This window comes from Macrosteles quadrilineatus, unplaced genomic scaffold (assembly GCF_028750875.1).
Source record: "Macrosteles quadrilineatus isolate MER2022 unplaced genomic scaffold, UCM_ALF_1.0 Scaffold_359__1_contigs__length_87484, whole genome shotgun sequence".
Lineage (NCBI taxonomy): Eukaryota > Metazoa > Arthropoda > Insecta > Hemiptera > Cicadellidae > Macrosteles > Macrosteles quadrilineatus.
The window spans coordinates 1-72,089 of record NW_026542952.1 but is presented as its reverse complement, the minus strand read 5'-3'; the positions used below and the strand labels follow the sequence as shown (position 1 = coordinate 72,089).

The following is a 72,089-nucleotide window of genomic DNA, read 5'->3' as shown; positions in this document are numbered from 1 at the left end:
CGTTACGCTCTTTCCAATAACACCAAAAACAGGTCAATCGGTTCAGTAGTTTTGGAGAAGTAATTGTAACAAAAAACCTGCTTGCGTATTAGATGACCATTTTATAGATGATGTTAAGTATGGATGAACATTCCAAATAGATATATATATTCTAGCATATAAAAGGGAATGGTTGTTTCCTGGACTGTAATTCAAAATCATCCTAGAGTAACTGTCAACTGTCATTCGCCGGTCTTGGGTTGGTAATTCTTTGGTGCGTTCATCCACTTTCTTGCCCATTGTTAAGTTCGGTGGGTCAACACTCGCCAACAAAAAAGGGACGTTCGCTATTGTTACCCTCCTCAAGGACGTGCCTGCGCACTTCACAACTTTCACTTCTGCCCCTTTAACGGCCACCTGCAGTTTCTGCAAAATATATGCAAGATGGAAACAAGTTCACCGTGGTGATGTTAAAAAAAAACCCATGACAGCAATCACTCTAGTTTGTCTCGTACTTTCATGGGTCAGTTGATTTTAAGTTTATAAATTACTAGCTGAATACCCGTCCTTCGTACGGGGTTGGCGTATAAGAATAAAATAATGCTTATTGCAGCTATTCTCATGCTTTGTGTTTGCAATGGAAGAGGACACAGTTTGAGAAAATTTGGTTCTGTTAATTTACGGAAGCTATAGTATTACACATGTACCATAGCAATAGTGTTCTACCACTACACATAAACAATAAAAAAAGTAAATTATCGAATACTAGTTGTTACCCACGAGCTTCACCCCTTTGACTTCATAAGTTATAAGACTATTGATTGGTTAGGTTAATCTGAAATAAAAAAAAACAGAATACAATAATACAAAAAAAATCTCACCTCATTTTAATAAGGTAATAAATTGAAAGAATAACATACAAATGAATGCAGCTGAGGTATTTTTAACATTAGGTATATGGAAAGTTCCCTTTGGAAAGCAATTACGACCTTATAGGGCAATTTAAGAAATAATGGACAGTTTTGCGCAAGGTTTCTCGTCATGACGAACATTTTAAGTACATGGTTTATGGGGTTGTGACTTGTAGTTTTCTCAAAAGTTCATGGGCACTTTTGGCTTTATATATAGATTCACACAATATCAAAACATCATTTATAAATTAAAATCCTAAACTTAACTGTAAACAATCCTACTTTTATAGTTCTCATTAATCACAGCTTTTTGTTACGGCTTGGTTAAAATTAGCTATGTTGTTATAAACGAAAAAAAAATAATAGTGCTGCACCCTGTTGGTAAACCTCAAAACTTGTAATAATATTGAATATAATAGAAAAACTTGTGTAATTGAAACAGCTGACAAAATCCCTTTCAAATATGAATACTCATAAGGTTAACATGGGAAACTCCAGAGCCACTGGGGCGGAGCCCGAAAGGATTTTTGAGATAAGAATATGTCTATATGTTAATCGGGAATGTAAGCTATCATCATACTAAATTTCAGCCCAATCCGACCATTAGTTATAGCGTGATTGACCTTCAAACAAACAAACAAACACACAAATATTCACATTTATAATATTAGTAAGATAAGATAAGTTGTCATTAATAGGGGCGAAAGTGGCTCTTTTTGGTACGCAAAAAATATGAAGTACCAAAAAGACACATTCGCTACTTGTAATGAACAACTAATTTGATCATTATGTGAACATAACCTTGTTATCGTTACAGTATAAAATTAGACCATATAATTTGAGGCTATATAAATCACAAATCGTCATAAATGTTTACATCTCGGTTGTTTACAAATACTGTATATGTAACTTAAAATATCGGGCGATCATCAGCAGCGTTCGAATGACATTTATAAACCTTTGTCAAACAAACATTTAAGTTTGCGAACTGAAACATGTATTATATGTTTTTTTCTGTTCCCTATTTCAAGTTACCCGAAATAATGATTTTGCGAACGATTTAGAGAACCAAATACCCCCGCTGCAGCAAACCTACCGACTAAGCGAATTTCCTTTTGCCTGGATTGATTTTCAATCTCATATATATAGGGTATTAAAAAAATGTTTTTTCATAAAAAAAAATAATTTGTTATTTCACTTCATTTTCATTTTGCCTAAATTAAAAAAGTCAAGATTCTAAACTTTTAAAGATATCTTTAGATATCAAACAAACTCGTTCACGCTAACAGATGTAATTCCTGAGATACAGATAGATTTATTAAATGGGTTTCTTGAACTATTTTATGAAATGTACTATTTTGTACCTAATTTTAATTCATTAGAATTATTTGACAAATCACATACTCGATGCTGATTCTCAGCCTTTGTTATTTGTCTTTTTTCAGGAAATCCAGATTTGGTTGCCCTATCTCCAGATTCACTCAGCAAGAGAAAATTATGTGAGCGGCATTTTCGGCAGCAAGACATCTTGCCAAGTGGACGTCTTCTAAAAGGTGCATTACCACAACCGTACACTACCTCCGAGAGTGTCGCAGGTCCATCGTACTCAAGTCCCATACAAAGCCCTGCTCTTCGAGTCCGTCGCGAATTGACGTCACCTAAAAGGTACATTGGAATATCAGAAAAACCATCTCCATGTGTAAGTCCTCCGTCGTCTAATTTCATTGTAGAAGATGTATCTCCTTTGCCGAGTACCTGGATAGATAACGCATCTCCAATTCTACCGAGAAAAATCATAAGGAGAACGTTATTTAAAACTCCATCAAGCAAGACTGAACTTAAAAATAAAAAGTCAAGTGCTCTATTGGCCGCAAAACGGGCACAAATATCTAAATTAAAAAGACAGTTACTCAAATGTAGAAACCATACAAAAATAGGGAATATCCACTTCAAAACGAAAGAGGCAAATTTGTTATTTAAGATGCAAACCCATAAAAAACGTCAGCCATGGACAAAATCTGAAAGGGATTTAGCCATTAGTTTATATCTAAGGTCACCTTCGACTTACAAATATTTGCAAAAAATATTGATTTTACCCGGTGAATCAACTATAAGGCGGTGGCTATCATCAAAAAAATGCCACTCGACAGGATTTGATAAAAACTTAATGGAAAAGTTAAAAATCAAATCTAATACCATGACGGAAATGGAAAAAGCGTGCGTTGTTATGTTTGATGACATGGCTATTAAACAATGCCTGGAATATTCCCCTCAATACGATCTGATTGAGGGGTTTGAGGACATGGGAACTTTAGGGAGGACCGACAAAATTGCAAAACAAGCAACAGTGTTCATGATAAGAGGCTTGTTTTACCAGTGGAAGCTTCCAATAGGATATTTTGTCTCTGAGAAAGGGCTAAACGGGATACAGAGCAAAGCTATGATTGAAACATGTCTGGAAAATCTGGCAGATGTTGGATTAGCGGTCAAAGCGATTGTTTGTGACCAGTCTTCGACAAACTCAAGAGCGTACAAAGAACTGGGTGTAACAATGGACAAACCATATTTTTTAACAGGTAAAGGAGAAAAAGTCTGCTATTTTCGACCCACCTCATCTTTTAAAGTCATTGAGAAACAATTTGCTTAACCACGATTTTACCTTTGACAGCAAAATTGTTTCATTCTCCGACATAAGAAAACTTTTTGAAATTGAAGTACAAAGTGGAACAACAAGAGCAGCCCATCAGTTAACTCCATCCCATATCTGGCCCAACAGTTTTCAAAAAATGTCAGTTTCACTAGCAGTTCAAGTCTTCAGCCACACGACCTCTGCTGCATTGAAAACAGCAGTTGCAACTGGGCAGCTGCAAACTCCAACAGCTTTAAACACTTCCGATTTTGTAGGCAAAATTAATTCCGTTTTCGATGCAATGAATAGTCGAAGATGTTTCTCAAAAAACCCTGACAAATGTGCCCTAAGCAACCAAAACATTCATATAATTAATATATTCAAAGATGCCTTATCATTATTTTCAAGTCTTACAAAAATAAATGCAAAACGCCCAAGACCACCATGCTTTGATGGTTTCATTTTGACAATCACTGCCTTCCTTGGACTTCTAGAGAGTGAAAATTGTAAATATTTACTAACGTCCAGGCTCAACCAAGACCCCTTGGAAAATTTGTTCTCATCAGTCAGACAGCAAAGGGGGCTTTAACAGAAATCCCACAGTAAGGGTTCTACGGTCAACATTAAAACTATTAACTGTTCAGCAATTTTTGGAGCCACCTAAAAGCTCATCATATGATCCCGACCTAGACAAACTGTTGGAAGTACCCCAGCCTCCTCTCCCGGAACCATCAAGTGCACCCGAATTGAAACTAACAGAGGACGGTTCATCACAAACTTCAACTGTTTCGTCAAATGGTGAGGACGAACCTGTGAGCTCATCAAGATCAAGTGACGCAGTAACACTAGAAGATTGTTCTCAAGTGTATTTTTCTGGCTATTTAGTGCAAAACTACAATAAGAAATTCAAATGTAAAGATTGTTTTCAAAGAATGTGTGATGCAGGGTCTACTCTAACAAATCGTAAGGAACTATTGTTGTTGAATAAATCATACTCAAACATTAAAGTGGATCCAAGCAGTGGATTACTCTCTCCATCTGAAAGAACATTTCATGTGACCAGTGCAGCATTCAAAGTGTTCAGCAAACTCTACAAGCGTATTGGTCACAAAAAACACGTTGTTCGTAGATTAATCCGAATAACTGAAAAAATTGTGAGCTGCGACTCTATGGTTTGTTCTAACTGTGGTGACAAACAATCAAAGTACTTCTTAAATCTACTGTTCAAAGTGTTGCTGTATAAACAGTGTAAGTGGACTTCGAGCAATCTAAAAGACTTTTCCATTGGAAAACTGCGAATCTTAAAGCATGTATAAAAAATCATGTTGACTATGCAGCTGTAAATATTACATATGTCGATTAAATTTATAAATAGCTGGTAGAAACTTTGTATTTTTTTAAAAGACTTCACAGTACATCGGTGATATATCAATAAGTTTGATTGCAGGGTAATTTATGTGTACATAGGGCTAATATTTTATATCAGGTTTTTATTTTGATACACTATCATCATCAAAAAGCCAAATATGAATTACAATAATATATTTCGCTGTTAATGCATATTTTGAACAATAATGTTTGACAATTTTCAATGCAAATGTATGGATTTTAAGTTGTGATTTACCTTCCTTTAAATTGTACTGAGTGTTTTAGTTAAATTATTTTCAACTCAATCGATTTAACCTGTTAACTTCTTTCAATAACGTAGCTTATTACCGGATGATAAATTCTAATTGTACATTTTCTATGTACATTTTTAAATATGTGCATTAATTTCAACGTTTTTATCTTAAATATCTTGAATTTTTAAGTTGTTTTTTTATCCCTATTAGTTTTTATTGAACTTGTTTTTCACATTTCTTTTAAACTAAAAAATAATGCACAGAAACGTATTTACTATGACCAATTATAACTGTAATGGATTGTACATAGCGTTTACCAATAATGCAAATGTAATAAATATGTAAACAATTATTGTGTTTGTCTTTTTTACAGAAATAAATTTTGTAAATATTTCTCAATTAATTAATTTTTAATCTCGTTATCATTGTGTATATTTTCATGAATTCTACATATTACCCGTGTACTTTAAGTGTAAATATGTGTATATTTATGTCAATCTTTTATTTCAATATACAATAACTCGTGTTTTAGTATAATATTGTTACATGGATAGAAAATTGTGTCACGGTTTTTATTGGTGAGACATTTTTTAAATTAATTATTTCATCAACTGATTTCATTGTGTATTGTACTGGTTTAAAAACAGGCATAAACGTAGACTGCAATATTATCTGTACAGTATTATTTATTTATCTGGACAACACATATTTATCGTGTCAAAGATTTTATGTTGAAATAATAGTAATGAAAAAGATATTGTGATATTCATTTCTTGACACCCACTAATATATCATTACTTACTATATTATTATTGGTAATCAAAAGACATATTAATTTAAATTTAAACATCAGCATTATAAACTGGTTAAAATCTTTTTAATAGCCTACATAGTCTAATTTCACTATGTCCATTTTTACTGACATTGAGTAGTATTAACCTTACTCAAGTTAACAATATTGAAAAACTTTTAGTATAAACTAAATAAATAAGCCGAGTTGTAACAAAAACTCTTTGACAATTATTGTCAAACTTGTATTTATCTAAGTTTGAACAGTTTCAAAACTAGGCCTACTTCATCAAACGTTTTGTTTATAAATCCATACAAAAATATATATTTCATATCAGTTTAACAATTGTGTTACGATGAATTGTGTTACTTTACTGATTAATAGCATTGAAGTGTCATCTCAAAGCTTACGATCCAGTGGAGTCGAAGTGACGAATAGTTATGTGTTTTTCAGTTTAATATTAAACTACTAATAATAATTTTCATTGGACATCAATTGGTAGTAAACATTCCCCCCTACGTAAATGCTGAATGAGTTTGAAGTGAAAGTCTAAATAAATATCAACTTAATATCCATCATTAAATTGTTTATGCCATGATAACTAACATTGTGATTTGCAATGGCATCATTATCTAAAGAATAAATTAAGGACGTCGTAAACAAATATCCAATAAGCTTATTGTGTGCTCAAATGTATTGCTCAGTAATAAAAAAAAAACCACAAGCTAATTGCTATGTAAACTCTCGGTTTTTACCGATATAACGCGAGGCTGCGTGCGCCAGCCAGTTCCGCAGCCTCTATCGCAATTCACAGCTAGACTGTTGACTACGGACAGAAACGCCTTCGTCAGCTTCGTCTAAATACAGAAATCACCGGACGCCGCCATATTGCCACTGGGCGCTGCCATATGTTCGGGTCATGCGACAGCAGCGCTGCAATACAGACAGGTCTCGAACTAAACCAAGCGCAGCTGCCGAAAGAGGTCTTTGGTATTCCTTTTGTCTATGCTACTATTCACTTCAGTAGTTTAAACGTTTTATACAATCGTAACGGTTATTTATAGAATTTATAATTGTAGGCTTAAGAATAAGTAAGCTAGTAAGCCAGTTGAATTCACGAACAAACATGGTTCGTTAGTATTTTAAAGTCATTCAATACGAATAAAACTCATGAAAAGTCCTTTAAAATGTTTAGGGTCATATCAAAGAAGATATTGACATGACAATTACCATTAATCGTCCAACAACATTTAGGCCTATTATATGAGTTTTGAATTGTGCACAGTTGTCAATGTACTTCGAGGTTCTAGTTCAATGAATAGAGATTAATTGTCGTACAATATCAATTGGTAAAAACATTTACTCGTAAGATAAATTTATGCACAGTTTGATTACAGAGTAAAAATTTAAAAACGTACGTTTTCAGGAAAAGCACTTTGCAAATTTTTTCCCCCTTTTTTCAAAACTTTTATTATTATTTTTATTTCATTAACATTTGAAGTTTCATAAAATGTCCATGGTAACGCAATATCTTTGGTATTTTTTTTTTTAAAGAGCATCTTTAGTGGAAAAACTCAAAATCCTGTCACGACCATAACAGACATTTAAATGAATATTAAAAATAGTTAATATTATTTTTATAACTATGTTTTGCTATAAACTAATTTACTTTTATGACCATTATACAATAAAAAGGTCACTGAGCTTTTGGTATATTTGGTCTTTCTAGAAAAAACAAAAAAAACTCAAAAACTTGAAAAAAAGCCAATAAAATCTTTTTAAGTTTGTATAACTCCGAAAAAACTTACCTGAGACCCGAAAAATCGTTATGTTTGTATAGAGGTGTGCTTCTTTTGTGTATAAAACATTGAAATATGACGATATTTTAATTTTTGAATTTTTTATGATAGAAATCATAAACGTGATGATCAGGGACAAGCGGTACGGTCGTGAATTTTCTGAAATAATCTAAATCTTTCTAAACAATCCTTCAATTATACTGTTAGTTATAAAAAAAACAATCCTTCAATTATACTGTTAGTTATAAAAAAAATAAGTGTTTCAATTGAACTTAACTGTTCAAATTACAATTATATTAAAGTTATTGTCACGACCAAACACACTATAATCCATAAGCCTGGATTGGTCGTGAAAAAACCCGCGATGGTCGTGAAACTTTGGTCGTGAAATTACGTGTTATTCGGCTCTGTTCTGGTGGTAGCCCTGCACCTCATGTTCGAGGATACAAAGTGGACTTCTAGGTTAATCTAGCAATTGAAATATCTTATAAACAAAAATTAACACCATGTCTACTTCATCGAATGACTACTTACGGTCATGGACACACCAAAATTACAAAAAACACAATCTTTCCTTTATTAATCTTGTAATTCCTCCTTTCAACTCGAAACGACCGGCACTACAATCCTGACGTACACCCCGAACTAGTCTCTAAAACCAACTGACTCTATCAACGCCAGGCTTGCCACTGTCGTGCTCCAAAGTTGAAAATTTTTCCCAAATGGTCGTGACGCCAAATCGAGGGACAGACTTATTTTGTCATGGTAATCAGTTTGCATAGACAATAAAATTATAATATGCTCCTTTTTTGTAAGTTTAATAACCATTGATGACATAAAAATATGGCTTTATATATTTCGGCATGAATAATTAGTCTAAAAACAGGGTGAAAGTTGGAAAATTTACCCTAGGGACACGTCATGGTCGTGAATTTCGAGACTTTAAAAATACGAAAAAAATACCTAGAACCTATTTAAAACCAAATAAATGTGTGTAACATGTTGCCCCCGTCCCAAAAAATATTAAAACACATAATAATAAACTACAAATCCAGTATCTACGAAGTAAAAGGCCAGGGACATGAAAACGTACGTTTTTAAATTTTCACTCTACAGCTGTAAGACTTCCCATTTAAGTACAGGTATCATTGAAATTGTATAACTTCCATTGAACAGAAATGAGATAAGTAGATATTGATACACAGATATATTAATTTTCACACAATTATAATATGACGAATTCAAAAAAGGTTTATCCGTCAAATGTGCTAAGAATTATGTGAACTATCACTTATCAACTGTAAGCTATAATGGTGTTACTATTATGGTTAAAAATGCTTTACCTGTGAAACATTTATTTTTTAAATCTAAAAGAGTACAAACCTTGCTCTATTAGTGCATAGGAAAAATAATTTCACTATTTTACGAGATCGATGTTTGACAACAAATGGTTGAAGCAGATCTTCAGAGAGTGTCTCCAGCTGATGTAATAAAAACTTATCTCCTTATACTTGTACTTTTCAATCAAATGGCGACCATACAAAGTAGGTATTTTAAGCCAAGTATGAATGGAGATGAGTGTAGAATAAGTGGCGTGATCTTGTAGTCTTGTTAGTGACTAAGGCCGACATATACGGTACCTTAGACACAGCTGTTAATTAATAGCCCATACAGCTTCGGATGTTTTATCTGGGAAAGCAGGGGTATTTACTCAGGGGAGGTATAGAAGAGGCTACGATGACAGCTGAGGGCTTCTTATTAGCTGAGGGAATGTCATTACCGTAACAAAACGGTCGTAAGCCATCGGCTTCGGTGGTCTAATGGTTAGCGTGCCGGGCTGATGTACTGAAGGTCCCGGGTTCGAATCCCGCCGGTAGCATTAACTTTTTGTCCAAGATTTTTTTATTTTCAGCAAGTTTGGTTGGTATGGTTTGGTTATTACAGTTTAATTTTATTATTAAGTCGTTATAAAATTGTAATTGAGCAATTTCTAGTTTTATTTTATAAACATAATTATTTTTCCGATTACTATAAACTTTTGTTATATTATTTCTTTATCAGCAAGTTTGGTTAGTTCGGTAAGGTTATGATAGTTTAATTTTATAATTAAAAATCAATAAAATTTAATTTTAGGCATTTATAATTTTATTTTATGAACAGAACTATTTTTGCGATTAGTAAACCTTCATTGCCAAAGTGCTCTCTACTACAGCGCTGTTCACGGAGGAATTTTAAACTAAATGCCTCATTTGTACCTCCCCTAAGTCAGACCCGAAAGCAGGTATGCCCAAAGTCATCGCATTTTTAGGTTAAGTATAATAACATACATGCTTATCGTAGGTTCATAAGTAGGTAGTCATACTTGTTCAAGAATATGTTGTGGTAGGTTTTGTTTATACATTTTATTTTTATTTCCTGTCTAATGTCGATATTGATTTGTATTTGTGCGAAAATGTTAATTTATTTGTCGAGGGCATGAGCGGCCCTCTAGTCTATGTTTGTTACCGTACCTTATTTAATGAAGCACAAGATGAAACAGAATAAATTAAAGGAAGGTAAAAAACCTTTTAGCGAATTTCCCTGTAGGGAAGTAGCTATTACTGTAGGTGGCACGGTAAGACCTAGGCCCAGGACCGATTTACTTTTTTATTTTGATGTTCCCAGAGGCCAAAAACACCATTCGTTCAAATTTATATATATATGTGTGTGTGTGTATATAATATATATATAATTAATATAATGATATGTGAAAATGTTAACACAATTCTGATCAAATGTAGTACATGAATTCACTGTCAGAAAATACAATTAATCTATAATATTAAAACGAAACAGTGTTTTTTTTTTATTTCACGATTCTGAATCAACCACTCGACGGATTTTCATGATTTTTGTGTTGGAAGAAAGATAATTTTGAGAAATAGGGAATGTCGAAGCCATAATTTTAGTTTAGGGTCCCAGTTTTTTAGAAATTAAGTTTTAATTTTTAAAAAGTCTAGCAGCCGACGCTAAGATTCTAAACTAGCTTTTGGCATAAAATAATTTGCTTAACATAACAGCTGTAAACATTCAGCTTTTGTGTCACAAATTCAGCATTTGGATAAAAACATGGATAAAAATGTAAAGACATACTGAGGGTTGACTTATTTATACTATGTGTAATGCTAGTCATTGATACGTTTAATTCTTTTGTAAGAGGATGACAGATTAATTTAATATACATAGTAAAATACTAGGATGTTCAAATTATTTTTTAAAGCAATCTTTGTAATCTTCGATTTGTTTTAGAGCAATATAATTTGTTTTAACTAACAGCTGGTTAAATAAAAATGCCCTATTAGAACTATGAGGTTATTTACTCTGATTTTGTCATTGATTATTAGAAATAGGTAAGATTAGTAGACCACCGAGAAAAGTAACACCATCGATGTGTACAAGTCGAGGATCTGTACACGAGTTAAATGAAAAAGATTTGCAAATTATTTTACTGCTCATCTTTTTTGGAAAGGGTAGGAAAATCACAATTTTTACATGTTTTAATTCGTCTTGGCAGCTTTTTGTTTACAATCAATGTTTTTGAATGCTTAAACTTTGTTTGGATTAGGCCCGGAAATATTGATGTCATTAAGTTGGAGATCAAGAATCCTCAGGAATACGATTTTAAATTACCACCACAACCTCAGACGGGTGTTAACCAAAGATATACAGATGAATGCCATAAATTGAACACAACGTCATCATTGACCTAGGATACTGCAATTACACTAAACATCCTTTTATGAAATCTAAAAAAGTTGTTTGGCGTGTGTTTAGTTGTGGTTACATTTGGAGGCGCTGAATTTTTTATAGTTTAAATAAATGAATCCAGTAAATACAGAAAAACGATTAGAACCTTGATCGGTACTCTAGTTTTCTAGGATTAGGCCGCGTAAAATGACATTTTGGCGTTACAGACGCAGTCACAGAATGGACAAACAGACAAACAGACAAACAGACATACAGACAGAAATTGAGATAAGACTCGTTTCAGCTTTCTTAGGCTATGAAACGTAAAAATAACCAAAAACTGCATGATTCTAAGCAATGTACAGACAAAACTGTAATTTTATTTATATAGATGTGAACGTTTGTGTGTTTGTTTGTTTGTATGAAGTTCAATCACGCATAAACTACTGGCCAGATTGATCTGGAATTCGGTATGATGCTCACATTACAGATTAACATATAGACATACTCTTATCTCAAAGATCCTTTCGGACTCCACCCTAGTGGCTCTGGAGATTCGGTGTCGTGCCAGAAGCGACCGTGCCAGAAGCGACCCGTGCCGCTAGCGACCCACAAATTTTCTACCGTGCCGCTAGCGACCCAAGAATTTGGAGCGGGAGGCGAATAATGAATTAACGCCGATTCAACTCTTAATAAAAACTAAACAGAATTTCACTATAAAACCATTAAAGCGATTTGCTGTCACATTAAATACATAACAAAATACTCCCGCCACAGCAGTCCTGCAGAATAAATTTATTCCCATTTGGAGAAGAAAACTATTTTTTTATGTAAATTGTATCGTATTATTCATACGAGTATACATTTCCCAACACATATCCTAAAATAAAATAATCAAACTATAACAGTTTGTAGATTCCAGGTGCATTTATTGTAATAGGACTATTTATTTTTTATTCGTTCGTGTATGTGTGTGTGAAAGTTTATGGAGTGTAGGAGTTTTGCCAACGGGTATCAGGTAGAAAGGGTCCCCATCCGTGAATTCCTCATACTGCGGAGTTTTGTCATCGTTTGTGGGTTGCGTGAGAGGAGGGGGAGGATCACCATAGGCTATAGTCAATAATATCACAGTTTTCTGTTGAAGCTTCCACCGGGCTACGTTAAAAAGTCAGAGCAAAATTTAAGCACATTGTCTTTTATTGTTTTCATTATTACAATAAAATAATTATATTCAATAGCCAACATTCGGTTCAATCAGTTTATTGGTTTACACGTGGTATTCATACTTACTCACAAATGTAAACACTTTCCCAATAATGTCTAAAGTGGCTTAGTAAGTAAATTGGCTTAAAACTATGTTCAAATCTGATTAGAAAATGTATTGCTAATTTAGTGGGAATGACCAATATAAAAAACGCAGGAGACAAGGCTAATAATTTTAACAATTTTATTTTAATCTTCAGAGGAAAAAATATAGGTCCATGGCATGCTTAACAAACCTGATTTAAAACAATTATATCGTTAATTAAGTGGGAATCAACAACATCAAAATCACGGACGAAAACTCACATTTCCCCACTTTACCCAGAGAGAGGGATAGACGGCCGTGACGTCATAGTTCTGTAGGGGTTTTCGTGTGGAGGACAAGCCAGCGGCTGGACTGGGGGGGTGTTGCCGCAACGACTCTCTCCCACTCCACTCAGATAGAGAGAGGGGTAGTCGGCCGTGACGTCACCCTTTCGGTAGGGTTTGCAGTCGGGAGTCTTTGCAGTCGGGAGCCCTTGCTATCGCACCAGTTGTTGAAGTGGACGTTAGGAAGCCACTACGATGGGCGCCATCTTGTCGCGTCTCCGCTGTCTGGCCTTCCGCTCCGTCGTCGTCACAGATTGTAGATCAGCGTAGATGTTGACTTTAATATTTGGGTTATGAGGGAGTCTTTAAATAATAAGCACGAATGAACTAAATTTGACTTGTATATTGACTGTTCAATGGTTACACAACAGATTGAATATTGATAAATGAGTTAAGCAGAACAAAGGAAGAGTAAATACTGGACTGACGGGGCGTGCGTGTTGCTTGTTGTGTAGCTCCCTCTCAACTAACTAGTAGTGATGTGACGAGTTGAGTTGGGGAGTCGAGTTGACTCGAGTCAAAACCCGAGTCGAGTCAACTCGAGTCAACTCAATTCCAACTCGAGTTCTTTTACGAACTCGTACGGAGATTGCCGAAGCTACACGAACTCGTAACGTTACGAGTCCGACTCGCAAAAGCCGAGTCAAGAAACCGAACTCATACGGAGAAAGCCGAACCTTAACGAACTCGGGACGTAACGAGTTTACTCGCACTCGCTTTCGGCCAATAGCGTCACAGCTTTACGAGTCAACTCGCATAGATTCAACGCTATTGGCCGGTACCGAGTCGGCCGACTCGCAAAACTGACGAACTCGTACGGAGAATGCCGAACTCACACGAACTCGGAATGTCTCGAGTCGAGTCGAGTCGACTCGTAAAGCTGACACGCTATTGGCCGGTACCGAGTCGGCCGACTCGCAAAACTAACGAACTCGTACGGAGAATGCCGAACTCACACGAACTCGGAACGTCTCGAGTCGAGTCGAGTCGACTCGTAAAGCTGACACGCTATTGGCCGGTACCGAGTCGGCCGACTCGCAAAACTAACGAACTCGTACGGAGAATGCCGAACTCACACGAACTCGGAACGTCTCGAGTTGAGTCTGACTCGACTCGTAACTCGAGTTCACGGCAGTTGGCGAGTCGAGTCACTCGAGTCAGGAAAGTACCCGACTCGTCACATCACTACTAACTAGTGACCGTCGATCCACCCCACTACTGCCCCTACTAGTATTCATGCGCTCTCTGGCCTACTCGTTAAAAAATAGTTCCACACTCTTTTAATAGTTTTAACAACTATACTAGATATTTTAGGCCCGTCACAATACATAATTCAACTAAAAATTCCGAAACTGGATAAAACATTGAGGAAATATATTTATTTTCGGCTAAAAAACTTTATTTGTTTATGTTTATGATCCATACCGGGTATTTTCTAGTATTCGTCAGTGCTAGTAATCTATATTTTATATTACATTACTAAAAAAAAAATATTATTGGAATATTATATTTTTTTCTAAAAATTTAATATTATGATACAACCGTAGGGGAATAATCTCGATTTTGACGGTTACTCTTCAGGTTTTATGTCAAATCAGCACACTGACCCTAGTGAAAAAAACCTTAGAGAATCATTTAAAAAATACGTAGTGATACGTAGTTGTAATTGGGCCAACTAGACATCACTACGTATCATTAGGTAACGTAGTGATGTATGATCATTAGGTAACGTAGTGATGTCTAGTTGGCCCAATTACAACTACGTATCACTAGGTAATGTATGATCATTAGGTAACGTAGTGATGCCTAGTTGGCCCAATTACCACTACGTATCACTACGTAATGTTGGACGTAGTTATGTCTAATGATATTTTGTGTAGTGGTGTCTAGTGATTAGTGAAGCAACCAAATCTCGACAGACATAACTTATTGTATCACTTACCTTAAGATAGGCAACAGTGAGTAGCTTCAAAGTAAGTAACACTTACCAGGATTCGGTGTCATGCGAATTACCATTTTTACCCTCACGCAGACAGAAACATGGGCATAAAAAAGTTTAAAAACTTAAATTTTTTAACTTTTAATAATAAAAAAGTACAAAAAGTACAAGTAAATACCCCCGCCGCAGCAAACCTGCCGACTAAGCGAATTTCCATTTGTCTGAATTGATTTTCAGTTAAATATATTTTAATAACATTAGGTTTAACGAGTACCTAGGTTTGCTGCTACAAGGAAACTAATAAAGTGTGTTTTTGAGTAAAATATTGATAGCTTAGTACAAAATAAATAAATTTGTCAAGTTTGATCAAAATATATTCATAAACAAGCAAACTACAACATTTGACAATATTCTCCATAAGAATAACATGGGAATTTTAAATTCACAATTTTTTTAATTTTCTCCGTTACTAATAATCGAACAAAAATACTTTTGTATACTAAATTATTTGTTTTTTTAAGCTCTTTAAACAGGTCTAAAGAGAAATTGGGAAATTTTGTGTTTTGAGGGTCAAAAGTGAGAAAAACCAATTTTTACCCCATAAAACCCCCCGTAAAGCCCCGTTCCCATGGTCCGATCGTGCTGGTTCGCGAACTCATTCAAGTTTATCCCGCATTACACCTTTAAACCAAATTTCATCAAAATCGGACAAAAATTACTCAAGTTATCGCGTTCACGGACGTCTATATATATATATATATATATATATATATATATATATATACATATATAAAAATTTGAACGAATAGTGATTTTGGCCTCTGGGAACATCAAAATGAAAAAGAAAATCGGTCCCGGGTCTAGGTCTTACCGTGCCACTAACGGTAATAGCTACCTACTTCCCTATAGGGAAATTCGCTAAAAGAGGAACTAAGTTGACACATATTGCACAGCAAATATTGGTAACTGTACATTAATAAAACAAATAGTAGCCTACTTTAATAGGTAACAAACAAATGACATTAATACAACAAACAATTAGCCTAGTATTCAAATAAAAAACAAATGGTTCTTTAATAACAAATGAATGGTTCTTTAATAACAAATAAATGAATTTTAAATAAAAACTGGCTACAACTGTGTTGTATTTAGGAGGGGCGGACTCAGGGTTCCAAACCCATATTACCTAAGCCTACTCAAAAATGTATGTTCAGTTAAATTTTACTGAACAATAAAAATTTATAAATTTTAAATAAAAGTAAAACTAAACAAAAATACAGTAGCCTACACTCTTGACTATCCGAGGTCGCTTTAGGAATTTTTTTTATCCGATTGGAAAGCAATAATTAATTTACGTTTTTCAAGTAAAGCAAATATAGAAAGTAATTTGTGACGTCATATAATTATAATAGGCCTACTTGAAATAATGATTGTTAGCACTATTTTAACTTACCAGTGTTCCGCAATAACCTAGAAAATAAAAATCACACGTTACCAAGTTGGCCGCTAACGGTAAGCTGGGCGAGATTCCTGCAGAACTTCCAAACAAAAACTGTTGCATTTTATTATTATTTTATTATGTTATTAATTTTATACCTAGGCCTACTTTATAAACTAGAAGGATCCATCTTATTGTGTTTTTATTTAATATTGTGGAGTGTTGGCCATCACAATTTTAATAATACTGTATTGTAACAAGTTTTTAAGACAATTTTAGAAGTGGTGAGCATGTTTAAGTTTAAATATTGTTTAATATCACTGCCGTTTAATGTGGTATTTTACCTTAATTTCAAAATATAAGAGAGCTTAGTGTTTCCCGGCATTATCTGTAACCAACCAAGGTGGTCTCTGAGGAGCCGATATTGTATCATGTTGGGAACAACCTCGGTTAATCGGGAGTGTACTGTATGTTGGTTTAGGAATCAGAATATTTTCACATTTGATTGGAAAGAACTTATTGCCTGAGAATTAAGAAGACAAAGGACAGGATAAACAGGCTTACGTTAATAATTTTAGGCATCCCTTTTCACTAAAGTAACACAAAAGAAAAAAACACACAAAGGAAAAACTTGATATTTTGAGGCCACTGTTCCCTTTCTCAACACAAGTCGACCAAAGGCCTATTTGAAACCTGGGAGGCTTAGCAACTCCCAGTACGCAAAGAACCTGGCCTCCATTTTGTTGGAGCCGAAAGTTTTGGTAAACCGTTCAGTGACAGGGAAATCATTTTGTGGGAGCTGAACGTTTTAGAAAACCGTTTGGTGACAGGAAAAACATTAAAATTGGGCCAGTACTCTCAAAATATTCAGTGGTTTCTTTTCTTTTATGTTAATTAAGTGAAAAGGGATGCCTAGAATCATTAAGGTAAGCCTGTTTATCAGCCTGCCCTTTATCTCCCTGATTTCCATAGTTAAAATTATGATTTATATTCAACTGTTTGGGTTTGTATTTTTTCGATTGAGTGTTTCAATTTTTTGAGAAATGTAACTATTCACAGCTGCGCACCGCATGACCACCTCGTTTTCAGTTGGTTGAGGAACCTCTTCTGTTATTCTTTCTCGGAAAAGTCCTGTAAAGATAACACCAATAAAATAGAAAGGGGCTAATCAAGAAGATTCCCTATACATGGCTACCTGACAAATGACCTGAAATATACTTTTACCAAGATTCTTTTATCCAGATCCTTTTACCGAATCTAGCTCCGCAGAGCGCAGTATAACACTGGCCTCCAAATTGTTGCAGGATTTTAACCGTGATATCAGTCGTCCAGGTTCAAGAGAGAATCACATCGCAATCATAACCAAGTGAAGTAAATCTTATAATAACTTACGTTTTAGAGTGTCGAATTTCTGTGGGGTTAGCTTTGGTTTCGCAGGAATTCCTTTTACTGCATTTGAAGATTTTCCTGTCACTGAACGGTTCTCTAAAACGTTCGGCTCCCACAGAATGGAGGCTAGATTCTTTGCATACTGGGAGTCACCAAGCCTCCCAGGTTTCAAGTGGGCCTTTGCCATGGAGATTTTTTCGGAGCTGAGCTGCATTGAATTTTCCTGTAAATGACAATACTCAAGTTACTAAATTATTATTGTAAAATGATAAAGCCAAGAGAAATTAATCACAACCTTTACCTAGAAGACAGCGATTCACATCCTGGGGTACGAACACAAAAGGTTGGTAGGAGAAAATAAATAAGCCTAGTGTCAAAACTCCCCTCTGATTACAAGATAGTACCTGGGGACCGAGCTTTGCTCGGGGAAAATTATTAGTTTACTCTGAAAAGTATTGCAGATACATTAATCCACTCCCAATCTCCACACTGCTCACCTTCACTACTTACTTCACCACTCCCTACGTCGTGGACCTGTTTGCCCTCCTTCCCTATGCCATTTTAGAATTGCAGATACATAAATGCCACAGACAGTTCCCACACTCTGCACTGCTAGCATTACTACTTCCTACACCATTTCCTACGTCATGGACCTGTTTTCCTCCCTTCTCGTAGCATTTTAGGATTGTAGATACCTTAATCTAATCGTCATAAACATTTCCCACACTCCGGACTGCTCACCTTTACTACTTCCTATGTCGCAGACCTCTTTCCATCCCTTCCCATAGGATTTTAGGATTGTAGATTCCTTAATCTAATCGTCATAAACAGTTTCCACACTCCGGACTGATCACCTTTACTACTTCCTATGTCGCAGACCTATTTCCATCCATTCTCATAGGATTTTAGGATTGTAGATTCCTTAATCTAATCGTCATAAACAGTTTCAACACTCCAGACTGCTCGCCTTTACTACTCACTTCACCACTTCCTACGTCGCGGACCTGATTCCCTCCCTTCCCATAGCATTTTAGGATTGTAGATAACTTGATCTAATCGTTATTAACAGTTCCCACACTCCGGACTGTTCACCTTTACTACTTCCTTCACCACTTCCTACGTCGTGAACCTGTTTCCCTCCCTTCCCATAGCATTTTAGGTTTGCAGATTCCTTTATCTAACCGTCATAAACAGTTTTCACACTCCAGACTGCTCGCCTTTACTACTTCCTTCACCACTTCCTACGTTGCGGACCTGTTTCCCTCTATTTCCATAGCATTTTAGGATTGTAGATTCCTTAATCTAATCGTCATAAACAGTTTTCACACTCCAGATTGCTCGCCTTTACTACTTCCTTCACCACTTCCTACGTCGCGGACCTGATTCCCTCCCTTCCCATAGCATTTTTGGATTGTAGATAACTTGATCTAATCGTTATTAACAGTTCCCACACTCCGGACTGCTCACCTTTACTACTTCCTTCACCACTTCCTACGTCGTGAACCTGTTTCCCTCCCTTCCCATAGCATTTTAGGATTGCAGATTCCTTAGTCTAATCGTCATAAACAGTTTCCACACTCCGGACTGCTCGCGTTTACTACTTCCTTCACCACTTCCTACGTCGCGGACCTGATTCCCTCCCTTCCCATAGCATTTTAGGATTGTAGATAACTTGATCTAATCATTATTAACAATTCCTACACCACGGACTGCTCACCCTTACTACTTCTCTCACCACTCCCTATGTCGTAGTATAGACCTGTTTGCCCTCCTTCCTTATACTACCTATTTTAGAATTGCAGATACATATAAATGCCACAGACGGTTCCCACACTCTGCACTGCCAGCCTTACAACTTCCTTCCCCATTTCCTACGTCATGGACCTATTTTCCTCCCTTCTCATTACATTTTAGGATTGCAGATCTTAATTTAATCGTCATAAACAGTTCCCTCACTCCAGACTGCTCGCCTTTACTACTTCCTTCACCACTTCCTTTGTCGTGGACCTGTTTTCCTCCCTTTCCATAGCATTTAAGGATTGCAGATACCGTAATCTAATCGTCATAAACAGATCCCACACTCCACACTGCTACCCTTGACTATAGAATCGAGTTATCTTCAGTATAATCTTTGCTCAATAGTAACAACTGATGTTTTTCCTTATGTGCTGTATTTTGTTTTGCTAGTATACCGTGGATAGACAAATTACAAGTCTTTTGTTTACTTTTTCCTTGTTATTTAATTCAGCCAACATGGTTACCTAGCAACCCATAAGACTAATGTTAAAAAATGTGATTTTCAGTTTAATTTTTCTGCGTAATTAGATTTTTGTTGGCAGTTCTAATTGCAGTAAACTCGTTTTTAGGCCAGAAATAAACTATATGCAACATTTGAAGAAAATCGTCGGAGCCGTTTTCGAGATCTTGGTGCAAGCATACATACATACAAGCAAACTTTGCTCGTATTAGAGTATAGGATAGGATTTACCGTGCTCCTGTATGCCGATCAAGCATTGTTGTATTATATGCCTTCAGACTGATTTTTACACTTTGAAGAAAAACATACCCATTGAACAGATTTTTGACATTTAAGGGCAACTATCCGATGGAGGGAGTCTATTGCATATTAGAGTTAGTTGCAAAAGAAACTATGCTACAGATGAATCTGTTAAATCCATAAGGTAGGCTAAAAATTTATTTTTTATTTAGCTCTTCCCAAAATTGGCAATTAACTTTCATATTAATTTATACAGTTTTTAAGGATCAAACTAAAATCAATAAAGCAATTGAAAACTACCTGAGACAATGGCTGCTCAGGTGACATCACACTAGGCCTACTATTGTTATTGACCTCATTACTGGTCACTGATCCTGGAATACTGGCCTCATCATCCATCCTTAAGGCCAGGCAAGTTTCATTTGGAGAATCATCTAGTGCAGATGCCTTTGTTTGGCTGTGGTAAACACTCTGTAATGACAAAGAAAAATTATAATTCATGATGTAGCCCCATAACTGTTTAATTAGTTCAAATGTTGTTGTAGACAAACTCACATGTTTTGCCTATTCAGGCATCGATATATAAGATATAAGAGAAGACATAAGATAATATGATAATTTATGAAAAGCACAGTATCCTTTATAGATCAAAGTTGTATCTCAAATAAAAAATATACATAGGTACCATAAAATTTGTCGTAAATGTAAACGGATCCATAGCTTCTAGCATCATTAAAAATGACTTAATAACTGTTAGGCTAATATCTAAAGTAGACCCATCTTCTTTTTATTTTAAAGTGATAATGCAATAAACCAATATCCTAACAATTGTCATCACTTCTGAAGAAGCTCAACCTGGTATCGACTAGTTAGAAATTATAGTTATACCTGATCATAATAAAATTGTATTGTGCCAGATTCTTTTCCTATAGGCCTACGAGCCAACTGAATTTAACATTATTGCCCATTAAAAGTGGAGAAAATATGTAGGCCTACCTTTGACAAATCTGTGAATGACGAGTCGTCAGTATGAAAAATCAACGACCTTTTAGATGTTGGCGGTGTCAACTTCCATGACCCTGCAAGTTTTTCCAGCACTTCTTCTTGCAGGCGAAGATTTAGATCTTCTACTTTCTTAATCCTTCTCTTTAGGGTTTCATATATATGATTAAGATCTCTATATTTGTCTTTAGAAATGCTGTTCTTCTTCAATTCATCAAACTTTTTTTGTAACTTTGTTAAAAGTGATTTTTCTACCACTTCATCATCTTGGCTGTCATCAGACAGGGCAGAGTACAATGATTTTATGCTTTGTAATTTTTTTTTTGTTTCTTTTTCATGTTTTTGATTTTTGTAATATTAGCGAGCTCGCCTTTAATTTTAAGTGATTTAGCAACGCAATCAGCCTAAAACAAGAAATTAATTTCAAGTTTTGAATAAAAACTATAAAGGTGTTACACTTGCAATAGCTTCTTCCCTTTTTATTGGAATTTCCTTAAATTGTAGGCCTACCTATCTTAAGACCCCTGAAATTTTAACACCAAACTTTATCAGTCCCTATACTTACATTTGGCCGTTTTATTAAGCACATTCAGTTCCCCTAGTTAATGAGTAAGTAAGGAATGTGTAAATAGTACAAGGGTTATTATTTATAGATTGTAAGTTAATAGGTTAAGTCTTCGTATTGTTGCAAAGATTTTGTTTAAAAAACTTAAGACATTAGCGTAGGTAACTTTACTTGTAACTAGTCTATGCACTCAAGTACCTAAGGCTTTAACCTACATTTTTTTTTTTTAATAGGTGGAACAACGTACTTGGAATTATTACAGTATCACACCTAATCAGCATTAAACTACTTAACTTACTTAACTTTACTTACATTAGGTCTTCCCTCTATTTGACATTGATCTTCATCGAATTCATCTTGCATTTTTTTACGCTTTACTCTCTTGCCTCTTCCAAGGCAAGAGGGGCTCTCTATATTTTTTTTGGCTGGTAGTTCATTAGCTAATGCTAATTCTGCTTCTTCCGAAGAATCTGACAAAATCAATTATTAGCCTATACACAATAAAAGTTATAGCCTATAAAAGTTAGTTGGTACCTATCAAAAGTTATGAATAAGTTAAAGTTAAGTTAAACCTATAAATAATGAAGTCATCATTTTCTAGTAAAAATAATGTAAAGTTCTTTAAGTTTATGAATCGTCTTTATCATAAATATGTTTGCGTCCCTCATTAATGGTTCAGTAACAATACGTGGATTAGGCGTTCGGTAGTGACGTCACCGAGTTGTGGGGTCCCGGAACGCCATTACCACAACGATATGATGTACAGCCATCGGTGTTTGTGGTGTAGTGGATAGAGTGCTTGGCTGATATGCAAGAAGTTACTGGTTCGAAATTCCTTCGGTAGGCTATCTTTAACTTTTTGTCAAAGATTTTAGGCCAACTTTGAATGTAATTTCTTCTTAACTGTAGGCCTACCAGTAAATCTTTTGTTAGAATTTTTCGCATTTATAATTTTATTTTATAAACAGAATTTAACCTCCATTAGATTTTTTCATAATCAGCAAGTTTAGTTGGTTAGGTTAGGTTATGATAGTAACTGCCGGACGCCTCAACGTCTGGTTACCGGACGCGTATCCTCTGCGTTTCTTTAATGTTAGGCTACATGTGTCCTTAACGAGATGTAGCCTAGGCCTACTTAATTTGTACAAAAGGATTGAGGCTAGGCCTACCCTAGCTGAATTAGTGATGATGGTAGATAAAGGACTATAGCATAGGGTATGTAGGCATAATTTATAGTCTATGCTCCATAGCCAACACGAAACTAGGCCTGGTGAGGACTTTAAAAGGTCTACGATAATAATTCATGAAAAACTGCAGTAAAATTATAAAACCAAGAACTCATTACTTACCGTGTAAGGAAAGTATTATGCCAGCGTATGATTCGGCAGATCCTTTCTTATTCTTAGATTTGTAACAAACACTAACTGTACCCCCGCACTGCAGATCCTCATGGCCAACTATTTGTGATGTTTCTACAGCATCAACTGAGTTGTCGAAATCGAATTCGACAACCGCGAATGACATAATCTTATGACTAAAACTCACTATAAACTAAAATTTAACTTTAAATTAATCAATTTCCTATGATTGTCCAGCAAGATTGACCCGTTGACCGTTGAAACGGTCGCAATGAGGGGAGGACTCGTAGTAGGACGATGACGTCATCAATTAGTTCAAATTTGTTCCACGGGCAGCACTCTAGTCAGGCAGCCGACACCGTTATGACGTCATCAACTTTACTTTTTACTTTTCTTTAAGGCTTGATACATCGATCGATCGGTGCAGCAGAAGACAAGAGTTGAGTATTTTTATTATTATTGCAAGATTTCTGTTACTACTGACACTAACTTGTTATTTGCTACGTATTTATCAGTTAGGCATAGTTCATAGTTTGAATTGGCATTTGAAGGCATTACAACAGTAAGTTAAGTTATTTAGAACTTTCAGCCTCATGAAGGTCTCATCACCTAAACAAGGTATTGCTGGAGCTGCCTGCATTTTGCTGTCTTGTAATGCGGAGCCGATTCTAACAGTAGCGAAATTGTTAAAACTTTGTATTGTATTTTCGGAAATAAAGACAGTGCTGGAATAATAATAAATAATAAATAAACTCACCTGGGAAAATCATACGACGAAAGTTTGTACTAGGCTTGCGAGGGCATTACATCTCCTTAGGAGGCTCAAACCCATGCTGACAAAGCAGTATTTGCTGACCGTTTACTTTAGTAGTGGCGAACCCACAAAGAGTCGGCACTTGGGGCGTTTTTCCCCATAAGAATAACATGGGGATCATTTTTTAGCCACTTTTTCAAAAATCCTGATCTTTGCCTGTACACCCCTATATAAATGTTCAATACCATTGTACAACTCCATTACTATTTCAAATCCACATCTATTCACAGGTATATTCTCAAAATCATCAACTTGACAGTGCGAGGTTTGTACGCGAACTCGGACGCGCTCCCGGCTCATGCTTCTCTTCCCCATTGGCAGCTCATGTGGTGCAAAAATTGGGTATATGTATCTAGAAATATAAAAAAATCGCTTATATCTTTAAAATAATAAGAGATATATAAAAAATAATGCCTACTCATTTAAGTTTCAGATTTGATTATATAAACCCATATCTGGCCCTATAAACCCAGATCTGGTTATATCAAGGCAGATCTGTCCATATATGATTCCAGATGGCCCTATAAACCCATATCTGGTTATATCAAGCCAGATCTGTCCATATATAATTCCAAATCTGGCCCTATAAACCCAGATCTGGTTATATCAAGCCAGATCTGTCCATATATAATCTCAGATCTGGCCTATAAACCCCGATCTACCCATATATAATCTCAGATCTGGCCCTATATACCCAGATCTGGCCATATATAATTCCAGATCTGGCCCTATATACCCAGATCTGGCCATATATAATTCCAGATCTGGCCCTATATACCCAGATCTGGCTTTATAAACCCAGATTTGTCCATATATAATTCCAGATCTGGCCCTATATACCCAGATCTGGCCATATATAATTCCAGATCTGGCCCTATATACCCAGATCTGGCCATATATAATTCCAGATCTGACCCTATATACCCAGATCTGGCTATATCAGGCCAGATATGGCAAAGTCCAGATCTGGCCGTATAAACCCAGATCTAGCCAATTTTACAAATTAGACGCTGTGTATAAGTATAAAAGGAGCGAGTTGAGTGGTTCCTTTCTTCAGTCATCGTCGCGCGGCCCACCCACCGTGACCATCTCTTGGTAAGTTTAGCATGTAAACAATAGTTTAATTTGTATTACAATTTTTAATATTTTATTTTAAATTAAAAAATTTATAAAATTCTTAATTATAAATTTCTAAAATTCTTAACTTATAAATATATAAATTTAAATTGTTAAACTAATATATTGTTACTATAATTGTTTTCTAAATTAAATTTTTCAAAATTAGATTTTTAAAATTACATTTTCAAAATTATATTTTCAAAATTAATTTTCCAAAATTAAATTTTATAAATTAAAATTTGTAAAATTAAATTTTATAAATTAAAAATTTTACAATTAAATTTTTTAAATTAAAATTTCTACAATTAAATTTTATAAATTAAATTTTTTACAATTAAATTTTATAAATTAAAATTTGTCAAATTAAATTTTATAAATTAAAATTTGTCAAATTAAATTTTATAAATTAAAATTTGTAAAATAAATTTTGTAAATTAATATTTCAAAATACAATTTTCTAAATTAAAATTTTGAAAATTAAATTTTATTAATAAAAATTTGTAAAATTAAATGTTCAAAATTGAAATTTCTAAAATTAAATTTTATAAATTAAAATTTCATAATACAATTTTCTAAATTAAAATTTCTAAAATAAAATTTTATAAGTTAAAACTTCTAAAATTAATTTTTCTAAATTAAAACTTCTAAAATTAGTTTTTCCAAATTAAAATTTCTAAAATTAAATTTTATGAATTAACATTTCTAAAATTTCTAATTTTATGTTAAATATTGTTAAAAATATCTTAAATTCTAATTAAAAATTTTGAAAATTTCACAATTTCTGGATTAAAATTTTTAAATTTTCCAAAAGTCTATATATAGAGGTGGCATCAGCCCGAGACCTCATTCTTAAACATGAAACCGTCATATCAAAAGTGCTCCTTGTCGTTCTCCACCAAAAGTAACTTGATTCGGCACTACAAGTTGAAACACCAAATGATGGTGAAACTGTGCAAAGTTTGTAATTTAATCTGTGATAATAACATGGCTCTAATATCACATTTATTACAAAATCACAAGACTTGTAATTTTTGTAAAAAAAATGTTGTTGGACATTTTAGGAGACACGTAAGTTCTTGCAACAATTGTCCATACACAATGATAAAATTTGTTGGTGAATCGATTAAAGCTGAACTTAAAAATACTCTTCAGTCTTGTCCTCTTCCGATAAAATGGACTTTAATAAGGAGAATTAAATTTATAAAATATTCAATGGATCAAAATGGGCAATTAGTTAATGAAAAAGAATGTATTGCAGATTTTAGAAGCCTTACTACCTTAACTATTGAGAAAAGAGGTTTAATACACCAAATTGAAAATGCACTTTTAAAGATTGATGCTTCCATACACAAATACCAAGCCCAAGGTAGTGGATGGATATATGACCATACTAAGTATTGGCAGTTGCACGTTTACAAGTATAAGCCCTTAACTCCAAAGTCATATATCCTCACACCAAAAAGTATTCAATCGAAACATGCAGTTTTAAATATAAAAAATGCTGATAATAAATGCTTCCTTTGGTCGATATTAGCAGCTTTATATCCAAGGAATGCTAAAAATGAAAGTGCTAATAGAGTCTCCAATTATGTACCATACGAAGGTCAGTTGAATATGACAAACATGAAGTATCCTGTGAAAATATCCGATATAGATAAATTTGAAAGACAAAATAATATAAGTGTTAATGTATTTGGGGTTGAAGATGAGAAATGTATATATCCATTAAGAACAACCAAATTAAATAGTAATACTCACGTAGATTTATTATTATTACAACAAGGTCGTAAATCACATTACTGTTTAATTCGTGATTTTAATAAGTTAATGTTGAGATCTACAAAAGATGACCATAAGAAGTATTTTTGTAAGTTGTGTTTGCAACATTTTTACACTAATGATATATTAGAACGTCACATAACATATTGTAAAAATTTTGATGCTCAACGAGTGGAAATGTCTAAACAAGATACATTACAATTTAAAAATTATAAATATCAACTTAAAGCTCCATTTGTGATTTATGCAGATTTTGAATGCTTTATAAACTCTAACAATCATACTCCATCTGGATTTGCATTTGTCTTAGTGAGAGATTCTAAGATTATTTCTGAAGAGTTATATAGTGGTGCAAATGTTATGGATGTGTTTTTCAAAAGGTTATTTGAGACTTATGACTTCATTAAACGTCAAATGGCGATATATATTCCCCTAGTAATGACTCGTGAGCAAGAGATATCTTTCCAAAACTCAACGCATTGTCACATTTGTGAAAAGCCCTTATATTTTGATAGGGTGAGAGATCATTGTCACTCATCTGGTCAATACCGTGGAGCTGCCCAAAATGATTGTAATTTAAACTATAAAGTAACAAAGAAAATCCCAGTATTCTTCCATAACTTAAAAAATTATGATGGTCATTTAATAATGCAACACTTGGGAAAATATGCAAAGTTAGATCGTAAATTAAATTGCATAGCCAAGGATATGGAAAAGTACATTTCATTCTCAGTTGATGATTTAGTATTTTTAGATTCCTATAACTTTCTGTCCCTTCCATTATACAAATTAGCTGTAATTTAAACTATAAAGTAACAAAGAAAATCCCAGTATTCTTCCATAACTTAAAAAATTATGATGGTCATTTAATAATGCAACACTTGGGAAAATATGCAAAGTTAGATCGTAAATTAAATTGCATAGCCAAGGATATGGAAAAGTACATTTCATTCTCAGTTGATGATTTAGTATTTTTAGATTCCTATAACTTTCTGTCCCTTCCATTATACAAATTAGCTTCCATGCTTGTTAAAAAATTTATAAACAAATTATTTATTTCCAATTTAAATACATTTAGATTCATACAAAATCCACTACTACAACGTAAAGGTGTATATCCCTATGAATATATGACGGGACCAGATAAGTTCGCAGAGTCTCTACCCCCAATTGAAACATTTTACAGTTCTATAACTAAAGAACATATCTCATCCAACGAATATGAACATGCTAAAAATGTCTGGACCCATTTTAATATAAATAATTTGCAAGAATATCATGATTTATATCTTAAAACAGATGTATTGCTACTGGCTGATGTCTTTGAGACATTTAGAGACCTGTGTTTAAAAGATTACAAACTTGACCCTGTACATATGTATTCACTTCCTGGACTAACATGGGAGGCCTGTCTTAGAATGACTGGTATAAAATTACAATTATTTCAAGATATTGACATGCATTTGTTCATAGAAAGTGCGATTAGAGGAGGAGTCAGTATGATTTCCACACGTTACGCTAAAGCAAATAATAGATATATGGGTGAACACTATGATCCCAATCAAGAGAGTGTCTATTTAATATATTTAGACTGTAACTCACTATACTCTACAGCAATGTGCGAGCCACTGCCTGTGGATGGATTCCGTTGGACTAATGAGATAGACTACAAATACAATCAAAATGATGAGTTTGGTTACATTTTAGAAGTTGATTTAAAATATGATAAAAGCTTACATGATTTACATAATGACTATCCATTGGCACCAGAGAAAATGAATGGTAAATTAATACCTAATTTAAATGACAAAACTAAATATATTTTACATTATAAAGCATTACAAAAATATGAGGAATTAGGTTTGGTTGTTACAAAATACCACAGAATTTTAAAATTTAGACAAACAAAATGGCTTGCACCCTATATTAATTTTAATATTGAAAAACGAAAATGGGCTAAAAATGATTTTGAAAAAGACTTTTACAAATTGCTAAATAATAGTCTCTTTGGTCGAACAATTATGAACCAACGCAAGTTTCGTGATATATATCTCAAGGATGAGTCACTATTAACAAAATATGTCACTAATCCAAGGTTTGACTGTAGCAAAAAGTTCGATAACAATTTACATGCTATACATTTAAATAAATTAGTTGTAAAGTTTAATAAACCTATTTATTTAGGAATGACAATTTTGGATATCAGTAAAGTAATAATGTATGATTTCCACTATAATTATATGTCAAAATTTAAGAACAAAAGATTTCTAATGACTGATACAGATTCTTTAATGTATGCTATAGTTACAGAGGACTTTTACAAGGAAATAGAATGTGACTTGCACTATTTTGATACCTCTGGATATAGTAAAGACCATTTCTTATACTCTGATAAAAATAAAAAAGTCACTGGCAAGTTTAAAGACGAATTAGATGGTCATATTATATATGAATATTGTGGTTTAAGACCAAAGTTATATTCTTATATTCCTCTAAAATGGTTATATGAAGAAGACAAGCAAGCTTTAGAGGTGAAGAAAGCTAAAGGAGCTGATGGTGCCACAGTTAAACATCTCCTTAGACATCAACATTATTTGAACTGTCTTGCAACTGGGCAAGATTACTATGAGAATGTGACAAGAATTAAATCTACAAATCATCATCTTCAAACCTTGACCATGAATAAGAAAGTACTATCCTTTGACGATGACAAGAGGTTTATTCTGGAAGATGGCATCAATACTCTGGCGCTTGGTCATTATAAAATTGATCAAACATAGTTAGGTTCAAATGTGTAGATATATTTAATGATGCAAAATAAATGCAAATGTTAAAAAAACTCCAGTCTTTCATTTATTTACCCTTGCCACCCTCTTGATAGAATTGATCAAACATGAATCTATATTTGCCATTATTCTTTGACCTTTCTTTGTCTATTACAAAAAAGCCATATTTGGTTTTATCCCAACATTGATGACAGAGATTTTTAAATTGGTCAAATGAAAAGTCATTACCAACATGATTGTGATATACATGTTTTAAATTTAAATCATCTTGTTTGAATAATATTAGGAAATTTACATTATCACGTAAATGTTTGTGTACTTTGCTGTAAGATTGACACAAGTAAAAACAGTTAATATTTTTATGTCGACCCATTGAGAAAAATTGTGTAATATTTGGACTATTTATGTCATCAAATACAACAACTGACTGTGATTTTACATCATTTGGTGTGATTTAACAGTCAGTAAACGTGTGTAATTTCACTTCGTCACACAAACTAAATATTTCAATTATTTTTTTATATTTTTCTTGTTCTAAAGATTTAGATATTAAATATAGGTTTGTAAATTTTAATCCTTCCTTTCTTACAATTAAATTGTAAATTACAACCGTCTTCCCACTTCCACTTGGACCGCAAATAACACATCGAATATTGGTAGGAAATAGACCCAACTTATTTGGTATATTTTCCTTAGTATGTACTATTTTAAATTTGTGTTTTTGTTGAATAAAAGACATTTTTTATATAATAAAAATGGTAAAAAATGTTAATAAGAAAAAATGTAAAAAGGGCAAAGGTTTATTCCTAAAGCCTTACAGGGGTCGAGGGTTATTGAACACTCTTATAAATAACCTTCCATTCCCACTTCACATACCATCATATCGGTACTGTGGACCTGGAACGAATATACGCGATAATCTAGCCAAAAATGTACCTCCAAAAAATAAACTAGACTCTTATTGTAAAGAGCATGACATATTCTACATGAATAATCCTGATACTGCTGCTCGGAACAAAGCAGACATGAGATTAGCAGACTTAGCTTGGACTAGAGTAACGGCCAAGGACGCAAATCTCGCTGAAAAAGCTGCTGCTTATGCAGTGACAAATTTGATGAAGGCAAAAGCAAAAATGGGAATGGGATTAAAATTTAATAAAAAAGATGGACAACTACCAGCTGTTAGAGACCGCAAAAGACGTGCCTCACTTCAGGGGGGTATACCTAAAAAACGAACTAAAAAATCTAACACCAAGAGTAAAAGAGTGCGGAATAGTTAATTTAGATAGCTCATCTGGCACACATTGGACAGCATATCGTAAAAATAAAGATATTGTAATTTATTTTGACCCATTTGGAATCCAACCTCCAAAAGAAGTAATTAAATATTTTGAGGGATATAAAATATTCTATACAACTGATCAAATACAAGATTTAAATAGTTCTATTTGTGGAATTTTATGTTTATCATTCATAAAAAATATTTCTTTATAAAAATGGATTCATTTACTATAACATTTTCGGGTACAGAGCCAGAGCTAAAGTCAGTATTCTTTCCTCCCATAGAATTAAATGATGATTATGTAATTGGATTAGTAGATTTTCAAAGTTATAATTCTATATTTAATGTTAAAAAACCTCTAAATACTTTAACATATTACAAAGTAGAGAAAATGACATTACCAAAAGGAGAGATCTCTGTCGATGATTTAACCAGTTATTAAATGGTAAACTTAAAGTTATAATAGATAAAAATGGAGAAGCATTAATTAATACTAAATCCAAACTTTTATTCAAGGGCTTATTCCAAAATTAAATCAACTTAAAGGCAACAAATTAACCATTAGAGAAGGTGATGATGTTTTCTATTATGACCACAATGCTCCAGTTACAATAGAAATTTCTGAAGGAACATATGAGGTGGTTGAGCTTGCAAAGGAAATTCAAAAGCAAATCCCAGACTTTTTCCTTACAGCTAATAATAAAACTATGAAAGCGACACTACTTTCTAGCCACGTGTTTGATTTTACAAAACCATGTTTAGGGTCTGTTTTATTGGGATTTAAAGGTGTTTCTACTCCTGGTGTTCAGTTTGAATCTACAAATAAAATAAACATTAATAATGTAAATGTGATTAGAGTAAAATGTAATATTGCAAACGGGTCCTATTTAAATGGCAACAAATCACACACCATACATAGCTTTTATCCAGAAGCTCCTCCTGGCTACAAAATTATTGAAGTTCCAAGAAATATTATATATTTTCCTGTAAATAAGAGAAGTTTAGATGTTGTCAGTATTACATTTGCCGATCAGCATGACAAGGCAATTGACTTTAACGGAGAAGAAACTACAATTACTTGTCATATAAAAAAGATATGAGAATTTATAAGAATTTATCTATAAGTGTACAAATGCTAGGTTCCTAAAGTCAATAGGACTAAAGTAAAAATTTTCTATTAATAAAAATGGAAGATTTTCTAGACGTTTACAGGGAAATCCCAATTCGACGATAGTGTGGTTAAAATTACAAATCACTCCTATGTTCCCCACAACACTTTAGCAATAAATAATTCTGATGAAATTCGAATATGTATTAATAATCAAGATTTGCTAACTCTCCCATGTAGAAGTTATCTGTATATTAAGGGAGAAATTGAGAATCATGATAAAGGTCATTTTATAAATAATGCATTTGCATTCTTATTTGATGAAATTAGATACGAAGTCGCAGGTAAAGAAATAGACATTGTAAGAAACCCAGGAATTTCTAGTCTTATGAAAATATTGAGCTCTTACAATAAAACAACTAAATTGTCAAATGTAGCATTTGATTCTGACACAAATTTAAAAGAGTTCCATAAAGGTGGCAAGTTTAGTACATGTTTGCCATTAGAGCTGTTAATGGGTGTATTCGAGGATTTTAATAAGGTATTAGTAAATGTCAAACAAGAATTGGTGTTGAAAAGATCCAAAAATGATTTGAATTGTATATTAACAACCACTAGTGCTCCAGCCAGTGGCACTGCTGATACGATTCCCAAAATTACACTTAACTCAATTCAATGGGTCATGCCACATGTGATACATCAGATGGAGAGAAGTTACAATTACAAAAGATGTTATTGCAAAATAAAAATTTGCAAATTGCATTTAGAAGTTTAGAGTTGCATGAACTTCCATCATATCCCAATACTACAAGACATACATGGTCAGTAAAGACGTCTTCAAGTTTGGAGAAGCCTAGGTATATTATATTTGGTTTCCAAACAGCTAGGGATAATAGTGCACGAAAAAGAACTGATGAATTTGATCACTGTAAATTAAAAAATCTCAAAGTATTTTTAAACTCTGAATATTATCCTTATAGTGATTTAAATCTCGACTTTGAAAATGGAGATGTCTCTAAAGCTTATGAGATGTTTATAAGGTTTAGAGAGACTTACTATAATACTATCCCAGGATCCTATGATTAGTAGGGCTGAGTTTATGAAGAAATATCCACTAATTGTAATAGACTGTTCTAGACAGAACGAAACAGTGAAGGAAGGAATTGTTGATATTAAATTAGAGATTGAAACTGCAGAAAATGTACCAGCAAATACATCTGAATATTGTTTGATAATACATGATAAAGTGTTTGAGTACAATCCTTTGTCAAATGAGATAAATAAAATGCAAATAAAAGATTAAAAACATTCAACAAGAACTGGTTGACTCTGCAAATCAAATACGAGAGAAATATAGAGCTTTAAAACGTGGCAAGTTTCTAGAGGCTGAAGAGAGGTTCCAAACATTCCAACCTTTAATAGAGCCGTTACAAGAATTAAAGAAAATCACATCTATTGGCAAAACAGAGAGTCCTCGAATGGAGATACTCCCAATGACTCCATCTAGAATATTATGATACCAAGATTACAACCATTACAACCATTACAGCAATCCACTCCACAGAAATTAGATTTTGGTCTTTTAGCATCAGACTATTTAGGAAATTAACTCAGTAAAAGTAGTATGACAGACACTACATATGGTATTAGACGAGAAGCAAATAAATTTTTTATTGGAAATAAGGAAGTTGATATTGCCAATGATGATGTTACAGTTGCAAATAAAACCTACAAGGGGACAAAAGGCTTGTGGCAGTTGTTAACTTTAAAAGAACCTGAGGATTATACTCAGGCTGATTTGCAAAATTATAAAGACATTTTGGAAGCTACAAATGGACATTTAAAGAGTTACATAGATGGTGCACCAATTTCAAGTAATAGACATACTAAATATCTTAATATAATTAAACCTCTTTTTAAATCTGTTGGTGAAGGTTTGAGACAAGTGACTGGTAATAAAATAGACTATATTTATTGGGATGATCCAAATGAGCTTGTAGATAGGTTAAGACTTCTTTGGCTAAGTCGCCAAGCCGGTAACTCAGGAGTAGACAATGAAATAGATTCCATTATTGAGGAATTGAGAGAAAGTGGAATTATTTATTAAATAAAAATATGTTTATAGATAAATTTTATCGTTTATATAATCCATATAATAAGCCTGCAGAACCCAGGGCTAGTAGTGAACCTACTTTAAATTTACAAGACGATAGTTGGAATTGTTTAAACCGTAAAATTGGTAATGTTAAAGATGGGGAGTTTGTAGATGATGTATCAACTTTGGGTCAGACATTAACTAGAAAAGGTGATGTATTTTTACAAGGTAAAACTAAATATGAGTTTTTAGAATCTAAGAATAAAAATTGGAATGCTAAAAAACAGAAAATTACTAATGTGGAAAAGGGTGAAAGTTTAGATGATGTGCCCACTTTACAACAGACTTTAATACGTAAAGATGGTGGTACATTTGTACAAGACAATAATAATTTTGAATTTTTAGAATCAGAAAATGGTGTTTGGAATGCTAAGAAACGGAAAATTACTAATGTGGAAAAGGGTGAAAGTTTAGATGATGTGCCCACTTTACAACAGACTTTAATACGAAAAGAAGATGGTAAATTTGTACAAGACGATAATAATTATGAATTTTTAGAATCAGAGAATGGTGTTTGGAATGCTAAGAAACAGAAACTTAGCAATTTGATAGAAGGTACAGATAGTAAGGATGCTGTGAATGTTTCACAAGTTCCAAAAATGGAAGCAGGCTATTGGGATTTTAATAATAAAAGGTTAGTACGTGTTAAACCTGCCGTTGATGACACTGACTGTGTTACAAAAGAACAGACTATAACTTTTGATAAAAAAGAAAAATGTTGGGATGCCAAAAAACAATATATAAGAAATCTGCCAATGGGGGAATATTTAGATGATATTTGTTTAATGTCACAAGCTATGTATTATGATGGATCAAAATTTGTATATGGAGGAAGAAAATTTAATTTGATGGAATACAATCCTGATTTATTAGTTGCTGACCCCACATCTTTGAGTGGATTTAAGTATATAGATAATAGACCATATATACCAGAAAACTATGTATTTAAAAGAATGGAAGATAATCTATTGATTGGGGCTAATGGTAATATATTTACAGTACAAGGAAAGAGTGATGTTATAAAAAATGAATGAAATTGCATACGAACTTCATAAGCCTGCAAGAAAGAATTTCATTAGAAGGTCTTTTAAAGTATTAGGTATAAACGAAACTGTACAAATAGATTTAATTGATATGAAAAACTATGCTAGAGAGAATTCTGGTAATAAATATATTTTAACTTTAATAGATACATTTTCTAAAAAAGCTTATGCTGCTCCACTAAAGAATAAGACAGGGTTAGTGGTTACAGAAGCCATTAAAACCATTCTACCAAAGGGGGTTAAAAACATTCAATCTGACAATGGAAAAGAATTTTTTAATCAATATTTTAGCAAACTAATGAAACAATTAAATATTAATCACTATCACACATTTTCTACAACTAAGGCTGCAATTGTGGAGAGGTTTCAGAGAACTTTAAAGAATTGGTTATATAGGGAATTTAGTGCTCAGGGGAGTTATAAATGGTTGGATTTACTTCCAAAGTTAATTCAAAAATATAATAATAAGGTGCATAGATCTATAGGAATGAAGCCTAACCAAGTGAATATTAAGAACAGTAGATATGTGCATGAGAGGTTGACTTCTAAAGTAGTGCAAGTTAAAAAGCCAAGATATAAGATAGGTGATAGTGTGAGAATTTCCAAGTATAAACATGTTTTTAGTAAAGGATATGCCCCGAATTGGACAGGGGAGCTATTTACAATAGCAGAAGTAAAGAATACAAAGCCTGTGACTTATATCTTGAAAGATGAAAATGGTAATATAATCAGGGGAGGCTTCTATACAGAGGAATTGTTAAAGACCAAATATAAAGACATGTATTTGATAGAAAAGGTTATTAGGAGAAAAGGTGATTTATTATATGTCAAATGGCTTGGGTTCCCAAGTAGCCAGAATGCATGGATTTCCACTAAGGATGTCCAAGGGAGCGCGCCATGAGCCGGGAGCGCGCCCGAGTTCGCGTACAAACCTCACACTGTCAAGTTGATGATTTTGAGAATATACATGTGAATGGATGTGGATTTGAAATTTTAATAGTGTTGTACAATGGTATTGAACATTTATATAGGGGTGTAAAGGCAAAGATCAGGATTTTTGAAAAAGTGGCTAAAAAATGATCCCCATGTTATTCTTATGGGGAAAAACGCCCCAAGTGCCGACTCTTTGTGGGTTCGCCACTACTAAAGTGGCTTTGTTCCACAGCCATTTTAGCTATGGGTTGGAAGTTTGGGGCCCTGCAGCTGGTTGTAAGGATGTACTTCTGATACAAAAGAAGGCGGTTAGTCATTTCATCTGCTGACTACGACGAACATTCAGAAACCATAACATCCAAACAGTATACAATCAGTACATCCTTCTCACCCTAAACAACTTAAAGACCAACATTGCCAGTTTTGCATTGAGAGAAGACCTACATGTTCACAATACGAGGCCAAAATCCAACCTTGATATCCCTTACTGCAGACTGAACAATAAAAAGAACAGTTTCCCTATGTTGGTTGTTAGGATGTACAACCGATTGCCCCAATACCTGAAAAAACCTTCGAGCCCCGGATTTTAAAAACCAACCGAGAGAATGGCTGCTGGCAAGGCCTATGTACTCTCTGGACGAATTTTTTTAAATATGCGTCTAACCTGCCGCCTAAACCGCAAAATGTAAATTTGTAAATATGTATCTACTAGCTGTAACCCACGGGCTTTGCCCCGTTTAACTTCTTAATTTTCAAGATTATCTCGTTCGCATGGCTCAATCACGTCCTTGTTGAAGTTTGTTCGCTACGCTCACTCACCTTTAGGTTGGAGCTCGTTCGCTACGCTCACTCACCTTTAGGTTGGAGCTCGTTCGCTGCGCTCACTTGCCTTCAGTTTAGCTCGTTCGCTGCGCTCACTTGCCTTCAGTTTAGCTCGTTCGCTTCGCTAACTCGCCTCCAGGTTGAAGTTCGTTCGCTACGCTCACTCACCTTTTGGTTGCAAATTAGCTGTTGTCATAAATGTAAAAGAAATAATAGTGCTGCACCCTGTTGGTAATCCTTGTAACTTTAATGCTATTGAACATCATAGAACAGGACCAACTTGTTTAATTGAAACAGCTGTTAAGATTCAACAATTCCATTTCTCATTAGGTTAACATGGGAAACTCCAGAGCCACTGGGGCGGAGCCCGAAAGGATTTTTGAAATAAGAATATGCCTATATGTTAATCGGGAATGTCAGCTATCATAATGCCAAATTTCAGCCCAATCCGACCACTATTTTTCGCGTTCACTTGTCACAAACATACATCCATACATCCAAACTTTCTCATTTATAATATTAGTAGGATGTTAATTGTAAATAGTTTGACTCTGTTTATCCAGCAAGAGCTGGTCATGGACGTCGAGGGAGGTAATTCAGGTAATTCGGATGTTTTGCGATTGTGTGTCTCTTGTGTAAGTGTAGCCATTTTCGTATGTAGTGAATCTCCCTCCACTTTCATTCTTCATTTGTTTGGTTAATGATTTTGAAAAAAAAAACGGCCGAATAAAACATCTTCCCCTTCCTGAATCTGTCTTAGAATTTCGATTCTCGCTCCCTTCCTAATTTTATTATTCATTTTACCAAGTGCAAGTACTCTCCTTTAGGAAATCCAATATTGGAAAAAGCAAGTCTTACCTTTAAAGAACGATCATAGTCTTATAGAAAAAAGTGAATAACGATCATGGTCTACATAAGAAAAGAAAAAAACGATCAGGTTCACGGAGCTAGTGACTTTAACACTCTAATTCTTCCCGCAGTAGTGGTTTTGTAGGGTCTGGTTATCCTTATTCTATTATACACACTGTTGTATGCTGTCTACGTCAGCTTTCAGACGAGCGTACTGCAATCCATATGATCACTGCACGCAAAGCCATCGGCGATTATTACAGGTTCCATTCTTGTTGAATTTTGGCCATTTCCCAAATTTGTATAACAACTATGGGACTTTTGTTGAATATTTTGGGTTTCTGCTCTGGCTCACGAAGTGCAATGTTTATTTTTACTCCCATGTAGAACACCTTCTTTGTATGGTAACCGACGATCGCTGTCTGAAACCAACCTAACGTCGAAAACTATGAATAGGAACCCATATACAACGTTGAAGCATATATAGTATCTATAGGTCTAACAATTTACTCAATATTCCTTGATTTTATAGTACTTGCTCTGTTATAAATTGTCATACAGGGTTAGGCAAAGATCTGGAACCCCCCAGTTAACCTTTTAACGCGTTGCAATAGGAAAACAAATCTCGGCACATATTTACAACATAAGATATTGCACTTTTTCATCAAAGTTACAACTTTGCCCCAGCCCCCAAAATGGGGTATTTTAGAGGCAGACCCAAATTTTAAAATGTAAGCACCTATCATGTGACCCCTAATTTAATGGTTTTATCAAGAGAAATTGAATGGCACAACCCAAAGGTAAATATCGAACCCCTAATCAAAATGGCAGCCATTCCAATTAGATGAGCAAGCAAGATAAAGTCTGAACACCCCCATTTAACTTTATATCGTGTGGCAGTGGGAAAACCAAACTCGGCACATGTTTACAGCATAAAAAATGCCTTTTGGGGGCAGCCCCGAATTTTCAAATGTAAACACCTATCATGTGACCCCTCATTTTAAAGGGTTACTCTAGACAAATTAAACAGCGCAAACTAAGAGGTCGATATCGCACCCTAATCACAATGGCAGTCATTTTAAAATATCCCCTGTTCACTTTTTAACAGGTTATAGCAGGAAAACTAAACTCAGCATACCTTTATAAAAAAAGAGAATTCACCTTTAGGTCAGTATTAAAATTTTGCCCAGAACCCCAAAAAGAGGTATTTTGGGGGTAGCTTCAAAATGTTAAATGAAACTGTCATAAGCGCGAGCGAACGCACTTTTAATGCAGCCATCAGAAGCTCTGTTATGAAATTGAGTAAGTAAAATTAAGTATGGCTTATTTATAATGAATTTATTAATTTGAATTTACCTTTTTGAGGGATAAGTTTTGTATTTTAAATTCTTTAAACTGTTTCCCTAAAATGGGGTATTTGTGGGGGCAGCTAAAAAGAATTACCTGTAAAGACGCCTTGAGTGGTTCATAATTTTTGAGGTCTTTATAAAAGAAGACAAATTGTGCAAACCAGACTTTGTCATTTACTCCTCAAAAATCCACATTGGCAAACAATAACTCTTGGAGCAAACTTTCACCGGCTTTAACATTCTAGGACACTCCTTATTAACATTCCTTATCAGTAACTATCAGACTGGCATTTGGGTGAGACTAACCACTAGCCAATGTAGGGTGTTTTATAATTTTAATGAAAATGGAGCTAAGTGAACAAGAGTGGATCACCATACTAATTATGCGAGGATATGGTGACAGAATCATTTAATAATTCTTTTCCTGAGCGTAACCCTATTTCAAAATCAGTAGTAATAAAAAGTGTTCAACGTATTGAAGAGACAGGCAGTGTCAAAGACCGTCCCAGATCAGGAAGGCCGAAAACTGCTACAGACGAAGAAAAGTCATTGGATGTTTTGCAATCTGTTGTAGAAAATCCCCATGTCTGTAAAAATGTTGTTGCCCAAAGAGTACAGATCTCCCAAAGGCCAGTAGGTAGAGTTTTACAAAACAGCGGTTTTAAAGCATACAAACTTCATTTAGTTCAGGAACTGTCTGAGAATGACTTTGATCGTCGAGTAGAATTTGGCGAGATAATGCTGGTAAATATTGATAACAATACTATTAGATTAAATAGCATTGTTTTCTCGGATGAAGCAACTTTTATGATAAACGGAAATGTCTACAGCATAATTGTCGCTATTGGTCTGATGTAAACCCTCGCTGAATGAGAGAACAACATACACAACATCCGGGAAAATTAAATATTTGGAGTGGTATTGTAGGAGACAGATAGAAGTCTGTACAACAATGTATCTTTGATATGTTCAGCCTTTATATACACTAAGTCATTCAGGTAGAGTCGAATCACAAACTTATTCAGCTTTAGTTAGAGATACAAGAAGGCCATACAACAAAATCTTCAGGTAGCATTGATTTACCACTGTTTTGCCAGAACAGGTTGCTCCAACAGCATTCTTAAGTCTGAAAAGTCGTAAACTTTGCCATGGTGATTGAGAGATGGATCAACTAGATACTCGATGGTGGAATGAATCAGCCGACATGAATGTATGTCCTAGCTAAAAAATTATAGTTCAATGGTTTGAGTGTTTGACTCCAAAGAGTTTATGATGTGCACAAGGTAGGTCATCAGGCACAATTTTTTATTTTGTGTGGAGCAGTTGTGAAGCAATAGTGTTATATGGGTACTGTCTCTGAATTTTTTTAAAAATGCATTAAAGGAACTAACTGTTTTCTCATTCTTTTGCCCAAATATGGCCTCATGCCATATCACCGCAATTATCCTACCATACTTGCTATATTGCCACTCGGAATGAAACTTTCATTGAACGCAACTACGCGTTTAGTAAAAACTTTAGTTTTGAAACCTTCCATCCAAGGCAACATGATAACTTTTTGCAAGTCACATGAATAATATATGTGATCTTTATTATCAGTGTTCGAATGGGTTTTGAAAAGATTTCTTACAGCATTATTTCTGGAAATATGATCAGACCACGCGTTGCAAGTACTACCTACATTCAGGGTTTAAATAAGTTCAAGATTTGTGGCCAAGACGTTTTGATGCATGTTATTTATTGTGATATCACTAGGGATGTAGCTCCTCAATCGAGCGTGTTCTCTTCGGTATTGTGTAATGGATGGGTTGTATGACTAAATGTGCCTTTAACACTTCTCTGTAAATTTCTGTTGGTGTAGTACATTATTCTCGGCCATCAGGAGAAATGTTTGTAGGGTCTTTTTTAACACACAAGGCATTGTAAAGAACTGTCAGGTTTTTTTTAGCAGCCTAAAGTAGTAAAATGTGTCCTACGTACTTGGACATTTTCATAATTTTCGTTTGTTAGAAAATACTTCAACGAAAACTTCCTTGACAAGCTTTCACTGCCTCTTCGCCTCTTAACTCCATACCTGGTTTTCGAAATCAATAAAAAGTCTCTTCAGTTCAGTCAATTTCCTCGCAATACATAGAATTGATTTGTTTTCTTCTTGCTTCTGAAATATTTTCAGTGAAATTCAGTCTACAAGCTTGATACGGAGTATACAAGTCATGTTTTTATATAGTTCTCTTTCTTCTGTTCATGTTTTTCTTGTTTACTTAAAACTGAATTTTCGCTAATTCGCGGTGTTAATTGTTTTTCGTGAGACCTACCTCTGTGTTTCTTCGGGTTGTGTGTTCTCAGTGAAGTAAATGACAAGTGCCTTAAAATAAGCCTTTGATAAAGCATTTTACTCATGAGTACTTAAACGTCTGTAAGCGCTTCTCGCAGTGCTGTTCATTGGTGCAACACAGCTACTGTAGCCCGAGCTGGGACTCCCGAGCAGAGGTACAGCGTACCAAGAGAAAAATATTATTATCAAAGGCTTACTTCTTAATTTTACTTCATACTTTTACGAAGTCTATAGGGTAATATTACAAATAACAATTATTACGAAGGTTACATTTGATTAATATTAAAATACTCACTTCATGCATGTACTCAGCATGGACTGTTAACAGGTGATATGCATTTAGCTCCTGTGGCAACACCTTAAACGTAGCGTTCATGTGGAGCCTTGTCGTTTGTTGCAGCATGGGATCATTCTGCAGCCGCGGGGATATATAAACTGCCGCAGTCCAGCCCTCTTCCTGCCCCCCTATCAGACCACGAAAAAAGTTTCCAGCATCCTCCATGCCCTTCGCCCCTTTCATGTGGCTGTATTCGGGTCTTTCAAGTATTGCCGCAAACTCAGCCAATGAATGCAGCATTGGAGGCTGGCCTCGTCTCCGAAGGCGGTAGAGATTGGATCTTACGGAGGGATACCCGACCAGAGGCGCAGCAAGAGGAAACCTAAAGCAAATTTATTCAATGAATTTATTTATTCCATCTATACTATCAATATAAGTAACGTTTGCGCACAATGATAAAAAAAAAAAAAACTACTCCTATGATGTTCTCCAATTTGTTTAAATAGGTTAGTATCAGTATCACAATTAAAAAAACACCCATTCTAAGCTCTGCTCTTGAAAAATTAGTTTTTCGTTTAACACTTTATATTAAATTTTAATAATATTAACATTACTCATAAGCCCCCTGCAGACGGGGACGGTAGTGGCGTCCAGTAGACCTATCCATTTAATGGCTGCCAGTAATTGTCCGCCTACTGTCTACGTGTGATGAGGTACTGGACGCTTCAACGGCCAGTAAAGACAAAATAGTTTGAGTTTACTGGCCGCTCAGAGGACAGTGGTGTGGTCACGTGACCTACTGACAGCCATTTTTCCTAACCTTAAATGTTCTAGTCGCAATTAGATTAGAGCAAGAGCACTGAGGAAACTGTTGTCGGTCCGTGATTTCCGAAAGAAATGTACAATCTAGGCCTATTATTAAGTTTTAACCTATAACTTATTGACGCTGGACACATTCATTTAACTTACTCCAGACATGAAACTTGAAATTGTGTTTGCTGATACTCGAAAAAATATTGCGAGTGATTGATAGGAATCACCATTGGCTAAAAATCGGACTATGGGATCGGGGGTGTATGGGGGGTGTTTTATGGAGTAAAAAAAGGGTTTTCCCATTTTTGACCCTAAAAACAAAAATTTCACAATTTCTTTCCAAACCATTTTGTGTAGCTTAAAAAGCAAATAATTAAGCATATTGAAGCGTTATTGTGTGCCTAATAGTTACGGAGAAAATTCCAAAAAAATTTAAATTTAAAATTCCCATGTGATTTTTATATGTTTTTATGTGTTATTTATGTTTTTTGTTTGTGTCCAACAGAGTAGAGGGGGTTTTTTAGTGAGTAGTCTGTGATAGATTCAGGAGTCTCACACTACAGGCTGGCTACCTGTGTGCGTAAAAGCATTTTCCCTCCTCTCCCTTAAAAAAAATATTATTTTTATGGAGAATAATTCAACTGTTGTAGTTTGCTTGTTTATGAACATATTTTGATTGAATTTGGAAAATACATTCATTTCTCAATAAACTATTAACATTTTACAGCAAAAACACTTTTTTACCATCCCTGTTGCAGCAAACCTAAGTACTCGTTAAACTAATTCTATTTAAATAGGGAATAAATGTGATATTTTTAAGGAGGCATTTTAGTGTAAATCAAATCAGGATGGTAGCAAATTTGCTTAGTTTGCAGTTTTGCAGTGGCGGGGGTATTTACTATATCTTCCAATTCTTCACAAAACATTTATTACTTCATCGACAACTTCTTCAACAACTTCATCCACTGCGTTTTCGTATTCCAAGTCAAATTCATCCATTTTGATACTGAACAAAAACACTGTGGTGTCACACTGGCCGCCACTAAAACAGTTTCTGTGGCAGCCAGTACTGTCCCCGTGTGTAGGGCTACTGTCTTGACAGTACAGTGGCCGCCACTTGTGGATGCCAGTACTGGACGCCACTACTGTCCCCGTCTGCAGGGGGCTATATGAATAGTCAAGAAGCTATGACAGTTTTAAGAAAATGTAAATAAATAAATTGTTGCATATGCTTGAAAAAAAATCATCTACAGTATAGAAGAAAATAAATAAATACAGAATAAAAGAAAATAACATTTCAACGAACACTATTTAGCATTGACTATAGAAACACTTAAGGCGGATCATTAAGCACGGGATGAATACGACCATTCAAAAACTTAAGATTGTTTTTTTAAAGCAAAACAATATACACTACTACGCTAATAATGAGTATTACCATTCACTAACAGGTTGTTCCCAGAGAACTCATATTACTCGCAACTACGCTGGTCAACAGTTATGTTAAATTGTATAACGACTAACGAGTTTCTTATTGAACTATATTGTAAATATTTTCAATATAAACTGTTCATCTGTATAGGGGAATGTGTTGTACCTCGGGACAGTTTGTGAACAAATATTTTTAGTTTTTTTTTTAGAAGGTTTATGTTAGTTTTTTACATACCACATCGAAGCCCAGCTTTTAGGCTACACACTAACATCCAAACATAACAAATATATTGTCTAATAAGGTAGTAAAAAATTATTTTGTAAACCTTTGCACTGTATCCCAAGGTACAACAGGGTGTTGTACCTTGGGATGTAGAATTGTTGTACCTTGGGACTAAGTGAAAGGTTAGCAAAAACTTCAGTTTAGCAAATAAAACTTGTTTAATTCACACAAAAAGTATAAAAATGAGAACAAAAACCCAAAACAGATTAATTTAACCACAATATTAGTCCATAGGCATTTCGTACGCATTGAAATCAACAGGAAACTTTATTACTTGCTTCAGTCGCTCAGAGGTTCCTGATGTTAAAGGCGAAGGTACTTTACAGATAATATCTTCCTCGTCAATTTCATAGGGAGTTTCATCTCTTAATATGAAAGTCTTCGCTCCTGTTTTAACAAGGTATTGAATTTCATATACAATGTCAGTTTTCTTTAAGACTTTTGCAACATAGTACAAAATTCTCTTCTTACCGGCAATCTTTACCAAAATATAATCGTTTGGTTTTATTTCAGCACACTCAATAGTTGTCTCAAGTTCTAATTCCATTTCTTCATCCAAAACTCCTTGAATTAGTTGTTGCATAGATGCATCACTATCCTCATCACAAGATGGAAAACTAATGTGCTCATGCTCATCTTCTGAACTAGTGTCGTATTTAGTTTTGCCTTTCAATTTCTTTCTGGGATTATTTACGTTTTTCTTGTTACCAGGAAACAATTTCTTGTTAACAACGGATTTCCTTTTCTCCTTTATTCTTTTTTGCTCTTCAATTATCATCTTTTCGGGAGTATCAGTCAATATTCTGGTTTTCCTGGCTGCCTACCTCTTGCAGTTTTCTTTCTGGCCGCAGCTTTAGGAAATGGGTTTACCATTTCTGGAGTCACAATTCTATTTGGTTGTTGTGCAGACGTTGAAGGCATCAGTACTTTAGGCCTACATGTAGATGAAGACGGCTTGGCTAAATTTTCCTGTGTGGTGAGAGTTGATGAATCTGATCCAATTTCACCTGTTGGATGTTGACCGTCTGTAGTTTCTGTATTTGTCTGCTCACGGTCTGTTACATAGGAAGAAATGAACTCATCTTCTGTAAAAATATTTCTGTTGAATGGATGGATTCCTGTAACTTCAAATCACTTTTCTATGTTTTCTTTGGTAAATGCTTTGTTGAAAGCACTCCCTACCAATCCAGCTACATCATAGATTTGGATGGGCTTTCCAGGATTGGATAGCATCCAACCATTCATTGCGCTATTGTAGTAGCCTTTGTACGGCCCAAACACCGTCCGATCTAACGGCTGCAGCTTGTGGGAGGTGTGGGGCGGGAACGTTAGCGTATGTGACAGGAAACAGCTGTAAATTTTATTGTCTAATTAATCTAAATTCTTTTTTGCCTTTGTGTAAACAGTAGACATTTAAAGTGAAGTAACTGACAAGTGCCTTAAAATAAGCCTTTTATAAACCATTTTACTCATGAGTATTAAACGTCTGTAAGCGCTTCTCGCAGCGCTGTTCATTGGTGCAACACAGCTACTGTAGCCCGAGCTGAGATTTCCGAGCAGAGGTACAGCGTACCAAGAGAAAAATATTATTATCAAAGGCTTACTTCTTCATTTTACTTCATACTTTTACTAAGTCTATACTGTAATATTACAAATAACAATTATTACAAAGGTTACATTTGATTAATATTAAAATACTCACTTCATGCATGTACTCAGCATGGACTGTTAACAGGTGATATGCATTTAGCTCCTGTGGCAACACCTTAAACGTGGCGTGCATGTAGATCCTTGTCGTCTATTGCAGCATGGGATCATTCTGCAGCCGCGGGGATATATAAACTGCCGCAGTCCAGCCCTCTTCCTGCCCCCCTATCAGACCACGAAAAAAGTTTCCAGCATCCTCCATGCCCTTCACCCCTTTCATGTGGCTGTATTCGGGTCTTTCAAGTATTGCCGCAAACTCGGCCAATGAATGCAGCATTGGAGGCTGGCCTCGTCTCCGAAGGCGGTAGAGATTGGATCTTACGGAGGGATACCCGACCAGAGGCGCAGCAAGAGGAAACCTAAAGCAAATTTATTCAATGAATTTATTTATTCCATCTATACTATCAATATAAGTAACGTTTGCGCACAATGATTAAAAAAAAAAAAAACTACTCCTATGATGTTCTCCAATTTGTTTAAATAGGTTAGTATCAGTATCACAATTAAAACAACACCCATTCTAAGCTCTGCTCTTGAAAAATTAGTTTTTCGTTTAACACTTTATATTAAATTTTAATAATATTAACATTACTCATAAGCCCCCTGCAGACGGGGACGGTAGTGGCGTCCAGTAGACCTATCCATTAATGGCTGCCAGTAATTGTCCGCCTACTGTCTACGTGTGATGAGGTACTGGACGCTTCAACGGCCAGTAAAGACAAAATAGTTTGAGTTTACTGGCCGCTCAGAGGACAGTGGTGTGGTCACGTGACCTACTGACAGCCATTTTTCCTAACCTTAAATGTTCTCGTCGCAATTAGATTAGAGCAAGAGCACTGAGGAAACTGTTGTCGGTCCGTGATTTCCGAAAGAAATGTACAATCTAGGCCTATTATTAAGTTTTAACCTATAACTTATAGACGCTGAACACATTCATTTAACTTACTCCAGACATGAAACTTGAAATTGTGTTTGCTGATACTCGAAAAAATATTGGGAGTGATTGATAGGAATCACCATTGGCTAAAAATCGGACTATGGGAACGGGGGTGTATGGTGGGTGTTTTATGGGGTAAAAATAGGGTTTTCCCTTTTTTGACCCTAAAAACAAAAATTTCACAATTTCTTTCCAAACCATTTTGTGTAGCTTAAAAAACAAATAATTAAGCATATTGAAGCGTTATTGTGTGCCTAATGGTTACGGAGAAAATTCCAAAAAATTTTAAATTTAAAATTCCCATGTGATTTTTATATGTTTTTATGTGTTATTTATGTTTTTTGTTTGTGTCCAACAGAGTAGAGGGGGTTTTTAGTGAGTAGTCTGTGATAGATTCAGGAGTCTCACACTACAGGCTGGCTACCTGTGTGCGTAAAAGCATTTTCCTTTTTAAGAGTTGTTAGCCTCCGAATTACGTTTGAATATTTATAATGGTTTAAATACCTGCATTCAGTAATCTATTATGCTGCTTGTGGCAACTATAGTTTCGGTTCACAGGGAACCATCTTCAGGCCGTACAAGGCGTCGTTATTCACTTCCATATATGAAGGTCGTCATAAGTACATAGAACACGAACACACAAAAACACACATTGACACGAACATTTAACATTAAAAATACCGAGTACTCGGGAACACGAGACAGGTGACGCGACCGGGTGGAAGTTGTAACTCGGAGCTAATAATGAGTATTACCATTCACTAACAGGTCGTTCCCAGAGAACTCATATTACTCGCAACTACGCTGGTCAACAGTTATGTTAAATTGTATAACGACTAACGAGTTTCTTATTGAACTATATTGTAAATATTTTCAATATAAACTGTTCATCTGTATAGGCCTACAAATTTGTCTAAGTAAATTAAATTATGAATGAAGAGTGAACGTCTACCGAAGAAAAATTACATAAACAATTACTTTAAGAATTTCAATACTGTAAGTTGAGAGTCTTCATCACCCTAGGTGTGGTTGCATTTTGGAGGGATATAGCCTTGTGTGGGCAAGGAAGTGTGGACGCAGGACTACAAACATACAAGGACTAGCCCAGTCCCTTGAAGTGAACGCGTGCCGCCTGATGCTGCCCCGCCCCATCGATCTCTATTATTACTACAGCTGGATCGCGCGCTGCACTGCTCAGAGATACACACGTATCGGTCCGCCGCTCCCCCCACCACGCAAGGGTGTTACTGTCTCTCTCTTACTCATTACGTCTTATGGAGTTTCCGCGTTTGTGCTCACAAAATACGCTATATCTCTGTTCATAGTGGCTCGATTGTCAATTTGTTTACACAGTTGTAATCTGCATGAAATTGCGGAGATTATGGTATAAGTTTCATATCAAAATAATTATTTTTTAGATTATATTTATACTTAAATCTATTAAATACGGTTTGTTGATGCCGCTTTTTAAATTAATTTTATGAAGTTGTTATCATTGTTAATGATTAATTAACTTAATTTAGCATACACACTTATGTTTTTAATGTTTAATCTTGTGTTTTTTATGCATTTAACATGTAGGAGAGGACCCATGCTGATCCGCAGCTTTAAAATAAATATATTATCCAAGAAAATCAAATTTATGATTTTTGATTGAGTAATACAGTATCTTGAGCTTAACTGATGCAAACGATCAATAAATCAAATTAAAGCATATACGTTACTGATTATTTTGAGTCCAGAACATATCAGTCCAGCTCCGTCCGCCGAGCTGATAAGACCTCTGCTTATCTCTCTGTGCACGTTTGCCTAGTAGTCTATACTGTGCAAGCATCAACAAGTTTCTAAAAGTGAATCTTTTGATTTCAAGCTGTTAGTTTTGTGCTTTTATTAATTATGTCGACCTGTGGCGTCTGTAGGAAGTGTTGTGAAGGTGTTGGAAACTCTGTTAAGTGCACCGGTTGTGGTAGTGTTTTCCATGCTGACTGCATCAAGAAGCAAGATGGTGAAACAATTAAGCCACGTGCGTGCAAAGATTGGAAGTGTAGAGACTGCAAACAATCTGCGGTAAGTACAGGCAGTGGCTCTTCAACGACTACAACTTCAATAACAAAAGAGTTTTTCTTAAAAGTCATGGAAAATGTCAAAAATGAGATCACCAATGAACTTAAAGGTGTGAAAAAGGACACTCTTGAGTTAACCACGTCAGTGCAGCACCTGTCAGATACTGTCGACGGTGTAGTTAGTCAGATGAATGATTTTAAAAAGGAAATTATGTATATTCGGAAGGAAAATGAAGATCTGCGTGCCAAAAACAATACATTAACCTCACAACTTGGAAAATTAAATGAAAGGATACGAGATTTGGAACAGTACAGCAGAACAAACAATGTGGAAGTTAGTGGGATTCCAAAAACTGCTAATGAAAACGTCAAATCTTTAGTGAAGGACATTGGATCAGCATTGGGTCTGGAGGTGGAGACAAGCAGCATCGCAGCAGCCCACAGAATCCCTTCGTACAATAAAACCCGAGTGCCATCCCTGGTGGTACAGTTTACGGAGAGGACAATGAAGGAAGCATTTATCAACAAGTTTAAGGAGGCTAGGGCAAGGAATGAACACCTCACGGCTGATAAAGTGAACAACACCTTTCCCCGGGACAGAGTGTTCGTGAATGATCACCTATCTCCAGAAAACAAGATCTTCCTATCCAAGTTGAAGCAGAAGTGCGCTGAAGTCGGTTACTCTTTCGTATGGTGTCGAGGTGGGAAATTCTTTGTGCGGAAATCTGAAGGTGAGAAGGCGATCAAAGTGAGTACCTACGAGGAGATAGTAAAGATCAAATAACTGTTCTTCAGCTGTACCTAATTTCTGGTTTTATAAGGATTTTGAATGATTTAAATTTTATTAACTTGGTTTGAAAACTAAAACATGGTAGATACAAATTTAAATAATTACGAAACAAACTTATCTGTCTTTTATGACACTGAAATTAACATTACTTTTAATTTTATATATGCAAATATAAGATCTTTAAGAAGAAACTTTAACAACTTTCTAGTAGAATTAAACAGTATTAAAAGCAAAATTCATTGTATTGTTCTTAGCGAAATTTGGATCAAAGATGATGAGGTTAATCTATATAAAATACCTGGATTTAATAGTTTTGCTCGTTGCAATGACACTTACAGAGCTGGAGGTGTAATTTGTTATGTAAATGAAGAGGCCAATGTATCACAAATTAATATTGAAATGATTACAGCTGATGTTATGGTTCTGAAGTTAAAAATAAAAAACACATTTTTTAATGTTTTTAGTATTTATAGATTGTTAATGTACTCTGAAATTACTTTTATAAATGAATTATCTGATAAATTAATTGATTTGAAAAATAATACTATTTTTATAGGAGATGTGAATATTAATTTGTTAAATTCTAGTCATAATAATGTACAGAACTACCTTAGCTTGTTAAATAATCATGGTTTTATATCTGTTGTACATAACCCAACTAGAATTACCAACACTTCTAAAACGCTTGTTGATCATATTTTTATCAGACATGCCAATTTAAATATATTCAATAGTGTAATATTTGATATAGGATTAACTGATCACTGTTTATTAGGTTTAAAGATGTACCATTCAAATAAGAGCATTATATCAAAAGAACATGATAGTTCATTCTATTTTCAAAACACTGTGAACTATGATTTAGTGAAAAGAAAATTAGAAAGTGAAAACTGGGAAGAATGTTTCATTACAAATGATGTAAATTATAGTTACAACATATTTCATGAAAAACTAGCGTCTATTGTAAGTAATTCTATGCTAAGCCGTAAACAAAACAGACTACATAAGTCAAAATCTTTCAGTCCCTGGATAAATTCAAACTTGATTAAAAGATTAGATAAGCGTAAAAAATTGTATGCTATACATAAAAAAAGACCTTATGACTTAACTTTCAATAATTATTTCAACCGTTTCTGTGAAAAATTACGAACAGATATAGATACAACAAAAAATGATTACCTAACAAATAAAATTAATAACTGTAATGGTGATTCAGCTCAATACTGGAAGGTAATCAATAATACAATAGGCTGGAAGGATTGTAAGAGTGTCACAAAGATTGAGTTAGATAACGGCACTGTTATAAGCGATCCAAAACATGTGGCTGAAGAAATAAATAGTTACCTAATCTCAGTGCATGACCTTGGTCAAGGTCATGGGTGTCCACTCCCTCCCCAGCCCCAACCATTGCACTTCCAACCACATTCCTTTTACATTACTCCAACCACTTACAATGAGGTTTTAAGTATTGTTAATAGCTTAAAAAACAAAAAGTCTACTGGCTTTGATCATTTTACCGTTGATTTAGTCAAGAGAATCTGTGAATTTATAGCACCCGTCCTTGTTCATATAATTAACTTAAGCTTCTCAAGCGGTATATTTCCTGAAAAATTAAAATCCAGTGTAATTGTTCCGATTTACAAGAAAAGTTCCTCTACAAAAATTGATAATCTAAGACCAATTAGTTTGCTATCAGTTTTTTCCAAAATCATCGAGAAAATGAGTTTCATAATTAAAAGTAAGTTGATAAAGTCCTTCATCTGAAAACTTATACGTATGCATATAAGTTTGTATGAGTATATCAATATAGGGGTATATGATTTTGGGGGAGACTCGACACTTTTTAATTATTACATTTGGAGAGTATTTGATGTTATTTTGAACAACAGGTCACTCACAAGAGGGTTACGCTTTAAGGCACCCTAAAACCCTCACAACTATGAAAAACCTTTATCGATGTAAATTTTTTAGGCAAATATATTAAGCAAGCATATCAATATGCAAATATATCAATATGCAAGCAAACTGATTAAGAGGGTCAGGACTTTTTTGATCATAGATATTATAGACTGTTAAACCCAATGAAACATATTTCTAACCTGGGAACTAATGTTGCTTCATGTTCTTTCACTTAGAGGAGGTTCCGCATTCAGACACTTGAAACATTCCTCTTTGTTTGGTACTTTTAAAATTTTTGTTTGTTTTCGGAAGTGCTTTAAGAGTGCTTCGGTTTCTGATGTAGTGCAATGTCGTTTTATACTAGAGGCCTTGCGCTTCTTTGTTTTAGTTGTTGAACTAAATTCTGCAGTTGTGTGCTGCGTAACGTGTTGTGGTGATGGGTTTTCTGTTGCCAAATTCAGTTCTGCCGTCACTGATTTCTGTTGTTCTGTAGGAGTTATACCTTTATTGTCATTATCACGGTCAGACACTAATTGAGTTTATATTGTTTCTCCCGAGAATATTATTGATGTGAGCCCCAATAGGCGCTCACGGACACACACAAAGACACAAATATATATATATATATATATATATGGATACTTTTTTATTCTCTGACTTTTGTTTCAAATTTTTTTTGTACATTTTGAATTTTCTGTAATTTTATTGTCCTGAATAACTTCTTGACCAGCAATGTATGTCATTCGAGTATCGGTCCTGATAATGATTGGAGTGTCCAATCAAAATCACCACTGGTCATCATCATCTTTTATATATACTGTATTTACTGTATATTAGTATATAGTTATTAACAGTATAAGTCTAAAAAATGTACGTTTGAAGTGGACATATTTGAGTTTCTTTCCGTAAATGTTCTAGAAAGGCCTGATACAGCTTTATCGTAATATAATTATGTTAAAGCTCAATAGAAGTTAGTCCACGTTGAACTACATGTGGTTTAGTGATCATGTATACATCATGCGTGTGTGTTATCTTTTTACAAGGGTATACATATTTAATTATCAATATATAGTATTTTTAAGCACACAGACGTTGTATTTTCCCCATTCCTCAGTTGGATTTGTATTGTTCTCGACATACAATTCTATTATGTGATTTGTTTTTAATTTCGGATAGAAACACCACCCTTCTTCAGCATTCAATTATATCAAGGAAATAATCCATCCGGCACTATTTTCTCAGGAAATTTTACGATTGTGTATTAGTATTGTGAAGTGGGCATCTTTTCCAAAAGAATGTACAAAGACAAAATAAAAGATACAGTTTAAGCCGAAAAAGTGTTTTAACTATAACTATTGCAAAAAAAAACTATAATCTTAAAAAGATAAGAGCAGACAAGTAAGATACAGAGGATGCAAGCATATCGGGCATTTTTAGCTCTGGTATAATCTGGTGGAAATTTACTTTTAACGAGCAAGGAAGAGCCCGAACGGCGATGGCCATATAGCATTTGTTGTAGATTGAATGAATAAAACCATTATAAACTAATTTTGTGATATGAGAGAAACTTCTCTAGTGATGTAGTTCGGAGATAGATTGTCCAATTTAAAAATGCCAAGGGAGGTGTTTGGACGGAATGGATCTCCATAGAAGTCACTAACTTTTTCGAATAGGATTTGACGAATAGGCAGCAGCAGTTATCGGGGGAGGAGTGTGATAGTCTAAATGATTGAAACTGGGACATTTTAAATTGCATGGCTGAATCACAGTTTGTAAGAATAGGTCCTAGGCAATGTGTTTTCATGTACTGCGGTAGGGTGGAGTGGTTTAAACTTGTTTTCATTTTAGAAAAGGGGTGAAAATTGATATCTGCGCTGAATATTTTACCAAGTCTCTTTACAATTTGTTGGAGAGGTTTGTCCCGTTTCCTAACAAGCTTGTTAATTGTGTAAGAAAATTTTCAAACTTAATAGCAAGACATGAGTCTAGTGGTCCGAATGTTGTGGTATTATCATCAATGTGAGTAAGGCCGTGTAAATTATGCGTTATGAATTGTTTTCCATAAATTACTTCAAATGTTTTTACAAAATGACGACAAAGATTTTTTGCATAATCTTTATATACATCACAGTGACGTAAAATAATTGTCATCGACACATGAAGTATTATGAAACGGTTGTAAATGTCTTGGTGATCTGCTGATAAAGTCATTTTTAAGCCAATTGTTACATTCCAACGTTTAAAATCATCTATGGATCTCAGTTTACGACAGAATCCACGAGGAATGTAGGCCTACCTCTGAAGGAAAACTAGTTTTGTTAATATTTATTTATTTATTTATTTATACACAATTTACAATAGCTACAGGTATAAACCCAAAACAGCTATAATGAAAAATAATACAATATTAATACATAGAGTGAAGAACAAAAAAATACAAAAAGTGCACATAAATAGACAATACAAAACCAGTGATGATAATAGTAAAAAAGAGTGAATACAAGTTAATAAAAATGGACAACGTTTTTGAAAATTTCACTTATTTTGGCTGCAAATCTAAAGGGATGGATTACATTACGTAAGCAAAGCGTTTATCTTAAATTCAAACTGGTTAATAGTGTCAGAAAAAACATATATTTTACTATTGTGGACATTTAATAAACGTAAGCCTGTAAAAAGTGAAAAACTGTAAAATTGAACAGTGTTACAACGAGGGATATAAAATAAAATTGACGACCTTGAATTATTATTGTTATTATTTTATTAATATTGTTGCCATTACTCTTGATTTAAATTTGCAAGTAGGCGTGCCAAACCTCCAAGTTGAAAGCGTAGTGCGCATTACCCCTAGGCAAACTAAATGCATATAGTCTAGTGGAAATTATGCTACAAAATGACGCCCTGGAACCTTTGTGAGAGATGTAACACCAACATGAAAATCTTCACCTTCTTTGGCTAAAAAACCAGTGTGTGATCAAGCTTTGCAATCCATATCTGGGAAAGACATCCATTGTTTATCCAGTATCCTCTTTGTTTACACCTGGTGCATGAGGAGTAAACCGTATGAGACTTGACACCTAAAATAAATACCTTGGCTGGGATATCATTACATATACAGTTAAAAATAACAGGTATCTTTTTTCCACATAACTATTCCAATTTTAATTAGATAAATCATTTTATCCACAAAATAAATCAAAAAATATTTTGAAGAAGGTTTGCTTTTTCCTTGGTAAATTCTTACAGGAAACACTTAAGATCTTATAGCTTGTACATTGAAAACTGGCCCAGAATTGGCCATACTTCATCGCACTGCTTCCAAAGAGTTGTAGTCCATCAATACCAAATAAAAGCTTTATTGAAGTCATACTTTCCGTAACTGCTGACAATTTTAAAACTAGATGCAATTCCAATATGGCAATAATTACCAGGGTGAACTGTTTTGAGGCGAACAGAAAATGGCCTTTACTTCAGGGTGCGTTCATCTGATGGAAATGTTTTGAAACAAGTATGGGTTTTAAGAATACAAAAAGGGGCAGACAATGCAATATTTATGGTTAAAACTGTACTGGCCAACTTCTTAAAGTCGTTGTCATCAGTCAACATACATTGATCGAGGATTTCAGGTTACAAACTACTGACTCATACAAACACACACACATACCTACAAATGTGTCGGAACGAGATCCGTGTAAAAATCCAGCTGTTGGAGATCCAGCAGAAGGGGTGCTTTTTTGAAGAAAATACGTGATAATCTATTTAATTAATATGTCTGTTACATGTTTGTCATGCCATATTTCAAATAATGCAAAAAAACTCCATTTGATTTTTCACATTCATAGTGAGATCCAGTATGTAAGTCGATATGAGATCCACTTTGGCCTTGAAACTGGCTCTAATACACGCGTATAAAATGTCACAGTCAAACTGAGATCCGACACTTTTTTCTAATCTGAATGATTTCACTGTCATTGGCATTGCTTCAAAGACTTGTTTGTGTGTTCACTGTCTATTATATAAAGACGGTCAAGTAGTATAGTTTGTCGCTGCCGTTTTTTGAGAGTCGAGGTTTTTGGGTCAACTCCCCGCCCACGCCTAATTGCTAGTACATCTACCATTCCCTTTCCAGTTGATGTATTATATTTCTATCTTATCTATATATATTAGGTGTATGAGTTGTTTAATATTGTCAGTATAGTTTGTCGGTATCGTTTTTTGGGCCAACTCCCCGCCCATGCATAATTGCTAGTACATCTACCATTCCCCTTTCTAGTTTGTTATATTATATTTCTGTCTTATTTATATATATTAGTCGTATGAGTTGTTTAATATTGTCAGTATAGTTTGTCGGTATCGTTTTTTGAGGTGCGTTATCAACTCCCCGCCACATGCCTAATTGCTAGTACATCTAACATTCCCTTGATATATTATATTTCTATCTTATCTATATATTAGTTGTATGAGTTGTTAAATATTGCTATTCTCTTTTTTTTATGTTATTCCAATCATATTGTATAAATACCTCTTACTTTTAGTGTCATCCATATGAAATAATATTTAAAATTTTCTTAATTTTTAGATGTATTATTGTTTTATCAAAAGTTGGAACCTATATAATGTACTTAAATTTTAACAATTTTGCTGTATCTTTTGATATTTTTGAGATACAAGTGATTTTAAGTCTTGCTACAAGAAAATACTCTAAAATTAAAAATTAATTTAAAATAGCTTACAACCTTGTAAATTGAAGACACTAATACAAGACCTACTTAGTTGGAATATAGTTAGATATCAAATTTAAGAACAAAAGATTTTTATAGTTACAGAGGACCTTTACAAGGAAATAGAATGTGACTTGAATTTTTTTTATACCTCTGGTTATAGTAAAGATATTGTCAAAGCAAAACATCTCTATAGACTTATATTATTTGATCTGTCTTGAAACTGTGCAAGATTACTATGAGAATGTTGCAAGAATTAAATCTACAAATAATCATCACCTTCAAACCTTAACTAGGGATAAAAAGTACTACATTTTCATGATGTTAAGAGGTTTATTGTACAATATGGCATCAATAATATAACAAATTTGTTACTAGAATACGTATGAGTTTTTACATCAAATACTCTAAAATTTGTCCCCTTGAGTCATAAACATCAAGTGAACGTACTATGCAATAACAAATACATTTATTATATTGAATTGAAACATGAACTATTTATAATATTACTTTTGTGTTATCATTATAATAGACAAATCACTATGGCTATGCAATGTAAATCTGAGAGTCAATTGTCATGATGAGCTATAACTTTTAATCTAAATGTAAAAGTTATTTAAACATACATATATACAAAAGTACAATACTGTACGACAAGAAAATAGAAATAATATTTGCTACTTGTTTTTACCCTATTCGTGTTAATTATGAAAATTAATCATGGAATTTCTGGATTGATTAAATGAAATACGATGTCTTGTTTAATAATAATATACATGTTTGTGTACTTTTATACAAGTAAAATTAGTGATGTTTTCATGCTAAAAATGTTTAATAATGTCATCGAACATAACAATTGACTGTGGCTTGTTACTTTGATGTGAATTGTCTTTACTTAGTTACTTAAATTTCACACATTTCTCACAATTTGTACACAAATTTTACACATTTCATGTAATATAACAACTAACTTTGACCGTGATGTGAATTTATGTAAAAATATTTTACTCAAATTTCACACATTTTACACAATTTGTACAAACACTTCACACAATATAACAACTTACTGTAACTTTGACGTGAATTTGCGTGAAAAATTTACTCAAATTTCACACATTTCACACAATTTTATGTTATGTAACAACTAGCTGTGACTGTGATGTGAATTTGTGTCATTTAACACAATGTATCGACTAACAGCAACTATGATGTAAATTCGTCATACAATTTTACAACTATTAACAGATGAATGGTGGCTTGTTTGTACATATAAAAATAAAAATAATTGTTAATCTGGACTAGTCTAAATTGGCTATTAGAATAGAATTATATTACAATATTTACAATGTGCATAACTGAAATAAAATCTCAATATATACAGTGTCTGTTTACACGTAATTCTACTTTTTTAACATTTGAAAATGTATGCCCACTTCCCTTTAACTGATACTCTCGCATTTCATTCTTGATTTTATCTAATTCACTATCAACTAACTCTTGCAAATTACTAGAATTATAAAACCCTTTGTTTTTCGTTTTTAGGTTTATAGTCACCACATCGTCTCCATTTAAATACTCCACTTCTACTAGTAAATTGGCTTTAAAAGAGCCAAGTGTTTCTAAGCATTGCTGGAAAGTATTTACTATTTCTGGTTTTATATTGTAAAGAAACTCTTCTAAATTTGTGGATGATTCAGGATATGCAGCAAATGTTTTTACCCTACACCTAAATGTGCAGGGTATTTCCTGGAACAATGATCTGGACATTTATCTTCTTTTTTCTATAACAAATAAAAACAAAAATATGTTTGAACCTAACACTATATCTGATATGATAGCAAAATCATACCCCAGGTTTGAGCAATAAAAACGCGTACTTTTGCATATGAGCTTAAACTATACATTATATACATAAACAACAAATAAATGCCTGTTTTATTACTCCCCCACCCCTTATTTTAGATGGGATATGTTACAATGATGATAAAAGATTTAAAAGATTTAAAAATTTACAATTGACCCCCCTTTTTTTACTCATTTTCTCTTCTGGCCTCTGACTCCTCTTCTTCTATTTTCTTCTTTTCCTCTTCAATCCTCTTGTCTCCGAAGGGTAGGGTGTGTATCCCGTCAGAGCAAAGGAAACGTTTGGGATCGTGACATCGTAGAGCGGTTTTAAATCCTGTAACAGTAGTGATTTGCATTCTACTGCTTGAAATGCGTGTAAAAGGGAGCTTCATTTCAAAATTCCCTCGAGACATTAAACTTTGAAAGTAGTCGTCGAAGGTCACATGTTTTCGCAACATGGATTTTTGTGTCCCCTTAGCCTTCATCCCGTAAACCACTATTTGCCCTGTCTCCAGTATCAATTTCTTCTTGCTATACACTTTGGAGCACAGCCCTACATATTCTACTGGCAAATCTCCAGCAGCTTCGTCCTTTGCCAGGCCCAAACCAAAACGTCTCCCAGCCTGGTACAAAATATGGTTCTTAGGATAGTTGGATGTGTCAAGCCTGGTGAAGATTGGACTATTTTTTAGGTCCTGGTACAAGTCTTGTGTATATATGTGGGCTAATATAGAATCTGTATCACTGTACCCCATTCTAATTTTATTTCCATACATAGGTTTTAAATAGTCATAATAAAAGGAATACATTATAGTTTTACTGATGTCTAATATAGCAACACCCATGTATATTGGAGTATTGAATATAATTTTGGGTTTATGCATGACGAAGACTAGGGTGTCCTCTGACACAGCATAAAACTCTTTAAATAGTCTACTTCTTGAGAACTTGTCCACTTGTTGATTGGTCTTCGCAATCTTAATATTGACACGATCATCGAGTTTCATTATAGATCTACCAAATGCGGAATTTGAAAACCCTTTGTAAAAGTCTTCTTCAAATTTGTTTTTAGATTGTTTACGCATCTCTGTATTCAAAAGGATGAATTTCTCACACCATTTTGATTGTTTGAATTTTAGGATCCTGTGTACATGTTTGAGAACAAGACCATGTTTCATAGCTAGCTGTAGACTAGTATGGTGCAGTACATAGTTGGTCTTGTCATGAACAGTGGCCATGAGGCACATATTACCGTCCTCGTTTTCTTCTTGAGTCGGAAGAAAAGGGTAGTCTCCGTGGGCTTCGTGGAGATGTTCAGGGTATTCCATTGTAACTTCTAAAAATGCTCCTAATTCCGAATCCTCACCAGCTTCTAAGATGCCTTCCAATTCGTCAATTTCAGCCCATTCAAATCCTCCATAAGGAAGGGGTTGACACATGGCTGTGGCGTATAGCGAGTTCATGTCTATGTTGTATATGTATGATGACGCTTCCTCCTTATTATATAACTCCCCCATGTAATAATTGTTGGCTTTACAATACTTTAGGGGTGCCGTTACAAATCCACCTCTCATCCCCCTTCTGCAGAAGTCGTGCATCTCTCTGCTAGTTAGCAACTCGAGCCGTACATCAGTAATTTTTAGCATGGAATCAAATGCGAGACCTGGAGCGGTGAAATAATATGCAGGGTCCAAACCATAAGTCGAGTGTACAATCTTCCTAAAGTTTTGAAAAACATCTCCAAGGATAATCACATCTGTCCGTAAATATAGCATTGTATATTCTTCAAGATTAGCAATATTAAAGTGTGACCACACCTTGCAGGCATGTTCATACTCTTCTGAACTTAACTCTTCATCTGTCAAGGAGTTGTGGAATGCTTCAATTGGTGGGAGTGATGTCTCACTTAATTTTGACATGTCTGTTAGATAATTATAAGGATAGACACCCTTCCTTATTATAAGGTTGAAGTCTTCCTCGCTAGGAAAAAACTTCCTACAAATTTTCTTTTGATCATTTTGCAGGTTATTACATAATTCGCTAAGACTGCGAGGCATAAACTTCTCTATAAAAAAGATTACAGATCCTGTGACAACATCCACGATATTGGCCTGTCAAATGATTATGATCAATTGATTTTGGGTTGTTAAGTGTAAATTCGCCCTTGCCACAAACATGGCAGGTTGTACAGTTATCAAATTGTCGCTGTTGTTCCTCTGTTAATACAGGTATCTGTTTAATCCTATTGCTGTAGAGAATAGATTCAATTTCCTGAACATCGTCCATAAGCATAGACAATATTTTTTGTGGCGCATCCAATCCGCAGTATTCTCGAAGAGGTTTAGTATGCTGTCCCTCTTCATCCAGTAGGAGGTAAGATGCAGCAAAAGGGCAATGCTTTTGTAGAATGGTAGTGTTGCCAGTTGAAACTTGTGGTACATTTAACGCCTCAAATGCTAAATAAGCAATAAATCTAATCATTTTCTGTCTATTGTAGTTTTGAAATTTCATATGAGCCTTATCTCCAATAGGCATTTCGAATTTAGTGGGGTTATCAGGATCGCAAGTAGGTTTGTGCCTATCCAACTGTTGTACAGCAGTCAGTCCAGTTCTATCATAAAACCGCTGCCCACATCTCCTACAAACACACGCCCGCCTATGTAAATTTCCAAGTTGTAGTCCAACGAGAGCATCAAAGTCTTTAATATAGTGGAACGTACCATTTACATACAATAAGTCTATGTTGTTGTCCAAGCTGTCCTTGGATGGGTTCCATGGGAGTATTCGACCGGCATGGATAAAGAAAATAGATAGGCTAGAATTATTTCTTGCTTCAAACTGTGCAATAAAATCATTGTCAGGTCTCAAAACGGGGAAAGTGATATCGCTCCAATCATATTCATTTTCAAATTCAAAGGCTTTTGTGGGGTCTTCTTGAGCAAATTTACACAATAAAGCATATTTAAAAGATATGTTTTTGTGTTGAACCGGAGTTAGAATAATATTTGGATTTTTTAGAATGTTGTCACCGGTACAGATCTCATCCATGTGTTCTTCTAATTTATCCTTTTTAGCAAAAAGTGTGTCGCAATTAGGACAGCAATATTTATTGCCCACTTTATGGTGTGTTTCTTTTAAATGCTGTTTGTAGGATTTAAGTGTAGAGAATGTGGTTTCACACAATTCTTCCGAACATTTATACTGACGCTTAGCCTTTTTGTTGCAAGTTCTAATGTGTCTTAAATAGTTGTCATGGCGCGGAAATATATTTTTGCAAATGTCCCTCAGTCTTCTTTACATGATCGACTTTAAAATGCCGTGTTGAATTTCTCTTGTTAGGATAAGTCTTTCCACAGCCTGGGAAAGTACAAGGAAAACTTTTAGCCGAATGACAATCTCTAGTGTGCTCATTTAAACGCCACCTTTCATTATAATGCCTTACAATCCTAAGAGCAAAACAAATGGTGCAATAAAACCTGTCTGAGTGGGAGTCTTCAAAGTGGGATTCTAACTCGCCCGGCGTTGAGAAAATGTAATTTGGACAGAGGTCACACTCAATTTGGGATGTACTCGTTGACGCCATCATGTTCCCAATACCTGTGACCAAACAAAAAAGAAATACTAATATTTTGATACTAAAATGTATATTTTACTAGGAACTATTAATTTATACACGACTATACAACAGGATACTAAGTATTTAGCAGCGAGAACTCCAATATTTAGAACCATAAACACGACAGATAGTGGGAGCCCGAGTCAACATCCTTATAACTCTCACTTTTAACAACCAGTTTGTAGCGCAAGGTCAGCAACCTTGGCAGACTCATGCCACAGACATACTAGTGACTGTCATTTAAGAAGGACCACCGTTATTAACTATTATGGAGCTATACTCTGTTGCGGTGTTAAATAATAATTTAGAGAATTTAAGTTACTTGTGTGTAAATGTATAAAACTTGAAATTTTGCAGAGAATTAAACCATCTTGGTCAGTTATTAATAAATTACTAGGTGTATAAGCCCCTAAAAAAGTTCAAAATGTAAAACAACATAATTTTAACATTCAAACAAATTAAGAATCAAATTATTTATTTATCAAGATGTAGAAATTAATAATGTCGGCACGTCTTAATATCTTTGCTTTAAAAGTATCTCTGTTATTATCTATTTGTCCTTTATACATCAGATCGTGATAAAACTTTAGGAAAGTGAATTATTACTATACAAAACGAACAGTTTTATTAGCCAAATAGATTAATATTTTTATGATTTTAGGGTTCCATTTGTCAGTTGTCAAGTCAATATATAGACAGTTGACCCAAAGCACAATTATAGATAACCGTTATCCCTGGTTTTAATATAGTGTACAATACATTGCAGAGTTAACTGCCTAAAAAGAAAACCAACCGCATCTATTAAATACTGACTTGTAAATATATCACAATATCAACTTTATTAATGGCTTCCAATTCCTTATATAGAACATTTTATGTTACTTCTAAATTTCTGTTAAAATTTTAGGAATGCTTCTATATTTCCGGCCGTCACTGGATAGAGACCTTTAATTTGAGCCCTCTCCCATTGTTCTACGCCCACAATTTTAACGCAAAGAATCACCATATAGATGTCTCAACAGAATGCAGAAAAAATAAGACTATATAGTGAAAAATAGTAAAAGATTTTAACTTACCTACCGACAGCAACTACAAAACCACCCAAGTGGGATGCTAGGGCAAAACGTGAGATGTCACATAATCTGAAATATTAACAAAATAAATTAGAATTGACTTAAAGCTTAAAATATAAAACAACATTTTTTTTTAACATTCAAACAAAATAAGAATCAAATTATTTATTTATCAAGATGTACAAATTAATAATGCCTGTATACCATATCTTTACTAAAAAAAAAGTATCTCTGTTGTTATCTATTTATCCTTTATACATCAGATCGTGATGAAACTTTAGGAAAGTGAATTAGTACTATACAAAACGAACAGTTTTATTAGCCAAATTAAGTAATATTTTTATGATTTTAGAGTTCCATTTGTCAGTTGTCAAAACCAATATATAGTAAAGTTGACACAAAGCACAATTATAGATAACCGATATTCCTGGCTTTGATATAGTATATAGCAAATTGCAGAGTTAACTGGCTAAGAAGAAAACCAACTGCATGTATTGAATACTGGTTTGCAAATATAGCATGGTCAACTTTATTAATGGTTTTCCAATTCCTTATGGAGAACATTTTACGTTACTTCTAAATTTCTGTAAAAATTTTAGAAATCACTCTATTTTCTTCCTGTCACAGGATAATGACCTTTAATTTGAGCCCTCTCCCAATGTTCTACACCCACAATTTTGACACAAAGAATCGCCATACATAATTAATATATAGATGTCTCGACAAAATGTAGAAAAAGAGTACATAGTGAAATAATAAAAGATATATACTTACATAGAAGCGACAGCTAAAAAACCATCCAACTGGGATGTTACGGCAAAACGTTAGATGTCACATAGTCTGAAATATTAATAAAATAAATTAGAATTGACTTCTTGAAATATTATCATTTTCTCTAACTGATAAAAAAATCTGGGTAAAAATACACACGAGCAGTAAAAAAAAGAGACCTTTAGAAAAATATATAATCTTGTATGTTAAGCATTGACTTTAAATAGAGAAGGATCCAGCCATATGGACCTTTTCCCCTTGTCAGATCTAGTAGGATTTAAAAGTAGTGATAACTCCACATGTCAGAAGCTTGAACACATCTCATTGAATTGACAATCTATTGTGTTAACAGCTGTAAATACTACCCTTTGCACTGTGAAACTAATAAAAAAAAAGTCAGAACACTTTTTTATCGTGAGAGGATTATAAGTCCTTTTGCATTTAAAGTTAAAGAAGTAAGCTTAACATGCAATTATCTGGGAACAAAATATAAATTAAATTGAAAGAGCATTGTCAATGTAAAATTAAATGCAATAGAATAAAAATGGTTTATTTATTCGGCCATAACCTCTGGATAAAAATCTAATCATATACTGTGCAATATTATTCTGTAATCTATTTACAACATTGAATGCAAAACAAAACCAATGAATTTGTAAAACATAAAATACTAACACCTCTCACACACGCACGCATTTACATACACTCAGAAACACTCACACACCTGATAATTTAGAATCAACACAAAAAGGGTCAATACACTCATTACATCTTAAGCTATAGTTCTAAGTTTATTAGAGAGCATCAGCAAAATTTACAGTCATATCATTGATCACGGAGTTGCATCTAGTGAAGTGTAAAGGTAAAAGAAAAAAAAGCCTGTAACTTCTTCAGTGAGTAGATTGATGCAAACACCTTTTACTTATGTCCACTAATACATCTCCCGAGTAAGTGTCCTAGATGATATATATGTAAGTTTTTACGTATAACAGACTAATACTTAGTTCTTTTTAAGATGAGAATTTATATGCATAAAAATACTGCTAAAATTAATACACACCTTAAAAGATCATAAGAAGAAGGGGGGGAATGATCCTGACGGTTGGCATAGTAGTCTCGTTCTAAGACCCCACACACACACACACAACCTTACAAATACAAATATTAAGGATTAATACATAATCTAGTCTAAAAAAGAATAAAACTTTACATGTAGACAGCTTTTAAAAGGGGTCTTGTTTATAAAAGCTAAGAAAATATAGCGGATGTATACGATTTCTGACGCATTTTAATAAAGAACTTCTGGGCCCAACACACTAGTCATGTTTTAAGACTCATCTAAATAACAAATACAAATAACAAGTGTCGAGTTTATAGAGTCTTATATTTTTTTTTATTTACCATAGTAAAGTAAAGCTGTCACATTTATTGTTACTGAGTTCACTATGTCAAAGTCAATTGAGTTTCGTAAACATGAATGTTAAATTATAATTTGTCTTGTATCCATGTTTATCAGCCCAAGTAACAATTTTCTCGATGTTTTCATTGATTTTTAAAACACTGTCATAGATATATTATGATATATGTACGTTTTTAAGTATAACAGACTGATACATAGTTCTTTTCAAGATAAGAATTTATATGCATAAAAATACTCTTAAAATTATATGTGAATACACACCTTAAAAGATTATTAGAAGAAGGGTGAAACAATCCTGACGGTTGGCATAGTAGTCTCGTTCTAAGACCCCGCCCCACACACGAGCTTAAAAATACAAATATTATAGATTAATACATAATCTAGTCTAAAAAGAATAAAACTTTATATGCTTTTAAAAGGGGTCTTGTCTATTAGAAGCTAAAAAAATATAGTGGATGTATACATTTTCTGCCGCATTTTAATTAATACCCTAAAATCATGTTTCTGAGTCTTGTTCTAAGACACATCTAACTAACAAAACCCCTAAAATCGAACTAAAATATGCTAATGAATCACTAGTAACATAAAATGATATCCTAATCTAAAATAAAAGCCGACCAAAGAAGATCATATAGCCACGCATCCAAACTTTTACCATTAGAGTATTATATTGTCTGTGCTTTTGCTTTCTAGCGCGTCAAGGTCAACTACTCAACAAGCGTACAGTTATATCAAGACTCCGGTTTCTGAACCATCTATCTACTACTCGCTCCTAATTTTCATCTGACATTGTCGGCTAACGACATAGCACATAAGTAGCAAGTAAATATTGCTATTATTCATAAAGATATTGAAATTCGCTAGAAGAAAAAAAAATCATACAGCTATCCAAAACAAAATTAAGTAGTGTTTAATTCTGATAAAATCGTGAAAGTTGTCTTTAGTTTTTAAAGGAAAGGAAATAAATATTGAAAATACATCTTACCTTAGTATGTAGAGGCTCAAGACGAATACTGGCTGGCGAAATGGAGGCTTGATGTTTTATACTGTACAAGTGTGGGGAGGGATAAAACCGTTATGACCGCAAGCCGGATTCGCAAAAGTGTGCTATGTCCCACATGCGGTTAATCCGCGGGATAAAAAGATCCTTGATGGGAAGAGGGTCAAACCATTAGACCACAACCCGGATTCGCAAAAGTGTATTACGACTCTCATTTAGCTAATCCACAAAGCATAGGCATGATAAAAATTGTAAATATATAATTTAAATAATAACAAATTTACGTTTACTATGATATATGCAGAAACCCGGTGTAATAACTCACAAGGCAATAACATACAATATGGTTGGAATAACATAAAAAAGAGAATAGCAATATTTAACAACTCATACAACTAATGTATAGATAAGATAAGACAGGAATATAGACAACAATATATCAACTAGAAAGGGGAATAGTAGATGTACTAGCAATTATGCATGGGCGGGGAGTTGGCCCAAAAAACTATACCGACAAACTATACTGACAATATTAAACAACTCATACACCTAATATATATAGATAAGATAGAAATATAATACATCAACTGGAAAGGGAATGGTAGATGTACTAGCAATTAGGCGTGGGCGGGGAGTTGACCCAAAAACCTCGACCCTCAAAAAACGGCAGCGACAAACTATACTACTCGGTCACTTAGAGATCACATCTCCAGAGCTGCAACGATAATTGCTCCGGTCCCGAGACCTATCTGTTTAGGGAGGCCAACGTTCATATCCGAGATTCTGATATGTTGTGATGGGTGCAAATTTACAGTAGAAAATAACTTTTTTGCTTCACGGCTACAGAGGTAATTCAAAACAATTTAAATTGTAAATTCCCATGTTATTCTTATGGAGAATAAATAAACTGTTGTAGTTTGCTTGTTTATGGATATATTATAGTCAAATTTGAAAATTTTGTTTATTTCATACTAAGATATCAACATTTCAATAAAAAAAAACACCTCGATACCTTCCCTGAAGCAGCAAACTTAAGTACTCATTACAAATGAATGTTATTTAAATAGGAAATCAATTTAACAATTTTAAGGGATTTGTATTTTAGTAAAAATGCAGCCAGGTAAATATTTGCTTAGTCTGCAGGTTTGCTGCGGCGTGTGTATTTTGACCTTCAGTGTAAATATCAATTAGTGCTATGTACCAGATTAAAAAGAACAGTTTTATAAAGATATTAGAATTTTTTCTGAAACAGAGTTAAAATTTATAGGTTAAATTAGCATAAATTGCTCAACAACTCCTAAATAGTTATATTTAGGGCATTTTTGTAAATACAAAAGTTGTTCCTTGTTTTTTTTAAATGGCGGATTCTTCTGAGGTTAAGCCCACTCTGTCAAGCTGGCACCCACGTGAAAAATGATAACTCGCATAGTACCTACATGATCCCTTAGGGTGTTTTTCTATTCATAAAATGCACACGGGAACCCCCCTAGCAAGTGGATTAAGCTGTTCAATGTTCATAGTAAACAAATGATACACACAAGAGCTTTCGTTTAGTTCGTATCCAGTTTCGATAACTGGAGTGGAGTGATTGATTACATTATCTTTAAGTTGACTATTTTAATTCATCGGAAATTACGACTGTTATTAGTTTTGAACGACTGTAATACTTTGCAATTGCTCGAATATCGAGCAACAGGTGCACTAGCTTACACTAATATTTGTAACAGCTGGATATACTAAATTTGGAATTAATTGAAACATCATGAGCTATAAGGATTTTTTAGACAAAAAAAGAGATAAAAATTTACTCTGTTGTTGTGATTAAATAATTGGCGTTTTATAATTATATTACAATTTATAATAGTTCTGAATTAATGAACAAAATATTTTTAATTCTGTGCAAATAAATTTACGAAACTTTTTAATTCGGGCCCAAGGCAGCGATGTCGTGGGTTCGGATCCTGGTCACTGCCGATAACATTTTATCAGTACAGTTCACCTTTGTACTGTACCGGCTCACTCCTTGCTTTGCTGCAAACGATCCACGCACGGGCGCTTAGTCTATGTGGACGGGCAAATGCAAGGTTAAAAGAGGCCGCCAACCTCTTTTTTAAAAATAAATAAATAAAATAAAAAAAACAATTGCCAGTACTTGTCTTTATTAATCCTGGATGTTGACATATTTGATAAGAAATGGTACTTCTAAAGTTAACTTCAAAATGTTATCAAATTTACTTCAAGCTGGCCAGGAAAAGCATAACTAGGCTACTTTAAACGTATTTTTTATAAACTTATAAATACGCATATGATGGACCATATTATTTTGTTCGTCTGTATAATTTTCCAATCTTTTATTATATTACCACGAATGACCATGTTACATATATGAAGGAAACCTGTAGGGACAAGTTAAGGAGCGATGAGTTGTTGACATAATAATTCAAAAATGTAACGTGGTGGGGGTAAACCCTTCCACTGCTGAGTACAGAGAGTAGGGATGAGAATATCAGTGACTTTAAAATATCACTCGGAACTGTGACTGTGACAAAGAAATATCGGTTAAAAATATCGGTGACTAGTCACAGCGATATATGCTACGGTGGCGCTCCGTGCGGTGATACTCAAACCTACGAAACTGTGACGATGCCATTGGCGTGCATCACTCGAACGGCTAACCAGCTACTTGTGACTGCGACTGTGACTGTGACTGCTCCAAACCCCGAATGACTGCTACTGTGATCTCGCGCTGTTGACGATATCACTGCCGCGCTACTCTGTCGTACCTGCGACTGCTACTGCTACATGTCCGAGTGACTGCGCCTGAACTCTCTCTGTTGTGACTGCGACTTGGGCTGTGACTGTGACTGCTACATGTCTCAATCATGCGCATTTAATCATCCTGTTTTGACTGCCGGCTGCGACCTCTTTATTTATTTGCTTATGTATTTTACTACAGACGCCTTTAATATTTTACTAATAATTTTAATATATATGCATATGTAACGATGCAACAGATTCAATTCCTAGTAATTTATTGTGGGTAAATTAATATATAATATAATACATTTCTTGTGTATAATAAAATAAAAATACTTCTACTTTGCGTAACATTTTTGCTATATATTATTTGTAATAATATATTTTTTTAATGTTTAAAATAAGTGTTTCTTAAACATCATTGTATTTATACATTTTCAATACGATGAAAGATGAAAGACTGCTTTGACCTATATTTTATATTTTCCTTCAACAAATAAATTTACAATCACTTAATTATTAATTTATTACTAGTATAAGCAAAGATAAGTCATTATAGCAAAAAAAGTTATAGAAAAGCATTGATTAAATGAAAGGATGGTAAAATGTTTAATGACTGCTAATCATAAAACACAGTTTATAATGAAAGGCACTGACTTTATTAGGATATAGAGTTACAACAACTCTCATGGACAGAATTAGTTTGTTGTATAAAACAATACAAAACATCTTAGTTATAACAAAAAAAAAACCTCTTGGTAAAAACAAAACAGAACCTCTAATTAAAAACAAAACAAAAACTTATAATTAAAAACAAAACAAAACCTCTTCTTAAAACAAAACAAAACCTCTTCTTAAAAACAAAACAAAACCTCTTCTTAAAAACAAAACAAAACCTCTTCTTAAAAACAAAACAAAACCTCTTCTTAAAAACAAAACAAAAAACATTTTCTTAAAAACATAAACGAGTTATGGGTTTCAAAATTATAACAACAAATAATACTTTGGCTTGAATATGACTCACACGACTTATTTTAAGAAATCATATACACACACTTTGAGAGGAAGTAGATCTGGTAAAAAATGATCTAAAAACAAAAAGTATAGGTACCTATTTGTGAAAAAAAACAAAGTTCCTCCCTTAGAACACAAAACTATTATAAATTTACAAACCATAAAACAAATAATACTTTGGATAGAATTATGACCATTGTACAACTTAAGACAATACATGTTCAATGTTTCCCATTTACAAAAAGTATTTGCCTAACTTTACTAGACGTCAATCTGGTGCGCTGCTCATTCAGTACATAGCCACCTTTGGAAAATAGCCCTTTCACAAGGTACTGAAGTAGCAAGAGTACAAAACCTTTCTTTAACAAATTCACTTAGAAATGGGTACTTGTAGGCATTTCCTCCACCACTTCAATGGATCTTTCTTTACACTTATAATGTCATCGTCTAGGTATCGTTGCACCTCAATAATTGCCTTTGACAAGGCATTTCCTTTTGGCTTTGCCTTTTTCTGAGCTTTTTTTACAAAATTCCAAAAAGAAAGCTCATTCGACGGCTTAGCATTGCCTTCCACTTCTTCTTCTCCTTCCTCCACTTCCTGTGATTGAGATTTTTCCGAAAATTCGGCTATCTTCATTGCAACGGCATTTCGCACTTCATTGAAGGTATTTTCACTGATCTTTGAGGAAGAAAACAGTTCCGTTTTAAACCTGGGGTCTAAAAATGTGGCAGTTGTAAGTGTTAGGCTTAGTTCATTGTCTCGAAAACGAGAACCAACGCCGAGCTGCAGCTCATCTACAACTGAGGACACCGCTTCGCAGAACTGCTTATTTTGAAGCTCAGAACACACGTCAGCAAGTCCATTGGTCATGGCAATGACCATAGAGGCAGTTATATACTGCTCTCCACTAGCTGTTTTCGTTACCTCTTCGAACGGTTTCAGTGCTAATGTGAGATCCTTGGCTATTTGCCAGTCCTCTGGTGACAGTACTGGGAGTTCTTTATCCAGAAGAGCTATGGTTGTCTTTACAGCCTCTTCCAGTTCGCAGAACCGTTCTATCATGTAGTAGGTGGAGTTCCACCTCGTCATTACATTTTGTTTTAGTTTTTTAGGAACTTTACCAGAGTTTTGTTGGTAAGTCATAAGTTTTTCTTGAGCGTTACTGCTTCTTTTGAAGTGTGATACAATTGTTTTTATTTTGGTAACTAGCTCACTCACCATCAAATTACTGGCTAGAGCATCAGTAACGATCAAATTTATGGTGTGAGCTAAACATCCAAAAAATCTTAGCTTCAGCTCTTCTTTGATTGTTTTTTTTATGTTTGGTGCATTGTCGGACACAACTAAAATTACCTTTCCGTGTAGGCCCCTGTCGTTGATGACTTTCTGGAGTTCTGTTGCCAAATTAGAACTTGTATGGCTGACATGAAGTTGCACGCAATCTAGAAGGGCTGATTTTAACTCAAAATCCTCTGTTACAAAATGGGCAGTTACGCCCATAAAACTCTCATTATTAATTGATGTCCAACAGTCAGTTGTGAGGCAAACAGTTTTGACTTGCCCCAATAGCTCCTTAGTTGCATGGACACATTTTTCATACATAGCTGGCAATTTACTATTTGATATAGAGTGCCTGCTAGGGAGCTCATATGTAGGATTGAGGGCAGCAACAAAGGATCTAAAGCCCTTATGTTCCACAATTCGAAATGGTTGCATATCTTGCGTGCACAATGGGGTAGGAGTGGGGACTTTTGGGAAAATGCTCATCTCAACATGGTCTAACAGCATAGAAAAATTCAGCTTTCCCATAGTTACTTACAACATCAAACCTATATTGACTGTGGGCTACGTGTACCATCCATGCGCGCCTCGATACTACTACGAATTTTCCACCTTTACTCTTACTGAAATCAACGTAGCTCTGTGGTTTTTGCACGGATTTCTTTAAACTTGTTGTTGTTGTACTACTTGTTAGTTTTTCTAACCATAAATAGTTTGTAACATGCCCTAAACAAGCGCAA

At 34.3% G+C, this 72,089-nt stretch overlaps 2 protein-coding genes across 2 annotated transcripts; one reads left to right on the top strand and one right to left on the bottom strand.

Moving 5' to 3' along the window:
* Positions 1-48,994: 48,994 nt before the first annotated feature.
* LOC128982464 (uncharacterized) lies at positions 48,995-49,945 on the top strand. The gene has a single exon (XM_054401424.1). The coding sequence runs from the start codon at positions 48,995-48,997 to the stop codon at positions 49,943-49,945; it is 951 nt and encodes a 316-aa protein (XP_054257399.1).
* An 8,656-nt stretch (positions 49,946-58,601) lies between these two features.
* LOC128982462 (uncharacterized) lies at positions 58,602-60,335 on the bottom strand. Its single transcript, XM_054401423.1, has one exon. It carries the CDS (start codon positions 60,333-60,335, stop codon positions 58,602-58,604), a length of 1,734 nt encoding a protein of 577 aa, XP_054257398.1.
* Positions 60,336-72,089: the final 11,754 nt, after the last annotated feature.

Excerpts from the sequence above, each read along its gene's own strand:
- LOC128982464 (XM_054401424.1), top strand. The coding sequence starts at position 48,995 with ATGTCGACCTGTGGCGTCTGTAGGAAGTGTTGTGAAGGTGTTGGAAAC.
- LOC128982462 (XM_054401423.1), bottom strand. The coding sequence starts at position 60,335 with ATGTCAAAATTAAGTGAGACATCACTCCCACCAATTGAAGCATTCCAC.